Source organism: Choloepus didactylus, chromosome 19 (assembly GCF_015220235.1).
Source record: "Choloepus didactylus isolate mChoDid1 chromosome 19, mChoDid1.pri, whole genome shotgun sequence".
NCBI lineage: Eukaryota > Metazoa > Chordata > Mammalia > Pilosa > Megalonychidae > Choloepus > Choloepus didactylus.
In genome coordinates, this window is record NC_051325.1 from 62,464,202 (window position 1) to 62,536,290 (window position 72,089).

Consider the following 72,089-nt stretch of genomic DNA (forward strand, 5'->3'; position numbering starts at 1 on the left):
ATCTGGTGATAAACCAGCTTTGGTCCAGTAGAGACAGCTTCTCAGTATGGACAAGCACTCCACACTAATCTTGAGGTCAGTTAATCAGAACATTTCCTCACCTGTTTCCACATTGCCCTGTATGAGCTACTGCTTCCATGCCCTTGGGGGGTGCTCCTTTCCAGGTGTGATTTGTACACTACCCAATTCATGAATCATAAATTGCTCAAATGAAATGCCATATGTCGCGGCCCAAGAGGGCTTTTGTAGCCACGGACTAAAGAAAGCACTGGACATGTTCTGAGACATGAGCTTTTATTATAGGGCTTACCTACAGGCTGGGGAAGTTGAGCCACGTTGCCCTGAAATCAGGAGCTTCTCTGAATGGATTCAGGAGCTGCTCTGAACAGCGGCCAGGAGCTGCTCTGAACAGCGGCCTGTTCAGAGCACAACATGGAAATAGTCCACCATTTGGGGGGTTGAATAAGCTGGTTATAAGGGCTCGACATTCCGATGGGTATGAGAACATAAGGCAGGGAGTGGGGTTGTGCAACGTTGGGAGGTTTTGATTGTAATCAACAGGGAGGAGGGGGGAATTATAGATGATCTTGTAGATAACAGTATCTCAGGGAGTCTCAGGGAGGAGGTAGTTTTGGGTATGGATTACATTTAGCACCTGATATTACAAGGAGAATAGGTCAAACCTTAACTGTCCTAGTCAAGCAAACTGCTGTGTGCAGTCTTTAAGACATTTGGGGGCCAGGGGCTCCCACACCATAATTAGTACCTTGTCTAACATTTTTTAACACTGGATGAAATGCTTTTTACTAATAGGACTTATACATAATGAAATGGTCTACTAAGTTTAAATGAAGAAGTTCTGATGGGAAAAGATGTATATATTTTGATCTCAACAAGATGTTATTGATGTGGGAAGATGAACAAAACAGCCTTTTAAATCAGTCTCTCTCCCTCTCGCTCTCTTTCTGTTTGCTCCTTATTCTTCCCTAAGAGAAGCACAAAAAATTTACATAGATAAATGGCAAAGGAAGAGTGTGGTAATTATACCATGATTATTATTAGTATTGGAACATATTTGCAAAAAGCGTAAAAGTCTACAATTTATTATATTCAGCTTTTTTTTTTTTTTCATGTAACTATTAAGTGAACAAACAGGGACATGAGATTAAAATCTCTCAAAGACACGTTCTGTCCAGCTCTTGGTGGCTGATTCATGATACTAAAACATAAGGAACCACAAGTCTCTGATGAATCTATGTGGCCACCAAAACAGCCACAAAGAAAAAGAAACAAAAATTTCCTAATCTTTGGAAATAAATCAGGAAATTCAAAAGATGAATTAATTTTTCTCACATGAAGTCTAACAAGCTACAGCTCTTACACATGTTGTGAGATATAGGGGGAAACTTCACTTAATAATAACTAGGACTTTTTATTGTTGGAAACGAATTCACTTTTCTGATTTTTCCTCCCAACATTGTATTATAAAATTTTCAAACCTACAGAAGTTGAAAGACTTAAACAGAGAATCCCCATTTCCTTCATGCTCCCAGTTGGCTTCCCAGAGTGGTAAGAGCGCCCCATGCCTGACCCCCAGGAAGTGGGGGGTCAGCTCCTAATGTGAATTGGGTGTGGGGAAGGCTGCGGACGCCCCGTCCCGTGCACTTCTCATCTCAGAGGGTGGAGAGAAGGGGCCTGCAGGGAGTGGAGGACGGGGGACAGGAGCCCCGAGGTGGCCCCACTGGCTGGCGGCCCTCTTTCGGAAATAGTGTCCATGATACGCCTTCATTCTCAGTGAAGGGTCCGGGCAAGCAGACACCTTCCACGCAACATGCTTTTCCCTCAAAGGATGGCACATTAACATGATCACGTTGTCTTACTAATAACCCTCAAAATGAAATTCAGCCAGTGCCTGGCATTTGCAGGAATCTTTGTCGACATGGATAATTCAAGACAAAATTAATCCTTTCTTAGAAGCACTCATGATCCTTTGATCATTATCAAAAAATACTGAGAACTTCAGGTGGGTTGGGCACCCCTCGACACTCAGGGTAATTAATTGTAATGTAGACTTTCCTTTTAATCATCAAATAACTTTTATCTCACAAGCAAGGACATTTCCTTTATCAGCTTAAAGGGAGCTGCTGATTGCTGCCACCCGGGGGCCAGGGACGCGTCACTGCTCTTTCCCGGACAGAAGCGGACGCCAGCCATGGTCGCTGGAGTCAGAGACCCCCGGAACAGGAGGGGGACGGGCCTCCTCTCCTTGAGACTCACCTGGGCCACGCGGCAGGTGAGGCACGGGGACACCAGCTGAGCCCAAGGACCTCAGCCTAACTGGGAGGGGTTGCCTTTTGGGAACTCTGACTTTTTGCTCACTTTTAAATGCTCGAGAATGTTGACTATTTGGTTGTTTTTAATACAGTAAAACAACGGTTTCAACTTGAAAAATGTAGAAGTGGAGTCCTTCATCAGCCTTGCACACCCTGCCCTGGGTGTTGGCTGCTGTAGTTTTTCTTGCTCAACATTTAATCCCCACTGTTGTTCGAGCATCAGGGGACATTCCGCCCCAATTTTTCTTTGTTCTGCCCACAAATATTCAATACGGTTTAGCTCATCTGACTTATGCATTCTGAATTAGTGATTCTAACTTAATCAAGTTTTTCTGAAGGCTACTATGGAATAAAAATATCTGTTTTGAAAATAGGGATGTTGAGTCAAATCAATAATTATTATCCTGTTTCTTTTTATGCATAGGAAATATTTAGAAACCTTAAAATTATACTTACTACTTGCGGTCGCAGTTGACTCGTCTGGGGGGGGGGAGGTGGCGGCCGGTTGCCAAATCCTAGGCTCTCAGGATTGCTTGGAGGGTACCGGCGGCGGGGGCTCTTTCCCGGAGGCGAGGGCGAGGCGGGGGACTGGGCCCGGTCCCCGGCGTAGGCGTGCAAAGTATGGAGGGCGGCGAGAAAGGAACAGGCGGGACACGGTTCTTTTAGGGTGAAGAAGCCAAGAGAGTTTATTAGGGGAGAGTACAAGCTTATATCGGGCGTTTAGAGGGCAGGGTAGCTGTAGAGGTTAAAGGCTTGGATTGGTTCTGAGAGGGCGCGGAGGTTGATTGAAAAGGGGCGAGAGTTGCTCCGGTAACAGTGTCTGGCAACAATGTATGCGCACTGGTGGTGATGGGAGTTGCACTGGCAACGGGGAGTGTCCGGGCAAGATAAGGGGGTGGGGAAAAGGCGGTTCCCTCCGGCAAGCCTCCCCTAACAGTGTTATTTTGGGTGAGGAAATGGGGCCTGCCTCCGGCCTCACTTTCCCAGGCCCGGGGGGCTGTGGAGGGCGCTGTCGCCCGTGCCCACCACCCTCCCCAGGGGCTGATCCGGTCCCCCAGCCCAGGCCCGCCAAGTTGAAGCACGTAATCAGTGTCCCGCAACTACTGTTTCCTATCTTCTGTCTCATTTGCTAAAGAACTGTTTACTATTTAAACAAGGTAATAGGATAAGGTAATGTGTTAAAGTAATTGGGGTTAATGTATCCCAGATTTTGTTTTAAAACCTGCTCTTTGCAATCTTAAGAACCCCAACCTGTCCTTTTTTTCAGAATTCAAAGGCAAAGACTTCCAGGTTAGCAGAGAGACCCTTTTCCAAACCTCTCCTCCCTTCTACTTTTATTCCAAACTCAAAAAGGCAGGTTGGTTGACGCTCAAAAGAGTTAAGTAAAATAAAATCGCCACCTGCATGGGGCATTGCAAGGAGGAACCCCTTTCCAAGAAACTATTTTCCAGGAGACAAAAACAATTGACCTTCAGGGGCTTTCCAAGAAAATGGAACAATGAACACACTCTAGAGAACTTCAGATAGCAACACCTGGTGATAGACCAGCTTCAGGCCAGGAGAGGCAGATCCTCAGGTTGGATGCGCCGTACTAACCGTGCAGATCTGCTCCCCCTCTGTAAGACCTCCCTGCGCGAAATGGAAACTTAACCTCAGCCAGTGAAAACAGTTCTTCGTGTGCCCTATATAAGCTCCCAATCTCCAGTCCCTCAGCAGAACTCCCTTCCACTTCCTGAATAGTTCATGAACCACTCAAAAAAGTTGTGAGATCTCAAATTGCATAAAAAGTGTTTCTCTTAACAGATTTTGGTAGAAATATTGTTTCAGAGACCTGAAATATATTTGGGATAAATATTTCTTAGTGCTTTGGAAAGTGAAAGGATTTTTTTGTTTTTCTTTTTTCTTCTTTATAAAGAGGTATTCCTTCTTGAAGTCCTTTAACAGTTCTTTTGTTTCAAGAGCATAGGGTTACAGGAAATAGTCATTAGAATATCCTGCTACAGAAAGATCTTTGGGTATTCTGTTTAGTGACTAAAAACCAAAACGAAACAAAGCCCCAGTTTCCCAAAGGCACTGGTTTTACATCGCTCTGAGCTCTAACCCTGTGACTTGAAATCACCAGCCAGATTTCTGTGCACTACATCCCGTGATAGCTCTACCCCCTTGCACTCCTTTCCGAGGAACCCCACTTGCTGCAAATGAGATTAATGCTTGCGAGTCACCTGGCCCACTCTGATCACTGCAGAAAGGACCAGAAAGGGACAGGGGGTGGGGAGTGGGGTAGGAATTGGGGTGAAAGCGCTGAGCCAAAGTGGCCTGCGGGCACCTGAGGAGAAGCCCCTGGCTGGGCAGGAGGGTGCTGGGCTCTGGTGGGACCAAGCCAGCCTGTGCGGACCCACTGCCGCCAGCACCCCCAGGCCCCTAGGTGGTCATCGCTCCAGGCTCAGGGTCCTGGCTGCTGCTGCTGCTGCTGCTGAGCTGGGTCTGGTACCCGGAACACAGTGCTTGGAACTTCAGCACGGATGCAGAGAGAGGAAAACATGGTTCAAGTTGGCTTTGCCCCTTGGAGGACAGAGGGAGAGGGGCTGAGCATGGGCTGCCCGAACCAGGGTGGGTAGAGGTGCTGCAGGGTGAGGGGCAAATGCAGCAGGGGCTCCGGAGTTTATACAGGGGAGGGTCTAGGGTCACAGTCTGTTTGGGGGAGCAATGGGGACAGGCTAAGGGGACCTGTCTGAAAATGCTCTGCATAGCACCCCCACCATTTCTGTTTCGAGTATATCAACAAAGCAAGTTTTCTAACCATGGTTCCATTCATGCTTTTTTTAAGATTGAGAAAATCTCAATTGTCTCTATCAAAGGGAACCTGAGGGAACGGATGGGGATGGAGGGGCTAGAGGCCCCTCTCCCCCACCAGCTGCCCAGCTCAAATGGGAACAGAAGCCGTGGAATCAGGGTTAGACAAATGTGGGCTGGTTCTGTTTGCACGTACACTCGACAGCTAATGTTGCATGCGCTAGTTGGTGATGATCTGCTTGATTTGCTTTCTCCAGCTGCAGGAGAGTGGGTCACATGGCGATTCCGCTGCTGCTGACCTCCTCCTGGTAACGCCAGCCAGGCGTGGGGGTCGGGCTGCCAGGAGGTGAGGACTGTGGGCGCTGGAGTGGGTGGCGTAGCTTCCCGGCAGGGTGTCCGCATCCAGCTGGGGCCCGGGCTCACTGCGCAACACGGTGGACTCACCCACCGTGAGTCTTTAAAACAGGGGGAGGCTGGGTGGCCCCCCAGAGGCTCAGATTTAACTTGTCACGGATTTGTTGTTGTTGTTGTTATTATTTTCTGGTATCTCACTTTTCTTTTTAAACCTTGTCTTCATTTGACATTTTTAGTCTTCTTGTCCTCATATTATAATTTCTCTTTCCATGTGAAATCAAAGAAAGGGGGAAAAAAAAACCCAAACAAACAAATATAAACATCCCTTAGTTTCAAAAGACTACCGGGAACATAAAAGTCCTGGTATCTGTTCCCTACCCACCCCCCCACACACACATGCAACCCCCTCCCCGCCCCATCCTCACTCCCAGCTGCTTTTTTTTTTTTTGACTTTTTAAATTGAAATATATTCACATACCATACAATCATCCAAAGTGTAAAACAATTGTTCACAGTGTCATCATATTGTTGTGCATTCATTACACAATCAATTCTTGAACATTTTCATTACTCCAAAAAATAAAAATAAAAATAAAAGTAAAAAGAATACCCCAAACATCCTATACCCCCCTCCCCCGTATTATTCATTTACTTTTTGTCGTCATCTTGCTACTCATCTGTCCATACACTGGGTAAAGGGAGTGTAAGCCACAAGGCTTTCACAATCACTCGGTCACACCATATAAGCTGTATACACTCACCTTCCAGAATCAAGGATACTGGGTTGCAGTGCAACAGTTTCAGATATTTACTTCTAACTATTCCAATAAACTAAAAACTAAAAAGGGATATCTATATAACGCTTAAGTTACCTCCAGAGTGACCTCTCGACTCCATTTGAAATCTCTTAGCTGCTGAAACTTTATTTTGTTTCATTTCTCTTTCCCTTTTTGGTCCAAGAAGGCTTTCTCAATCCCATGATGTTGGGGCTAAACTCATCCTCATGAGTCATGTCCCACATAGCGGGGAGGGCAGTGAGTTCACCTGCAGAGTTGGCTTAGACAGAGAGGCCACAGGAGATTTTTAAGCTAACCTCTTTAAGCCTCATTTTCCTCACCTGAAAATGGAGCCAATCGCTGTTCCTACTTCACCTGGTGTCTGTGGGCGTCAAAAAGGCCATGTGTGAAGACACTCCGCCGACAAGCGCCCAGCCAGCGACCTCCGGTCCCCATCGTCCTGTTTTTTTCTTCGTGTGGAAACAATCGAATCAGCTGTTTCCCTTGTCTTCTGGTGCTACCACTTAGTGGGGCTCTGGTTCTGAAAGTGGGTGCCACATTTGGTACTAGTTGCTCCATATTTGGGGGATCTTTATGGCAGCATTTTGCATAACAAGAGATGTGAGTGTTCTTAATCAGACAGTATGTTTATTTTATCCCCAATATTTGTAGATTCCTGTTTTCATAGCCCATGTTAGCATACATTTGAACATATCACAAATCAAATCCTGTCCCCTCCCTTCTCCACCCCTGCCCCTAATTCCCACTAGCCTCAGCAGGGAACAGCTGTCACCTCCCACCCTCTGTTACATCAGCACAGGGCCTGAGAGGCCAATTCCCATTGGCGGGTGCGCTGGCTGGGTGGGCAGGAGGGGCTGGACGGTGCATTGCACAGCACCTTGTGGTGAAAGCAGCTTCATGTGGCTTCCAGGGGATCAAGACAGAGAAGGAGAGTGGGATTTAACAGGAATCAGACTTTCTAGTCATCAGAATGTCACCAGTCCCTCAAGGGGGCAAATGGCTTTACACCCAGTAGGAACTCATTTGTTTTTTGCTAGGTTGGCTATAGTTAATGCATTCCTTCCCACCCCTTTACTCATTTTCCCCAAACTGGTTTATAACCATCTCTGACGGCCATAATAGGTGCCCACACCACCCTCCTCTGATCTCTCTCTATGTTTAAAAATCTGGAGCTCGTTCTGCAGGTGAGCTGCTAAGTCTACAGTTGTTTTCTTCTGAATTCCCCTCACCCTTGTTTAGGAAGCCAAATGACAAAGTCCAGGCTCAGTTCTGTGGGGTCATGTCTTTGGCTTAGATTCGATGAGAAGTAATGTCAAACCCAGGTGTAGTGTCCTCCTGCCCTCTGGCTGCCACTGCTTCTGATGTCCGTGGACCACGCTTTAGGCTGTGGCAGCCTCAAAAGAACAGACAGAGAGGGGAGGTTACCAGAGAGTGAACCTGGACCTCGAGAAAAGCCCATCTTTCTTTCTTTGTTTATCTGGGAAGCTCTCAATTGAGTTATCTTTTTTAAAAAAAAGTTAGTATCGATACTCTGATTAATTCATTCAGTTCTTCATTCAAGAAAAAAACAGCTGGTAGATTGCAGATGGTGGAGAGCGTGGTTGGGGGTGGAGCGGAGAGGTCAGCAGGGACCCAGCAGGCTGGACTCCAGAACCACACCCGGGGCCTTGAACTCTGTTCTCGGGGCCGTGGGAACCAAGTGGGGGTTTTATGCAGCACCGTGGTGAGATCACCAGGGCTTCCGCGCAGAGAATGGATTAGAGGGGGTGAGAACAGGCATGGGGAGACGGGTCAGGAGGCAGCAAAAGGGAGCCGGGGAAAGACCACGGTGGCCCCAGCGAGTGGAGGTGGCAACAGAGGAGCTGGCAGACTTGAGAGGGTGACAGGCTGGGGGAGTGAGAGAAAGGAGGAGGTGCCCAGGATGCCTTCTGGAATGAGCCGCTGTGTATGTGGTTTTGTAGGGAGCCCTCCAGGAGGGGGAGGTTGGCGAGAGACAAAATCAGGATGTCAGTGAGTTGCTTGTGCGATTTGCAAGTGGAAATGTTGAGTGAAGAATCAAATAAGAAAAGTAGCAAATATTTATTTAGCTCTTACAATCCTCAACACTTTGTGTGTGAGTGCATGTACGCAAAAAGGGGGTGACTCTAACTTTGTGGTTGGACAGTTGTGAGGACTATAAATATGTGGGTGTACAGATATTTAATCCTCACAACCATCCAATCACAAAGGCATTCTATACAGATTCTATACATCCAATCATTCTATACAGATGAGAACATTGAGGCCCAGAGAACTTAAATAACTTGCCTGACACCACACAGCTAGCAAGGGGGTGGGGTGGGGGCTGGATTTGAACTCAGGCAGAAGTCCACATGCAGATCACCCCTCCACACCATCTGCATTGGCCAAAGTGGGAGCCACTGGCCACATATGACAATTTAAATTTAAGCTAATTAAAATTAAAGGAAATTTAAAATGCAAATACTCAGTTCCTTTCCCACTAGCCACACCTCAAGGGCTCGATGGCCATGTGTGGCCAGTGGCTGTCTGTTAGGCCAGACACAGAGCTGTTCTCTTCTGGAAGGCCCTGGTCTAGAGCCCAGAAGAGAGGCAGGGAGCAGAGGTTAGGGGAAATAACCCATAGGAAATGGTAATAGTGAAGTTTCAGATCCAGAATTCTCCTTGAATGAAAATCAGCCTTCAAAAATGAAATATTTTCAGGTGTTGCTGTAAAGAATTGCTTTGAGGCTTCCTAAGAACCTTCTTAGTTCTTTGGCATCCTGCATGGACACAAAGCGCCATTTAGTCAGATAACTTTCCCCCAAAAGGTGCCACAGCTACTCAACCAGGCCAGTCTGAACAGCACTGTTGAAATGCCCCAAATCCAGCACCGGCGGTCAAACAACGATGCCTGCCAGCCATGTTCTTATCAGATACTTTGGTGGACGATCAGTCGGGAGAAACCAGCCTCTGGAAGTCTCTTCTCCCCTCTCCCATTACAGAAAGCATTATGAAAATCTTTTGAATGATATCGTCTTTGGACAAATTGCCTAAAATTGGCAGGATGGGGAATATAGTAACAGCACTTGCAAAATCATTTCTGCAAATATAAGCCTCTCTCATCTTCCTGCATCACTCAGACGAACTACCTCCAGTTAATTTCTAAGGCACAAGAGAGCAGAAAAGACACACACAAGGAGGTGGGATCTCAGGCCTCGGAGGCAAATATAAACCTTCACCATTTGCGACCTCCTTCCTAACACTCCAGCCGACCCTTATGTGACAGTGGCCTGTGCTGCTTATGTGTCATGGTAGTGACATGAATTCACAGAGCCTCAGAGGTGGACGGACACCGAGAGTCACCTTGTCTCAACCCTCAGTTTATGGAGAGGGAAACTGAAGCCCAGAGAGGAGATGAAACGAATATTTAGCCTGTCGATGACCTTGACACCTGGAGATACACCTGCTTTAGAGATTGAAGGTCTTCATTCTTTAGCAAGAACATCAATTGACTCCATTTTAAACTGCTACACCTGGCAGGCCCTTACTTTGCTGCTACCAACGTTAATCGGGAAACATTCATTGTCCGAACAAACCTATGTGTGAGACTTTGGAATGCAAAGAGTTTAAACATTCTTTTCCTTTAGGTAAATAGAAATATAGTCTTTGGCAGGAAACAAGTGTCATCATATCATAATGTCAAACTAATCAACCCAGTAACACCCCATGAGGATGCCTGACCATAAGAAATGAGCACACGAAGAATGCATCTTCGTTTTCTGTGAAACACCATTTCACACGGTCCACTGTGCTCTTGGAGAAGGACAGATCTTTATAGGCATGAAGTGACCACAACGGAGGGTTATTTGGCCTGATCTGGGTAGGCTGATGGTGCACCCACCCTGTCGTTCCTGGTGATCCTAAGCATAAATCCTAGAGGAGCAGTTGTCAAACTGTTTGCTTTCAGGACACTGTCGTACTCTAAAACATTACTGAGAACCCAAAGAACTTTTGCTTATGGGGGTCATATTTCTTGATCCTTACCATATTAGAAAATTAACATTAGGACATTTCAAACATTTCTCAACTTTTTCAAGATAACAAGTAATCCATTATATGTTAATATAATAAAAATTTTTATGAAAAATAACCATATTTTCAAAAGTCCATTTAGTGAGAAGAGTGGCATTGTTTTATATTTTTGCAAATCTCTTGAATATGTGGCTTAAAAGAGGACATCTGGATACTCATCTCTGAGATGATATGTCATTTGGTTCAAGTGTAGGAAGAAAATCTCCTCTCACACAGATATGCAGTTGGAAAAGGAAGAATATAGCCTTGAAAAGATAATTGTGGGTACCCTTCTTTGATATTACCCCAAAACTCGACAAGTGGTATTTTCTTAACAGTTGCCCTTTGTAACCTGAAACCAGGTCAATGAACTGTGTGTACTTGGTCACATTCAAATCATTCAGTGATCTTGACTCTGGATGTCTCTTTTACCTGTGGGCCATGTTGTAACAATAGGTTGATCGTTAGTGTTCTAGTTTGCTAATGCTGTGGAATGCAAAACACCAGAGATGGATAGGCTTTTATAAAACGGGGGTTTATTTCGCTACACAGTTACAGTCTTAAGGCCACAAAGCGTCCCAGGTAACACCTCAGCAGTTGGGTACCTTCACCAGAGGATGGCCAATGGCGTCCGGAAAACCTCTGTTAGCTAGGAAGGCAGCTGGCGTCTGCTCCAAAGCTCCGGCCTCAAAACGGCTTTCTCCTAGGACGTTCCTCTCTAGCAAGCTTGCTCCTCTTCAAAACATCACTCCCAGCTGCACTCTGTTCCCTCTCTTTAAGTCAGCTCATTTATATAGCTCCACTGATCAAGGCCCACCCCGAATGGGCGGGGCCATGCCCCCATGGGAACAGCCCATTGGAATCATCACCCACAGCTGGGTGGGGCACATTCCAAGCAAATCTAACCAGCATCAAAACTTCTGCCACACAAAACTACAAAGATAATGGCATTTGGGAGACACAATACATTCAAACTGGCACAGTTAGGAAACTCTTGGTTCACTGAGTTAAGCAGATCTTCAAATGCTGACACATTTCATTCTACAATATCAAAAAATCACATTCATTAATAACATCCCTAATCTCCTTGGAAAAATCTTTAAGTATTGAGAAACATTCAAGTTCATAGTGGAAAATACCATTTTCCAAAATTCTCATTTTTGCTGGAATTTTATCGCTGACAATACAGTCAGTTTTTTCCCCCTGTAAGTGACAGGCTAACTTTGTTCATTTCCAAGAAACTGCTATCAGATACCCAAGCCTGAATAATTGTGGTTTGTTAGTTGTTCTTTCAAGTGAAAATGGGTGTTACAAAAAAATAATAAAGAAATGCCTGCTCAGCTCACAGCTCAATCTCACAAGTGCTTCTCCTCGAGACAATCCACCTTGAGTGCAGCAGCAGTTTTACGTATTCTTCCCATTTCACCACACAGAATATTTAAAAGTTGTACAGTGAAGTGCTGAAATTTAATAAAATTAATGCTTTTTACTGCTTCATCAGTTCCCAAGTGATTTAGATCATTAAGTGAATTCATCAAGTACTTCATTCTTAAATGAAATTTGCTTGCTTTGTCTTTCCTTTTTTTTTTCCGTGAGTGCATGGTAGTGAAGAATTCAGACTGCTAGTAGTTTAGTGCCACTGCTTTCATTTGTGCTAAGGTGCTGGCATTTACCCACCATTTTTTTTTATTTTTTTTATTTTTGCATCATCATTGCAGAGTGAAATAGGCAAATAATGCCTTAGTGTTATTATGAACAGAATTTGGACTTGTGGACTACCGGATAGGGTCTCAGGGACCCTTATGGACCACACTCAGAGAGAAACTTTCCATATGTGCAAGAATGTTTATTGCCATAGCATTTTTTTGTAATAATGAACAACTGGAAACCACCTGTGTAACCATCACCGGGAGAATGGATAAATAGTGAGGCCCAGTCATACAGTGGAATACTGTATAGCCATAAAAATGAACGAATAAACATTAGCTACCGGTGTCAACACACATACCCCAAAATGAAATAAACAATATTAGATGAAAAATAAGCTATGGAATGATGCTTACTGTGTGCCATTATTTAAAATCAAAACCATGAAAAAATACTGCATGTTGTTATGGACATACACACATGCACTCATGTCTATATGTAGTGAAGGTTTAAATTTTGCACTGAAATGCTAAATATAATTTAGGACGGAGGTTACCTCGGAGGAAGGAAGAGCAAAATGTGACGAGGAAGGGGCACACACTCTCTCTAGTGATTTATAGCTCTTAAAACCCTGAAGCAAACATGGTAAAATGTTAAGGTTTGACTGAGCTGGGGGTGGGCATAATCATCTCATTCCCTAATTCTTTCTGCATGTTGAGGTATTTCATTATCAAATTATTTTAAATGAGGAGATTACATGGCAGGAAAAAGTTTTTAAAATGTTTCATTTTTAAAGGCAGAATTTCCCTTTTTACTTATAGTGAATCTTGGTGCTGGATTGAATGCTCAAAATTACTCAGTCTAAGTTGTTAACTTTTTATTTTGATATAAAAACTTGTAAGTTCCAAGAAAAATATAAAGTATTCACAAATATCCTTTACCTAGATTCACCAACTGTTTATTTTTTGCCCCATTTACTTTATCCTACGTGCGTGTTCTCTCTTTCCCCCTCCTCCCACCCACTTTTGACCAGTCTTAGCTGTGACGTCCATCGCAATGCTTTCCTCTTTCTGTTTCTCGGCTGTTTTGGAGGTAAAGGTTGTTAAGATATAAATGATAAAATAGTTCTCGTAAAGCATCACGCAAATGTAAAGTGCTAAGTTCTATTCTTTTTATTGGTTACTGTAAATCATTTATAAAAATAAAGAAGAGAATAAAAGAAGAAATGGGGGAAAAGCCCACTTAAATCCCACCACCAGTTAACTTGGGCGCTATTTTTCATGTGTAATGTATATATAAAACATATTTATATACATATAAAAACATTGTACATGTACGAATAGAGTTTGAATTCTCACTTTTCCACTTACCATTACAGGCGTATTTTGCAATTTCAAATGTCCTCCCATTGGTGACAGTACATCAGAATTCTTTCAGGTAGTACTTCTTTAGTTACAGAAGAGAAGTGATAATCAAAAATTGAGATGTCAAGACCGAGAGACTTCACTTATCAATACTAAATATTTCCACTCTATTTTTCTAGAATTTACACTGGGGTTTGTTTATGAGCAGAAGAGCTTTTTCTTTTTCTCTTCTAATTCTGGATGACTTGTGTGACTTCAGGAAGTTGCCACTAGACACTGATAAGTATGTACATTCCTACTAAGTATTGTCATTTTTATTAAGGTCCACATTGTCAACAGCTTCCAACAAGGAAAAGATGATCTTATTAATCAAACAATTCAGCTTCTTGGACCAAGGGAGTCTACATTTTATTTAGACGTTAGATTGCAATTCCAAGTCTCCCTGTCTATGCTTGTTTTGCAGAAAATAAAATAGTAACTAGGCGGGGTCTTTTAGATTCTTGAAGGTCTGCCGGAGAGTTCCAGATTTCTTTTCTTTTTTTTTTTAAATATTCCCCAACTTTTTATTTTGAAAAATTTCAGGAAGTTGAAATAGTAATATTAAAATATTCATGCTGCCTGCACAAGGATTTCTGCTCATAAAACCTGGCAACCTCTGCTCTTATTTAACATCCGGACCCCGTCTCCATGGTTACAGGAGACGCAGCCTCATCTGCGGTGAGAGGCGCTTTCTCTCCTCAGAGCCTCCGTGGTGACTTTTTATAGTGCTTTCTCTCACCTCAGTAGAAACTCACATCCCTGCCAGGCAGGCAGGACAGAGACTCCCGTTTTACAGGTGAGGCAACCAACTCAGAGATGTCAAGGGATCTGTCCACTCAGTCTCGAGTCAGAAAGTGATCCAGCTGAAAATGGGAACTTTAAGACTTCTGACTTCAGTTACTCAGCATTCTATGGCCACTTCCTGTCCTGGACATACAGTGAGAATAATACCAGAGCTTCCTCTCGAAGCAGATATGCAAAGAAGTATTTTAGTCTCATTCTCCTGATAACTGGGAGAACACACACAGGGGGTACGGAATTTCTCTCATCTTGTCCCTGGTTTGAGTTTGGCATTTACTGAGTGCTGACTCTGTCCCAGGCACCGTGCCTGGGCTACAGAGCATGAAAAACACACAAGTCTTCTCCTCGTGGAGCTCACATTCCAGGGGGTTAAGGAACAATCCAAAAGCTGCCAATGAGAGACCAGTGGGCTGCCTGTGCCCACATCAGTGTTCTGTTTGGTCCATAAAGTGCTTAAATTGTTTTTAGTAAGTTGCCAACTTCTAAAACAGCTTCTCTGAAACAGGCAGTTTTGTCTGGATCCCTCAAAAACAATAAGCAGCCGCCACCTCCCCATCCCTTACCCAGGACACATGCTCTCCAGATCACTGCAGTCCGCACCATCTCCTGCTGTCTTAGCCCTGGGTGACCGGCCCCATTACCCACTTGACCTCCTGTAAATATTTGGCTGAAACCCCCAAAGCAAACAAATACCCAAAGAAGATAATTTCGGAAAGCGTTCAGCAACACAAACCATATAAGCTAATGTGGTAGATGTGATATGAAAGGTAGAAAGGGCGGGGAGGACCTCTCTGAAGCGTTATTTAAACTGAGAACTGAGTGATGACAAGCATGACGAGCCTGCTGACACGAAAGGAAAATGCTTCCAAGCCAGAGAACGGCAGTGGCCCAAGCCCTACGTGAGGCTGGAAAGAACTTGGCTTGCTTAAGGCATAGCAAGGCAAGGGTGGTTGGGAGAGTGGAGAAACGTCACAGCGGAAGGAAGAAGCCAGATTACACAGGGCCTTGTAGGCCATGGAGAGATTCTGGATTTTATTCCAAGTGTGATGGAAAGCCTTTGGAGGTGGTTGTTGGCTTTTTTTTTTTAGACTAGGGAATAACATGATCTGGTTCACATTTTCAAAAGACCACTCTCTTATGTAGAAGAGTGATTTAATGAGGCAAGAAAGGAAGCAGGGAGGCCAGTTAGGAAGGTATATTGTAGCAGCCCAGCAGATGACGGTGGCTCGGACCAGGATGGCAACAGAAGAGATGGAGAGAAGTAGCAGATTCAGGATATAATCTGGAGTATATTCAAAAGAATTCTCTGATGGAATGATCGTAGTAGTGGGGAGGGTGGGTAATGAAAATGGAGTAATCAAAGATAACCCCAAGATTTTGGCTTGTTGAAACATTTATAGAGTTGGGAAGACTGGGGAGGTTCTAGTTTTAGGGAGAGAGATCAAAAATTTAATTTTGGATGAATAAATTCTGACTAGACTCAAGTCTCCCTTGAGTTGTCCTTTTCCTTACCTCCCACATCCAAGCAGTCCTCTATTCAAAAATTCAAACTTCTAAATATCTAATCTCTGTGTCAAATATATCCCCCCAACTCCATACTCATTGCTGCTGTCCCGAGTCAATCCTCTCTCTCTTTCCTTGACTTTTACAACAGTCTTCTCCAGCTATGAATCAGAGATAACAACGTGCCTGCTCTCTACCTCCCGCCGTCTCTGACGGTGGACGATGCCGTATCCACACGGATCTTCGGGTCTAGCACGGTGCTGGGCGGAGTAGGTGCTCACAACATTTGATGGACTCAAAATATTACGTAACCACCCAGAAAAGAGGAGCCCCACCTTGGGGTTCTGTGATTCTGCCACACAACTTGAAGCAAAACCAGAAAGATATGTTATGATCAAGTCCCCAAAACTGCCTTCCCAAGGGATGTGCTTATTTCTTTCTAATTCGGTTTCAAGCCATACTGTTTGATTCCCACTTTTATCAGGGAGTTAATAAATGACACTGGACAGTAGTTGACGTATATTACTACTCCTTTCCACTTTTCTTCCAAATCCCTCATGCCGTCACAACATTTTTGCAAGGAGATCACAGGAGAGGATGATTCTCTATTTTACGAGTAAGAAAACTGAGGCACAGAATAAAATCCCTTAATTACTCTTTGATGGAGTTAGGAACCTGGCCTAGATGGGGACGAGCCTTCCCCTCCCCCACAGCACAGTTCTGGAATCGGAAGAGATCCCACTCTCCCACCTCTGGGTGGAATTGCTGGTCAGTACTCAGGTGTTCTTAGGTTTTGCCTCCACAATGGCAAATTTCTTTGGGTACCAGGGTATGTTGCCACAAGGCTAAGGCCATGGTCTCTCTCTCTTCTCTCTATCATTCTCCTTGGTTTTCCTTGGTGTCCAATAAAGATAGATTCCACCCCTTGGGCCCCAGGAAAAGAGAAGCACCTTAGTCATTAGCCTCAGAGGTCAAGGAGGGTCAGGGGTCACAACCAGAAAGCAGAGAGAGGGAGCTAAGGGCAAGAATAGTTTCACTGGGAAAAAGAAGAGAGGGGTTGCTGGTAGGAAAACCAAAATACTCCTTTTCTGAGGTTTCCAGCTGGAGAGTGCCTGGGAAGGAGCGGTAGTAGCAGCAGTAGCAGGTGGCCAGAACCTTCCAGCCGCCCCCTCCGAGTCATTTCTTCAAGGCCCCCAGGCTCTTCAGGGCCTCCTGGGCCTGGGTCAGCGGGTGCTGCAGCCTCTGGCGGGTGTTCCCATTGGAGGCCCAGTTCAGGAGCCCTGTGTTTCCTCCACCACAGCCCAGTGGCCAGGGGTGTTGTGGAAAAGCCGTACTGCCTTGTCCCCACAGGAGGCCCCAAACAGTCAGTGATGTCAAAGGACAATCAGTGATCCACTCCCCATGGACCTTCTCAAAGCTTTCCTCCTCCTCACCCTGACAGGTACTGTAGAGACGAATCTTGCTGCCACTGGCCAAGGCCAAGACATGGACATCAGGGAAGAGTGCCAGGCGGCACGGCACAGTGCTCTCCTCTTCACAGCGGCCTGTCCTCAGCAAGTAGGGGTCCTGTTGCTTCTTGTATTCCACATCCGTGTCCCATAATTTCCATGTGCCATCCTTGGAGACAGAGGCCATCCTCTCCAGTTCATCCACCTTCAGACTCAGCTGTTTATTTTCCTTCTGGGAAGCCTGATGTTTTTCTCTCCCCATCTCCGGCTTGTGCCCTGATGTTCGATCTGGCTGTGCAGGTCTGATGAGATGGCCGTAAGGTCAATGTTCTTCCTCTCATAGCCCTGCGGCTTGTCCTGGCACTCTGCTGGCTTAGCCTCCGTGATCCTGAGGATGTCAGGCAGCCGCTGCAGGCCGGACAGCTGGGACTGGAACTGCCTACGTGCCTCTTCAATCTCTTTGTGCATCTCATCTTTAAGGATCTTGTTCTCTTTTTCACAGCGTGGGCAGCCACCTCATCGGCCTCCAATCTGGTTTTCATCACCTGACTCTTAGTCAATCGTTCTCTCATAGTTCTGAACTGATGCCTCCAGCGGTTGGACCTTGAGGTGCACCTGATTGAATCTGTCCTCCAGTGGGGTGAAACTAGCCTTCAGCCTCTCATTCTCTAGCCTGAATGCAGAATCCTCGCCAGCGTGGTGGTGTCATCCCTCCACCAGGCTCCCGGTCCTCCCACACCGTCCCCTGTTCTGTCACCCGGTCACCGAGGATGATCATTTCAGCTCGAGATCCCCCTTCTCTTTCGCAACTTGGTTGTTGCAGCTCCTTCATGATTCCAGAGTGCGTGAAGCTTCAGCAACATAAAGATCCTTGTCAGCCAGTTACATGTGCAGTTGCTCAGCTTTCTCCTCACTTTCCTCAGCTCGCTCCTTCTGGGCTCGGATGGTCTTCTTCAAGATCTGTTTGTCTGGGTCTCCCTTTTCTTCAATTTCTTTAGCTGCCCCATGATGGCCTCCACTTCCACCTCATGCTGGTTCCCACTGCTTTCCAGGTTCTCGATCTGCATGCCCACGGGACTGTTCTCAGCCTCTTTGCACCGAAGCTGAGCCTGCACATGTCCATGCATGGATTCTGTGGACTTAGAAAGCTCAGATGCTGTCTTTGCTTGAGCCTTCTCACACTGAATTCCCTGGAGTAGCTCTTCCGCCTCCTTGTCCTTGTCTTTCAGCGGTAAGTCACGCTTTCTCAGCATCTGCCTCCGACGGCCGTTTTAGTAATGTTCCTTGCTGCTCCATCAGTCTTTCAGAGTCCTGTCGGCAGCGCTGTTCCCTCAGCCGGTCTCGAAGGGAGTGGTTGGTCTCCTCAAATGTGCTCAGCTTCTGCAGGAGAAGCTCCTTTTGCCTCATCAGCGTGTTAATGTCCCAGCAGGTCATTAGTTTCTCTGTTTTCAGTTTCCTGATGGTGTCCTTCAAAGCCATGACCTGCTTGGCAGCGGCGCCTCCATCCATTGCAGCCTCCACCAGCTTGGACATGCGGCACTCCTCCTGCTGGGGGTGCTTCTTCTGAAGCATAGAAAGTCCTCTCCTCCTTGATGTGCTGGGTGTCGTGTCTCAGCTCCGTGTTCTCGTGCTCCATCTCAGCCAGCTCTTGGGCCTCCTCCTCCAGCCTCTGTTTGCGCTCCTCCAAGAACCTCTTAGCCATCTGGCACTTGCCCTTCTGCATCTTGACCTCAGACTTGAGAAAACCAACCACATTCACTAGTCAATCTTCTTGTCACAACGGTTCATTTCACAGTGACCCGGGTCATCATCTTTGATAGAGGTCACTTAACCGCATCACTGAGACCAATTTTTCTGAAGAAGGTGGAGTGATCTCCGGGCAATGAGTTGGATTCTCCCACTTGCACCCCGCATGCCGGGCAGATGATTCTCCAGGGGCATCCAAGTCCCCTTGGTTTTCACCCGGACACTCCCCGGCACATTCACCGTGTCCCCTTTCATTCCGCGCTTAGGAGATTTCGTCACAGTTGCGCTGGGCGCGCCACGAGGTGTTCTCAAGACTTTTCTCTGCGTGAGACTCGTTACTCCCTTCTTCCCACACGTCGGAAACCAGGAGCCACACGGCTGTGCCCGGAAACGCCTCGTCATGAAGTCGTTGGAGTCGGAGGCCGGGGTCAGCGCCCGAGACGCGGTGGATGCAGTCCGGCCCCGGGGCCACTCCTCCCGCTGCGCCTCCCGTTCTGACAGCGGGTCGGCAGCTCGCCTGCTGGCCGGTTCAAACCCCACCCAGGAAGCTTTGAAGTCAAATTAGAATATGGGAAATCTGTGGAAACCAGAAATCAGCCCTGCAGTGCAACCACACAGTGCTAGCCAGAGGTTTATCCACACTCCTTCTTCTTTAGGAATTAAAAGACAATTGACTCCATACGTTCCAGGTGTGAGTGAGGGGCTGTCACCCACCCCCCACTTTTGAGAGTTCTTTTTTTTTTTCCCAATTCAGTTTTATTGAGGTAAATTCACATACCCTGTAATCATTCACAGAGTACAGTTATCCACAGTCCACAGTACCATCATATAGTTGTGCATTCATCACCAAAATCAATTTTTAAACCCTTTCATTATCAAAAAAAAGAATAAAAATATAAAAATATAAGTAAAGAACACTCAAAACACCCCATTGCCCCCATCTCCCCTATTATTCATTTAGTTTTCATTCCCATTTTTCTACTCATTCATCATACACTGGATAAAGAGAGTGTGATCCACAAGGTTTTCACACACAGTCACACCACGTAAGCTACATAGTTACACAATCATTTTCAAGGATCAAGGCTACTGGGTTGTAGTTCAACAGTTTCAGGTATTTCCTTCTAGCTATTTCAATACACCAAAAACTAAAAAGGGATATTTATAATAACACATAAGCGTAATCTCCAGAATAACCTTTCAACTCCATTTGAAATCTCTCAGCCACTGAAACTTTATTTTGTTTCATTTCTCTTCCCCCTTTGGTTCAAGAAGACTTTCTCAACCCCACAATGCCGGGTCCAGGCTCATCGTTTTGGTAGTTCTTGCATATGCTCACACTACCTGATTTTCAGTTGTTCTTTTCACCAGTTCACTTTTTAATTAAGTAATTTTTTTTAAAAAATGAACATTTTCTGGACAGAAATTAATGTGGCTAGACATCAGCTCCACTTGCAATAAATAGATGATTGCTATAAAAATGCATATAATGCAAAAAAAAAAAAAGAAAAACCTGTCATTACATCCTTTCTGTTTTCTCTTGCCTTACAAGATTCGACCTACTTCTGAATCTCTCTCCCTCCCTCTCTCTGTCACGGCTTAAAAGGAAGATGAGTAAATGGAGAGACTAGGGCCTGGCAGCACTCACCTGCAACTTCCTCATCAATGATTTCAGAAAGATCGAAAGAGAAATGCAAAGGGAGTAACCCTCATTCAACCGTGTTTACATGCCTACTTCATGGCAGCCAGAGGCACACAGGAGGCCGCGGCCTTTAAGGCTATGTCTGTGTAACCCTAAAATTATCTCGTGAACCATGTGAAATCACTGGATGTCACGTGCCCCATGGTTTAGAAGTGACGCCACGGTCACCGAGCAAACACTTTGGCGGCTGTTCTGAGGACTGGAGAGAAGACACCTCTCGGGGCCAGCACGGTGCCTGCACGTGAGGTGCACCATAAATACGAGCTTCTGGCATCACCCCTTCTCAGTCCTCATCGTCAGCTCTGTAGTTTCCAGGGAGAGAGCCATCCGCCTCTATGGGATCCGAGAGAAGGTGGGTTATCACCACCTGGGAGCTTGAGGACGAAGAGCCAGGACCCTTTCCCAACCTTGTTGGTGAGGTGAAGCACCGACTCTTCAGGAAAGGCCACCTCCCCCTTCTCTGGTTAGTCATTTCCCTTTTGGAAGGAGGATTAAGTCTTGAAAGAATATGCTTTAGCAGAGCCAGGTACTAAAGCAAAGTAGAGAGAATACCGGGCCCCCTCGGGAGACTGGGTCCTAGAACCCATGCCTGTCACTTCTCCATGTGTGTGCCGAGCAACTCAGAATCTCACACAGCAACAGGCTCGTTCATTCCAGCCTGCAGACATGCTTTATTTGGTCCAGACAGAGTCTTAATACTTGTTTTTCATTACTTAAAAACAGGGGGCTTTTATAAAATTGGAAGATCTGGCAACTTGGAGCCTACATTCCCACATGGCGACAGTCAGAGGGGGCTTGCGTTCCCTGGAGTGCCGCAGTCCCCACCTCTCCCTATCACCTCCCTGACACGGAGGCAGAGGATCCAGTGCCGCACTGAGGAAGATGCAGGATGAGGCTAGAATGGCAGAGTTTTTGCCCTTGGCCCATGTTGTTCATGTCTGTTATCCTCCTGGCCCTCACGGGCCTTTGGATTTTCAAGTGAGTGATTCAGAGCCCCTCTAGCTCTGACACTATGATCCTTAGGAAAAAAGTAGCACAGCTACTGTGAAACAGAGCAAAACAATCAGAGATCTACAGAATGCTTTTAAGTCCTGGTAGTTAAAAGTATGTGTTCCCAAGAGGTGGAGGGGCTCAGTGGGCTGTATTCAGAGGCGCTGTGGGCTCAGTGATAGCACCTACATCCTGTGCTTGATTCAAAGATTAAAATGCTTGGGACAAGTAAGTTGTCCAGTAAGTTGGCATGTTCTAAGCTCTTCTAGTGTTAGCTGGTGATCATTGTCCCTCTGCCTTGAGGGATCATTGGTACTAACAAAGTGACACATATTCCTCTAGATTATTTCTCTTCAGGGTGAATAATGTGAATCTGTGTTAAAGAATGGGGTCACACTCTGTGTGTTGTTCTGCAGCTTGCCTTTCTCATTTAACCCAGGGCCCAAGGCCCTTTCCTCCACTGCAGATCATAGAGGTCCTGAGGGCTACCGAACGTCCAGCGCTGTGTTAAAAGAGCACCATTCCAAGGTTCATCCATTTTGATGTTCACATGTTGTTTCCAATTTTCCACTATTACAAATCAAACCACAGCCACCCTCCTTGTTCCTGCATCTTTGCATACCCACTTACTTATTTCTTTAGGATAAATCTCTGGATTTGGAGTTGCATGATATCAAAGGTGCTTTGATTCCTAGTCTTGATACTTGATCTGCGTAATGATTTATTCACTTCCCTATTTTTTTCTTTTCATTTTTTCATCTTCCAGCTGTTCAGTGATATCTGCTAACGTGTCACTAATGTATTTAATCAGTGGACCTGGTATGGATGAATATCCACAAGTTGGTTTGTTTTCTACAGAAGATCATGAAAATGGGAAAATCCATGTTCATGCCCATTGATTGAGAAGCAACGTCATCTTGTATGGTACCTAAAATTTGTGATATTCTAAGCCTGGGATTCCTGTAAAGCTCTTGCAGGAATGTTGTATTGGTAAGCCTTATTTGAGCCGATTAGTTGCCTGGTCCTGGGAGACTGATATGTTATACGTGGAGACACACTTTGAAAGTCAGCATGGGGCTCAGAGGTTAATTCTGTAATCTTCTTTCAGAATGTCAGTCTTGGGTTTTGTAATGACGCTGCAATCTATGTCAGCTGCTACAGATCTTTGTTCCGATGACTGATAATGACCCTATCAGGCTATCTGAAAGCATCTGTGGATAGAGGTACAGAATTTTGTAAACTGGGCTCATTTCGTTTTTGATGAGTCACTGTTGAAATCTGTGGAGACAAGCTGCAGACAGATGCTTGGTTTGCCTAATAACCGATCAAGGAGACATTGCCGTGGACAGTTTCTTTGTTGTGAGTCCAAGTGCTCGTCATAATTTCATCACCCCCGACCTGTGGTCTACTATAGAAGACAGGTTTCCAAGTTGAAACTCAGGTTCTAAACCCGGAAAGGAAGTTAACAGAAAAATGCCCCAACCACGTGCAGCACATCATCTTACCTGCCTAACCTTATAGGGGATTCTAAGGAAATTAAGCCATTGTAAATAGAGCTGCTGAGAACAAGCCTGCTTGGCAATTCATTGACTCTTTCAGGATGGAAAGATGTTGCTTAACATCCAATAAAAGTAATTTATAAGCTTTTCTCCAGTGGTCTCAAAGGGTTAGTATAAATAATAAAATATATATCCTTAACTCACTGATAATTGGCTCTGAGACTCTGTTTTTTAAACAGTCAGAAATTCTCCCTAAACTGCATAAAGACAGCAGAAATGTATTACTCAAAGATGACTCTCTAGATCTCTATCCATATAAACCCCAGCCTCCCCTTCCCTAGAATTTAAAGAATTCTGTTAAAAAGAAGGAATATGGAGCAGTCTTAAGGGAACCCCTAGAAAGCACGTCTCAGTCTTTAACGAGCAAACACGTGGCCTGGGGACCTTGTTAAAATGCAGCTCCTGTTTCCGTGGGGTGGGCGAGGCCTGGCACTCTGCATTTCCAACAGGCTCCCGGGTGTGGCTGCGGCTGCTGGCGCAGGGCTGCTGTCTATCGAGTAGCAAGGCCCCAGACACAACAGTAACTGGGATGATCCATCCACGAATGGAACAAGGCAGTACATGCTGGGTTTTGTTTGTTTTTAACATTTTTACTGATGTTTTAGGGGTTAACATTAATGATGCTTAATGTGGGACTTCGCGTCAAGAAACTGGCAACGCTGAGGTCAAATCCCTGAGTGTCTTCTGCGACCTGAGGTTAAGTTGGAAAAGCTTGGCCCATCACAGATGGGTCCCAGAGATGGTTTAGAAGTGAAAGTGATCAGTGTGGAGGGAAAATGAATGGCCCTCTGCTCGGTTCTGTTAATCAAGACCCAAGGCCCCACTCAAGGCCTTAAGGTGAGATCCACACAGCACGCCTTCATTTGCTCACAGGTGCTGTTTTACAGTGATTTTTAATCATTTTGATAGACGTTTCCCCCATTTGACTCTAAGCTTCCACGAGAGAAGCTACCAGGTGGAAGTGATAAGGCACACCCTCACCCACCCGTCAGGCTCTGGTTTACTTTCTTCTCAACTTTTCCCGCCTGTTAGCTGACATGTGTTTACTTATGTGTTTGATTCTCCACTGATGGTCGATCTCCTCTGATTGTAAGTTCCAAGACAGAAGAGGCAGTGTCAGTCTCGTTCACTGCCACTTCCAGGGTCAAGAACAGGGCTCCACACATGGTGGATTCTCAGCTAATTACAGTGGACACGTGAGTGAATGAACGTGAGAACGATCACAGTAAGATCCCTTCTCTGCCTTCCCGGAGTTTACACTCTCGTTAGGGAGACAGGAAACAGGCTGGGGAGAGAGGTTTCCACCCACAGAAAGAGGCCTAAGCCAAGTGTCAGAAGAACGCTGCACAAGTTGAGCATTTGCTTAATCGTCTGTTTCAGTGGGGAACATTTAATATTGGTTTTGACCATCCATGAAGAAGGGATAGTCTTAAAAATGAAGAAAACCTAATGTTGTGCCATAAAGACAATTCCAGTAGCTCTGCTTTGTTCTTGAGGATCCTGAAGGAGTCATTAGAACTAGCCAAAATATTTTCAGATTGTTTTTTGGGAGGGTGGCAAGGTGGTGTTGACTGCTCATTAGTTCTATATACCTATAAGAAAGCAGTAAACACCAGTTTACTGAGAATTGCTGTAAGATTTAAGACAGAATCAGAAAGAGAAAAAGCCTGACTTTTTTCTGTGTAGGAATCACATCTCTCTCTATCAAGGCATGCTCAATTTCATAGGCTATAAATAAATACAATCAAGAAAATCCATCTATTTATATTACTTGAAATAATTAGTTGGTGACTTTATCCCCACCCAGTCATCCTTAGCTCGTTATACCCTATGCATGCAGCTATTTTGTATCGTGCACTTGGTGTTTAAGAAGATTCCGTGTTCGATTCTGCAGGAGAGAGTAAGCCTTGCGTCTCTGCTGACCCATTGTGTCAATGCGCGTGGCTTGTTTATCCAAGGCTGTAAATCTTAAGGCTGTAACAAAAGGCTGAAAACCCTTTCCAAGTACAGAAAATATCCATGACATTTCCCCTCTCCATTGTGATTCCGCGTCCCCCGGAAATTCTTAATACCTTACCAGAGAACAAACAGCACTCAGGCTTCTCAGCATCTTAGGGAACTAAAGGTCTGGAGTGTAGCTTTTAGGATAATAAATGGGATATAAAATAATAAACACAAAGCAAACATGCAGTTCTTATTTTTAAGTGGAAGGATTACAGTTGGCACTGTTTTCAAGCCGGAAGTTGGGGTGATTAAGGAATGAAGACTTGCCAGCACGGCCATAAATTATGAAGGGGAATGTAGAAATGCTGTGTGAGAAAGCCAATTTGCTTCCACAACGATTTAGAAATGTATGTTAGAGTCCCTGAAGCAGACCGGCTGGCTGGGAGCAGCCTAGCAGCAGCCTTCCGTATTGTAGAAGGCGAGCAGCGAACCACCGGCTCATTACAAAACTCCAAGCAATACAAAGGGTGATTTTTACTGCATAAAAGTATCACCCCCCCCCCCCCAGCCTTCCTCCTCTTGTTGCATTCCTCAAAGCGATCGCCTTACATGGACGTCCTTCCAAGCACCTTTACTACATACTACTAATATAACAGGCATAAAATTTCTTCAATTTTTATTAAAATTAAACATTCAAATTTTAGAATTTTGACCTACTGCAAGAACAATAATTTCTCTGCATGGACAGTCTCTAAATTCCCCTGCTAACATGATTCTGCGAATTTGTGATGGTAGACAAATGCTCATTCCCAAAAGGGCAGGCAGAGAAGCAAGATAATTTGGGGCTCGCTCTGATGTAACCACCTAGTTATTTGGCTGTTTCTTCTCTTCTAAAGGTAAACGACTAAGTGATGTCTGTCTCTTAAACTCTTGGTCTTCAAGAGCTGGTCAGTGGTGGCTGATGAATCTCACGGAACCTGTCCCACCGGTGGCAACTGTTTGAACCACTTGAAGATGCCCTGAGTATCAGGAGTGGCCGTGCGATCGTTGCCCTCACGGACACATCTTTGTATCTATTATTCTTGCATGCCTTTGTAGCTTCACATAATCATGTGAGGAAAAGGTGCCCTTGCACTGAGAAAACATAGTAATGGAGGGATGTAAATGGCATTCAAGAGGCAAAAGACCCCAAGTTTCCCCCTGGCATCGCAGCTTTCATGACATGGAGGCCGATGTTAGCATCTGTGTGGAGCAGGATGATGGCAGTGTCTTCACAGCAGGGACCATGCAAGAGTCGCTTGCTCGCTCAGGATGGCAGCAACTGCAGCAGCTCCAGAACTGCCCTCTTTCTCTGCAAGCCATCACTGGTCATTAGTGCCTCCTGCTTTTGGGGTATCACTATTTGCAAAGCACAGAATTACGGCTTTCGTTGTCCAGGCAGCCTTCTTGTTCGTTCCCTTTTTGGTTGAGTAAGTAGGTGATGAGGCATTTCCAGAGACTCTTAGAGTTGTGGTTTTGGCTGAAGTAGAAGGATGAAAGTGGCCAGCTACGCTCTTCTTCCAACACCTAATTCTCTTATGGTCCCCACATCTGCAGGATGTAAACAAAGCCCTGTGCTACGGGAGCTCCACAAGCAACGCAGCCTTCACCACGTCTGCTTCTTGGTCAATGGCCGTTGCAGGACACTTCTCTTTTTCATTTCAGAAATGTTCCTTTGGTCAGGTTTGCTATGAGGTGAGCTGTGTGAAACCCAGAAATCTCCCAGCAAGATAGTAAAGGAGAAGCCTTTAAGCCATCATGCTGTCAAACTTAAAAAGTCTTCTGGTGATTTCTGCATGCCCAAGCACCTAATGCTCCCCATACGAGAATCACACATTTAGCTGTATCACCAAGCATTTTGTAGAAGTAGAATGTAATTCAGCAGAAACACTTTTCAGTATGATACTTCCTACAAGGAACTTGAGACCTAGGATTCTTGGCTTGGGCAAATCTCAAAAATCCCTTATCTCCAAATAGTAGAGATGGTTGGCTGTTTATAAGCAATCCTTTCACAAGCTTTTATTCAATTTTTAGCTTCCATAGAATCAAAACAGTGAGAGGTCACCTAAGCAGGCTTGTAAAGTCTGGGTTTGTAGTTTGAATGGTGGGAGCAAAATGTATTTTGATAAATTGTGTTTTCACTATTATTCAGCTAAATATTCTGTTCTGATTTCCATTGAGATTTCTTCTTTGACCCCTAAGTGTTTCACTTAATTTCCAAACATTTGCTGTTTTAAGTTTTTATTAACAATTTCTAGCTTAATATACTTTACGTGAAATTTGTCAAGAATTGCTTTATAGCCAGAATATGATCAATTTTGAAAGTGGCCAATGTGCTCTCAAAAAGAATGTGGATGTCTCAGTTGTGGGTGCTCCATTCTATTTATAATTGTTGTGTTTAAATCTTCCGTATTCTTACTGCTTTTCTATTTTGTCTGCTCGTTCTATCAGGTTCTAGGAGAGCTGTATTAAAATTTCTACTTCCTGTTTTAGTTCTGTTAATCTCAGCTTTGAGGCTATATTATCAGGTACATGCAAATATCTTCCGCATGGATGAGCCTTTTATGATTTTCTCTAGGATGTGACACATAGATCAAGGTTCATTTTATGCTTATGGACGTCCAATTGTCCAGCACCATTTATGGAAAAAGATATCATTTCTCCATTAAATTGCCTTCCTACCTTTCTTAAAAATCAATTTTCCACATTTGTGTGGATTTGTTTCTGGGTTCTATTCTGTTCCAATGATGTAAGTATCGATCATTTCACCAATACTATATTCTCTGGATTACTGTGGCTTTATAGAGGATCTTGAAAACATGCAGTGCGAGTCCTTAACTTTGTTCTTCTTTTTCAAAACTATTTTGGCTATTCAAATTTTTTTGCCTTTCCATATATATTTTGGAATCAGCTTGTTGATATCTACAAAAACTCCTGCTTGACTTTTCATTAGGATTGCATCAAATCTATAGATCGATTTGGGAAGAATTGTCATCTTAATAATATTGTGTCTTTCAATTCATAAACACTGTATATCTCTTCATTCATTTAAGTCTTCTTTGATTTCTTTCATCTGTATTTTATAGTTTTTAGTATACAGATCCTATACATGTTTTAGATTTATCTCTAAGCACTTCATTTATTTTGGTGATATTCTAAATGATATTGTTTTAAAATTTTTGATTTCCAATTATTCATTGAAGGTATATAGCAATACAAGTGATTTTAAAATATTGTCTTTATATCCTTGTTAAAAATTGATTTTCGAATGCCAAATCAGCCTTACATTGTCAGATAAAACTCATTCGGCTGTTACGGATTATTGTTTTTATCTGTTGCTGGATTTTATTTGCTAATATTTTACTGAAGATTTTTGCACCTAGGTTCATGAGAGGTATTGGTCCATGGGTTTTTTTTTTCCCTTGCAATTTTTTTGGCTGGTTTTGATACTAGGTTAATGCTGGCCTCACATAATAAGTTGGGAAGTGCTCCTTCCTTTTCTATTTTCTGGAAGAGACTGCGTTGAATTAATATTATTTCTTCCTTAAAGTTTGGTGGAATTCACCTCTGAAGAATCCTGTCCTGAAGTTTTGTTGGTTTTGTGTTGTTTTTCAAAGGTTTTTGACTACAAATTCCATTTCTTTAAAAGATATAGGACTATTCAGGCTGTCTGTGCCTTCTTGAAAAGGTTTTGGTAGTTTCATCCCTCAGGTATCTGGTCCCTTTCATCTAAGTTGTCAACTATATTGGCATAAACTTGTTAATAATATTCCTTATTGTCCTTCCCTTCTTTCATTCCTGATATTGATAATTTGTGTCTCCCTCCACCCACCCCCATCAGTCTTTCCCAATGTTTGTCAATTTTACTGGTCTTTTCAAGGAACCATCTTTTGCTTTAGTTGACATTCTCTATTGTTTTGCTGTTTTCAATTTCACTGATTTCTGCTCTTTATTATTTCTTTCTTCTGCCTGCTTGGGGTTTGATTTACTCTTCTTTCTATAGTTTCTTGAGAGAGCAGCTTGGATTACTGATTCGAGATCTTTTGAAAGGAAAGATTTCTCACATACATATTCAAGATGGATCAGCCTCCCTAGTCAAGGACAGAAGTAGCAGCAGCATTGAAGGAACTGCTGTGCGCCAGTCGCTGTGCTAGTCTCTGGCAAACAAATATTTGCTTTGCCAAAAAAATTCTTTTAACTGTCTGCCATCTGCTGTGTTTCAGCAATATTCATTATTGTATTTATTTCTCATGATGTCACTGCTGGATTGTAGAAACTAAGGCGCATGAGCAACTTGGCTACATTTACCCTGGTGGAGAAAAGGAGATTTGAGCCTAAAAATAATTAATGATTTTTTTTCCAAGTCAGTGCATTGGTTGTACTCCAAGTGTTTACTAAGCACCTAGTCTGAGCCCTCACTCTTCAGTCCCTGGGCTTAAATGGTGAACGGGTGAAGTCCTCCCGTCCTCTTGGAACTGCGCACCTCCTGGAGGAGGCAGAGCAAGACACAGTGATAAAAGGTTCTTTGATTAGCGTCATTAAGACAATGGTCTGTGACATGAATTCATTCTCTGCTTCCCAGGTTTATTTTGATGAGGCAAACCTTTCAGCAGATAAAGCCTTAATTTTCAATGGTCAGTGATGCCAATGACCAGGCAACCCAGTTTTCAGAGCAGGAATTGAACATCAGCAAGAAGGAGCATCGGGGGCTGCGGGAATGCCTTCCCCCTGCGCTCTCCGAAGGCTCCCAGCTTTGGCATCCACGGGGAATGAGATCCTGCAGGCCCCGATGAGAGCAGGGCTTCGTGGTCTCTCGGCCTGGTGTTGTAGAGGCGGGAAAGCGCTGGGAAGCTTGGGGCAGTGGGCAGCGTGCCCAATAGGGACACACGAATCCAACACTAAAGCCACATGCCACCGGAAAAGGCAGAGCTGGGTGGCAAGTTCCTGAATATCTCTGCAAATTTCTCATCTGCAAAATGGCAACGAGTTGACAACTAAAGTCACTTAGCTAGAGATTCTGTTTGTCATTAAACTTAAACCACTCTTAATAGAATGTTGATCTATTTTAATAACAAAAATATTTATTTTGCAAAATAAATGAGTCTTTAGTGTAGAAAATTTGGAATATTCCAGGAAATGGAAAACCTGAAATAGAAAGCATACTTAATACCACCAGAGGTAAATAAATAAGTATCTTTAAGGCTTTGATTTCTATTCATTCAGTATTTTTCTTTGTATTTTATAAGCGTGTGTGGGTGTACATACTGTATGCTATACAAATATATGTGTTTGAGTTCACAGATCTTTATATATAATCACAAATGCATATTTGTGTATATATACATATATTTATTTCATCTTTTATCTATGCATAGAATAAATGTATATGTGTATATATTAAACATTTATAAACATATGGGTGTGCTTTCATATGTGTAAAGTTATGAATTTTCTTTTTTTAACATTTTTTATTATAGAAGCTTTAAGTTTATAGAAAAATCATGAAGAAAATACATAATTCTCAAATACCCCCCCCCATACACACACTCAGTTTTCCCTATTGTTAACACTTTGTATTAGTGTGATACCTTTGTTAAAATTAAAGAAACGATATTATCATAATTATACTATTAACTATAGTCCACAGTTTACATTAGGGTTAACTGTTTGTGTTGTATAATCCTATATTTTTGTGTTTCAGTTGCATTCTAACATATATACACCCTAAAATTTCCCCTCGTCACCATATCCATATATATAATTCAGTGTAATTAATCACATTCACAATGTCGTGCTACTGTCATCACCAACCATTACCAAAACTTTTCCATTACCCCAAACAGAAACACTGAACCAATTCAGCATTAACTCCCCAATTTTAAACTTCTCTAGTTTTTACCCATTGAGTAGATTTTGTCAAAAATCAATTGGCCATAGATATGAGGGCTTATTTCTGAATTCTCAATTTAATTTCATTGGACAATATGTCTGTCCTTGTGCTAGTACCATGTTTTTTTCTTATTAATGTAGCTCTGCATTTTAAAATTGGGTAGTGTGAGTTGTCCAACTTTGTGCTTCTTTTTTCAGATGGTTTTAGCTAGTCATCGCCTGTCTCAGTTTGCTAATGCTGCAGTTAAGCAAAATACCAGAAACAGATTGGCTTTTATAAAGGGGGTTTATTTGGTTACAAAATTACAGTCCTAAGACCATAAAAGTGTCCAAACAAGGCATCAACAATAGGGCACCTTTGCTGGAGAATGCCAGTGGTGTCCGGAACACCTCTGTCATCTGGAAAGGCACAGGCACGTGGCTGGTGTCTGCTCTGGGGTTCTGGTTTCAAAATGGCTTTCTCCCAGGACCTTTCTCTCTAGGCATCTGGGGGTGTTCTCTTAGTTTCTCCTGGGTAAACTCTGGACTAGCAAAAGTCTACTTACAATGGCTGTCTCCAAAATGTTTCTCTTGGCTGCAACACTGAGCTCCTTCTGTCTGAGCTCTTACAGGACTCCAGTGATTTAATTAAGACCCATGCTGAATGGGTGGGGTCACACCTCCATGGAGACAATCTAATCAAAAGGTATTATGCACAGTTGGTTGGGTCACTTCTCCATGGAAACAACCTAATCCACACTAATACGCCTGCCCCCACAAGATTGCATTAAAGAACATGTCATTTTGGGAGGCATAATACATCCAAACCGGCACAGGGCCCTTTGCCCTTCCATTTACATTTGATGATTAGCGTTCTCATTTCTGCAAAGAAAGCTGTTGGAATTTTGACTGGGATTGCATTGAATCTGTAAATTGCTTTGGGTAGAATTGACATCTGAATAATATTAATTCTTCCAAAACATGAACACAGAATGTCCTTCCATTATTTGGGTCATCTTTGATTTATTTTAGTGATCTTTTGTAGATTTCCATGCATATGTCCTTTACATCCTTGGTTAAATTTATTCATTTATATTTGATCCTTTTAGTTGCTACTGTAAACAGAACTTTTTCTTGATTTCCTCTTCCAATTGCTCATTACTAGTGTAAAGAAATGCTACTGATTTTTGAACGTTGATCTTGTACCCTGCCACTTTGCTGAATTTATTAGCTCTCATAGCTTTGTTGTGGATTTTTCAGAATTTCCTGTATATAGGATCATATCATCTGCAAATAGGGAAAGTTTTACTTTTTCCTTTCCAATTTGTATGCTTTTTGGTTCTTTTCTTTGCCTAATTACTCTGGCTAGAACTTCCAGTAAAATATTGAATGACACTGGTGACAGTGGACATCCTTGTCTTGTTCCTGATCTCAGAGGGAAAGCTTTCAGTCTTCCAATATTGAGTATGATGTTAGCTGTTGGTTTTTCATATATGCCCTTTATTTTGTTGAAGAAATTTCCCTCTATCCCTATCTTTCATATTTTTTTTTTCCAAGAAAAAATGCTGGATTTTGTCAAATGCCTTTTCTGTGTCAATTGAGATGATCATGTGTTTTTTTTTCTCTTCGTTCTGTTAATGTGATGTATTACATTAATTGATTTTCCTATGTTGAGCCACCCTTGCACACTTGGGATAAATCCCACCTGGTCATGGTGTGTAATTCTTTTAATGTACTACTGGATTCAGTTTGTTAGTGTTGTGTTAAGGATTTTGCATCTATATTCATTAGAGATATTGGTCTGTAACATTCTTTTCTTGTGGTGCCTTTATCTGACTTTGGTATGAGGGTGATGTTGGTCTCATAGAATGAGATAGAAGTGTTCCCTTCTCTTCAACTTTTTGGAAGAGTTTGAGCAAGATTGGTATTAATTCTTCTTGGAATGCTTAAAAAAGTTCTCCAGTGAAGCCATCTGATCCTGGGCCTTTCTTTGTTGGGAGGTTTTGATGACTGATTCCCTCTCTTTACCTGTTGTAGTGTGTTGAGATCTTCTGTGTCTTCCTAAATCAGTGAGGGAGTTTGTGTGTTTCTAGGAATTTGTCCATTTCATCAAGATTATCTACTTTGTTGCCATACAATTGTTCATAACATCCTTTTATGATCCTTTTTGTTTCTATGGGATCAGTAGTAATGATCCTTTTCATTTCTGATTTTAGTTACTAGTGTCCTCTCTCTTTTTTCTTTGTCAATTTAGCAAGAGGTTTATTGATTTGGTTGCATTCTCTCTATATTTTTTAAATTCTGTATTTCATGTATATCTGCTCTAACTTTCAATTTCCTTCCTCTTGCTCGCTTTGGGTTGAGCTTGCTCTTCTTTATCTAGATCCTCCAGTTGTGAGGTTTGGTCTCTGATATGAGATCTTTCTTCTTTTCTAATGTAAGCATTTAGGGCTATAAATTTCCCTCTCAGCACTGCCTTTGCTGCCATTTACTGTTTGTAACCTAATGGTATTCTCCGATGGCATTCTGTTGTACACTATTTTATTTTATGGATCTATGATAAGGTTTGTGACCAATTTCCTGTTGATGGACATTTATGCTTTGTTGCTACTTTTTATTGTTTATAAAATAGGCTTCAATGAACATATTTGAGTGAAATCTGCATCCCAATCAAGCATTATTTACTTTGCATAAATTCATAGAATTAGAATTGCTGGTTCAAACTGTACGCAAAATTCTAAGTGTTCCAATTTATTCCTCTTCCAGCCACATATGAAAGTGCCCAGTACATTGGTCCCTTTGATTAAAGTGCTTAAGCCTTTAATAGGTTACTTGATCATTTCCCTTTCTTTTATCATGTGCTTTTTCCTATTTCTTTCCACTTCTCTGTTAGTATTTTCATCATTTTTCTCTGAATCCTTACATCCTTACTCAATATTGAGAATATTACCTATGCCTGCCTTATATATTTCAAATATGTTTTCCTGGCTTATCATTTCCTTTTTAATTTTGTCTATAATATTTTTGCCATACATTTTAAGATACAATTTGATCTATCATTTTGCCCTTTAAGGGTTCTGCATTGCAATCATAATTAGAAAGTTCTTGATCTCCAATATTTTTAAATATTCATTTATTCTGTTTAGTATGCCCATAATTTGATTTTAGACTTAAAGATTTAATTCACTATGATGTATATCCCAGTGCCAATTAATAAATAATCAGCCTTCTACTCTTTTCTTCTGCTGCCTTTAGTCAATAGTAATGATTTTAAAAATTCTTTCTAGCTTAAACCATTTTTCAGATATTAACAAATGATTTGGATCAAGAAAACACTCTAATTTCTCAAGTTCTTTATTCCCTTGTTTCTCAGCACACTTACTGAAAGAAAGCCTCTTCCAGACTGTTTGTATTACTGGAGAAATATAACTCTCAGGATGCTTACATTTGGGAGGTTATGTGGATTTTATTATTTAAAAAAAAAGAAATATGTTCCCAATCTTTAGCTCCAAACTTAAGTTCTCTGTGTTTTGTAGGGAACCCTTTGTGGCTAGATTTGCTGTTGCAATTGCTAAAGTTGAATATTTCTTTATTAAGACTTCCCTTTGCTATATTTGAAGGACGTAACTATCCTTTCCCTCCCCACAAAGGCTGCTCCTTTGCTGATACTGCTAATCAGAGCGAGTGCTCGTGGAGAACCCCAGTTGTCGCTGCCAGCCACAGTTCATATCAAAGTGCAAGGAGGCAGCAGATGGTAGGGTGACAGCTGCCCCAAGTTCTGAGGTCAAGCATGGAGTGACCCCAAGTCCTGGGTTCAGTTTTGTTGTGGTTTCCCTCCATTATCCAAGAAAACGTAATTCTCCAAAGTCACCGAGACTGACATCAAGACGTCAGTCACAGTGATGCAGAAGCATTTGTTAATGATCACATGAGCTTACATTTTCGACTGCCTTATACCAGGCTCTGCGCTAAGAACTTCTACATGCATTATTTCATTTAATTCTTGGGACCACCACATGATTTTTGCTTTGCAGATGAGGAAACCGAGGCCTTGGGAAGATGGGGAACCCATGTTCACTGTAAGTCAACCCCAACACTACTGACATTCGGGCCTGGATAATTCTCTGCTGTAGGTTGCTGTCCTGGGCACTGCAGGATGCCGGAGCAGCTTCCCTGGCCCCTACCCACTAGATGCCAGTAGCACCCCTCCAAGTGGTAGCATCCGATGTCGTCTGCAAACATTGCCACATGTCCCCTGGGGGGCCACATCCTCAGGGTAGAGAAGCGCTGGGTCCGCAGCCGGGCTTTCCAGGCTGTGCTTGGGACTCTGGAGGGGAAGGTGAATGAGTAGGCTCCAAACTGTGCCTCAGCTCACCTGGTTTAGGTATCGGGATTCCACGTAAGATTTCAGGTGCTGCACGAGGCCTAGGCTTTAAAAAAGTGTTGACACCCGCCGTGCGTGTATGACCCATTTGGAAATATTACACCACTTGAGGTATGCGAGATTGTTAAGAGATGAAAAAAAATCACTCAGGATCTGTTTCTAAATTTTATTTTTATTTTGTCTATTCCATGTGAATGTTAAAAGTAAATATTTACTTTCTTTCCTTCATTCTTCTGGCCTATCTCGGTGAGGCGTTTCCCGGCCACCCGGTTTAAAAACCTCCCAGCCCATCCTGATATACCTCCCGGCCCCTTCCTGCTCTCTTCTTCTTCTTTATCACATGCTATTTAATTTGCTTCTTTCATTCATTGCCTAAACCTACCCCCATGCACACACACACACACACATACACACACACTCAGTTGCCAGCCTCCGCAGAGGGGAGTTTTGCTGGTTTTGTTCCAAGAGTATCCGGTACGCAACCACCACTGTTGCATGAATGCTGCAAACAATTGTTTTTAAAAGAAAAATTTTATACACTAAAGTGAAATGTTTTCAAATGAAAGCACCTCACCAATAATTGTATAATAACTGTGAAATGATACTATATTTGAGACTGGCTTCAAAATACTTCCCTGGCTTGCTAAAAAGCTATGTCTCAAAAGTAAGCCCAGGGGGGGACCCCAAACCCCATTACTTTGATGTGCTTGACTACAGACATTATCTTGTCACCAAAAATATTGAGTAGCAAGTTATTTTTTTAAATTCAATTTTATTGAGATATATTCACGCACCATACAAGCAAGCTATTTTAAAGATCTCCATAAGTTAGAAAAATTATCACCTTTATCTATATAACCTTAAGTGTCTATTTTAGAAAAAGAGCTAGGTTTTTGGACAGACAAATGAGGTATATTATTATTTTTAAAATTCTTAGAAAATAGTGCCTTGAGTTGGGTTTAAGAGCGCTTTTGAAATTATTTCAGCCGGAGACACCAAGTCCCAAGGAGAAGGAAAGAAAGGCTTGTTCTGCAGTGTGTGAGTTCAGATCCCTTAAGGTCGTGTTCAATAGTGAGAGACATAGCCAGTTTATCGTGCTCAGGAAACTACATTCTCTTTTTTCTTTTCTTCAATGGTGTGTAGTTGTCTTGATGATATTTAAGTGCTGAGTGCTTCTTTCAGTTTAAGAATCATATTTCTGAAGGTCGAGTCAGCCAGGGCGTGCTCCATCCTAACCCAAGGTCATGATTCGCATCACGTCAGCTTGGAGAGCAAAATTCAATGTATCGACCGGCAACGCAGGGGGGCATTTTAACATTCTGACCAACCCAGACACCAAGGTAGGGATCTGAAATGTCACCGAGGTGAAGCCATGACGGGGGCTGCTGAGGCCTCTTTCCGTTGGATAACTGACAGTCAGCCCGTGGCTAGAATCGGGTGGGCGCTCACCCGGCCGCTCAGCGCTGTGCCCTCGGGGTCTGGCTGAGAGCTCGTGATGACTCCTGTGGGCAGCCCTTGGCACTTCTGCCCCTGTGGCTCTGCCCTCACTATATATCAATATTAAAAATTATTTTTAAAATAACTCTAAATGCATCAGCACTTCACCATTTTCTGTTTCAGGCAAAATTTAATAGATTTTTTTGTGGGCCCTAAAAATGTCATTTTTTTCATGTTGTAATTTTTTGTATTTTGATTTTAAAAGAAATTAAAACATTTGTGAGGACCCCGAAAAGTATCAGGGGCCCCGGTCCTGTGCCTGCTATGTCTCATAAGAAGTTGGCCCCGGAGAAGGAAGGGATCATCATCTTGTATTCCTGATGAGGAAACCGAAGTGCAGAGAGGTTGGGGCATTTCCTTTAAGCCACACAGCTGGAGGGTGGTGAGGAGGGCTTGCGAGCGGGCAGTCTGGCTCCCGTGCTCCTAGTCGGGATGGCTCCCGGCTGCCCTGGAGGGACCTGCTCCCCTGGTGCAGTGCAGGTGAGTCCCGGGGCACTCGGTTCAAAGGCAGAGCCGGGTCAGGAGGTCTCCTCGGTGACGCCGATCGTCCAGGGACCACGCTGGGAAGAAGCAGCTCTTTTCTACCCCAGAGGCCTGGGGTTGAATTTTCCGCCTGCTCCCAACTGTTTCATCCTTTTAACTCACTGGCCACTTTGTGCCTTGAATACCTATGATCTTCAATCTATGTTTCCCCGAGATCCCCCTGATTTCTTACATAGGGTTTTCACATGAATGCTTTATTTGGTTATGGTTTTTGTTGCATTTTTCATTATTTCGTGGCGGATCATGGCTCTTTTCAACCAGAAAAGCAGGAGGAAAAAAAAAAAAAACTCCATAAATGATTTGAAAATCAGCTGAACACTGTCTTTTGATCATTATCAAAGACAATGTAAACAATAAATGAAGTGCAAAATCCACACACAGTGAACTCCTTGACGAGGGGCTAAGCTTCCTCTGGCCAAAAGAGCAGCAGGTGCTAATGGAATCTTCTCTCTGGAATTTGCAGCCTTTGGTTTCTTGCAGCTAGAAACCTTGTCATTTCAGTAGACAAGGAGGAGCCACCCTTCTCCTGCAAGAAGCGCAAGCCCCAGAAGCCAAGGAAGGCTGCTGTGAGCCCATGGGGAGCGTGCAGGTGATGCTTGCCGACAGCCCACCTGCCTTTCACCTGTGGACTTCATCCTTACTGACGAGGGTGGTGCCAGGCCTGGGATTCCGTTGGGAATGTTTAATGCTCTGGATCGGATAGAATTGCAAGCTTTATAAGGTGAGAAGAGGTGGTTGTGTAAGCAGAAGCAGCCTCACATACCCAGCAGGACCCCAGTTGGAAAACTAGCTCCTTTGAAGGAAAAGCTCAAAGTGAAGTTTTCATGAGGTTCACTCATTCTCAGTTTCCATAACTTGCATGGGCCCAGGTCAAATGTTTTCTTCATTCCATAACTTTCTCTGAGCCCACCATGCAGAAGTCAGTGGCTCATTTCTCTTTGCACTTAATGCATCTCTTTTACAGTCTTGATTCTTATATTAAAATAGTTTATCTCTATTTTCCTCTCTATTGGAGCTGGTAAACTGGCTGCCCACTGGCTTTGGGCAACAATAGTGTTTCATTTTTTTAGAATACACTTGCCAGCATTAAAAAAGCAAGAGATTTTATGTAACAATCTGAATTTTCTGGATGTTCTTGAAAAACTGGAAGACCAGGCATCTTTGGGCCTGTGTTCCCGGGGGCAAGTAGAGTTCTTGGCCCCTCAGCAAGGCTGAGCTCTGCAGCTGGACCCAGCGCCCCTCAGGCCACCCAGCTCTGCTCACCTGCAGTATCTGGGTGGCTCCCGTGGATACTTGGGTTTGAGTTGCCCTCTTAGACCCTTGCTTCTCCTCTTATCTGTGGGATACGACCAGGTGTTTTTGTTTGTTTGTTTTCCTTTTTTGTTTTTTTTAATTTCTAATTTGCTGTGGAGTGATAATTTTAAAAAATATAATAGAAATGAATCACTAGAGAAATGGTCATGTGCTCAGAGTCAAATACTGCCAAACGCTTTATAAGTATTTCTAACACTTGCTCTTGCTTTTTGTGATGATCTTTGTGGGCTGCTAACCGAGACCTCATGGCCTGTCACTAGGGCTGCGGGTGGTGGCTGGCAAACTCCAGCTTGTATCAGAACCAAGTGCTTCTGAAGATCTTCCTGAACTTTCCCTGATTGGTGAAGCCGGGCACAGAAAAGCTCCAGGCCCTTTAAAAAACATAACCCACCATAGCACAGCCCTTGAATTATGTGAGTAAATGTGGTTAAAAGGGGGCATTTCAGGTTGTATATATGTTTCTAGGGTAAAAATTAGAAGATAAAACAGGATTGTTCAACACGGTGAACCCTATGGTAAATGATGGGCTCTAGTTACTAGTACAATCACAAAAATGTTTTTTTCATGAATGATAACAGATGTACCTCACTAATGCAGGGTGTTAATAATGGGGAGGTGTATGGGAAAAATTCACAACAATGTGAACTATGGACTATAGTTAATAGCACAATTATAATAATCTTTTATCAATTGTAACAAAGGTCCCACACTAATACAAAGTGTTAATAATGGGGGGGGGTGGGGTGGCTATATGGGAATGCTGTATTTTTTACATGATTTTTCTGTAAACCTACAAGTTCTCTAATAAAAAAAATAAATAAATTAACTGTAACTCTTCAAATACCAGAGACAGTAGCTGCTGACCCTTTCGGAAGCCCTTGCCCAGATGAGGGAGAGAAAGCCTGAGGGGAAATGTCCCTTTTCTGTCTCTACCTGGGGTCCTGAGGTTTTCCCATTGTTTGCTCCGGGTATGGGGGTCCCCACTGCCCAGGAACCTGACCTGGTTCCCCGGATGTCACCTGTGGCCACCCTGGGAAACCTGGAGCCCGGGCGAGCCCACAGTCGGCGCCTCGCGTGTACAGGTCGGGGAGCTGCTCAAGACCATTTTGACTGAATCGATCGCCCAAGAGTGACCCCTCTGGGCTCTCTACAAAGTGGACACCCCAGGGGGGCAAGCCCCAGGCTGCGAGGGTGGGGTGGTTTTAAGATTAAGCTACTAACAGGGACGGGCAACTGAAGATTGGTTCTGGACGAGGACGGAACGTTGCCCCAGCTAGGAGGGGACATGTCGTCGTTCTAGAGAACGTGGATCTGACACGCTGACAGTCTTTGGGCTGCCGTCCTGTGCTTTTCATTAAATTCACGAACACTCTTGTAGCTTGTTTGCTCTTAGAATTTCCCAGATTACTTGTGATAGGAATTAGGTTTGCTGTGTGATATATTTTAACTTGTCCTTTGGCATAACATTTTAATTTTAAAAATTGTGTGTGTTTCCTCTACAAGAAATGAACTGGTTCATGATCTGGCAAATTGAGTGACCGTAGACGAAAACTGAGGAGCAGTCACCACCTCAAAGTGAATTGACAGGGAACCCCCTTACGTCCAGGAGAGCTTTCACAGGGTCGTTGTTCACACCGTTGATGATGGTGAGTGGTTACCCCAAATTGGAAAAAATATGCTTTCTTGCTTCCTGAGGGAAAACACTGGTGTCTTTCAGCACAGCAGAAAAAAATATAAAATAAACCTTTTTATCACTTTGCATCCATGTTGGTGATTATTTTTGATGACAATTCTTGAAATGGTAGACTAGAGACCAATGGCATTAAAAGAGGGGCAGTATTCTTTCAGAAGACATGACTAAACCCACAAGGAAGCTGCAATCAAACACAACACCTTTTTTATCTGTTCTTAAGACAACTTTTTAGCTCTTTGTCAAAGCAAATGATGTGTGATAAATAGTACAGTTTCCTGTACTTGCAATGGCACATCAGCTCAGGTAAATGTGACTTTCGGGCACAAATTTGTCATAACCCAGGATGGGTGGTTTTATGAGCATGTTTTAATACTTTTTGCTCTAATCTCTCAAGGTTGAATTTTTAAACCTGCCAAAACATAGAGCTGAATAAATAAAAGTTCTCAAATAATTTTTATAATTGTGGTTAAGAAAGTCTGTGAACTAAAACCCAGGTTCCAAGTGATATGAAGCTGTATATCTCATTTGCATAATTAATTAGTAGAATATTGGTTATTTGAAGATATTAAATCCATATTCTGAATCAGTCTTAAGTCAGGAGAAGGTGGGTGGGGATTGGTGCAGGTTTCCATGATTTTGTTATGGGTGGGTTTATGATTGACATTTTAAAAAAATTAGACTTTTTATTTTGAGATTATCGTTGATTCACCTGCAGTTGTAAGAAATAATGCAGAGCTATTTTGCGCCCCCTTTACCCAGTTACCCGCAATGGTAACATCTTGCAAAACTGTAATACAATCTCACCATCAGGATGTTGACATCGACACAGGCAAAACCCAGAGAAGTCCTGCCCCCCAAGAATCCCCCAGGTTGTCCTTCCGTGGCCACACCCCCCTCCTTGCGCCCTTCTTAATCCCTGAGATGACTGGCATTCAAGTTCAGTTGATGATTCTGCATTCTACCTTGATCCATAAATGATTTCAAGTGAAAAATGTTTTGTTAATTTCTCTTACCCAGGTATTCCGAATTTTCAAAAGAGCAGGAAAACAAACCATGCTTAGGGCTGTAAAGCTTATGACTTGAAAAGGGAATGCTCCGATGTTTCACTGAATGGTTCTTCTCCTGAGAGATTTAGAGGCTCATTTTCCAGGGGTTTGTGTGTATGAGGAGTGCATCTTTAATTGATAAACAACCCCTCTGGGAAATTCCTCCCCTGGAAGTATATTAAATCTCTTAAAGGCCCCCCGCTACGGGCCAGTACGGGGACCCTAAGGCTCTTCCTATCTGACATCAACGGCAAGCCCCAGCTCTCTCACCACGTGGAGGTCTCTGATCTGCGCTGACTGAGCCCCCCCCCCCCCACTGACATCTGGAGCCCTCCACGAATTGGATGATACCCGGAGAAATGCAGAAGCCACGTGGAAACTGGGGAAAAATTGGGGTGAGTGTTTATAGTGATCTGGGATAAAGGGTTGCAAATGACAGCAACCCACCTCTAACAGACTTAGGCAGAAAAATGACTTTATGGGCTCCTGGATCTGAACAAGCCCAGTGAGGCTGGGTTCTGGCAGAGCTGGACCCAGGACTCAGTGAACTTCCCTGGAAGCTGCTTCTCTGCGTCTGGGTTCTGCCTTTCCCTGGGCTCCTTCATTCTCAGGCAGGCTCTCGGCTTCATGGCAAAGTGGCTGCTGGGGGTCCCTGGGACGCCACACGACAAGAAGGGGTGCCTCCAGCACAATGCCAGGAGTTCATATCGCTGCCTGGTTGGGGTCACTGCTCAGATGGGGTGGGGTTGGAAGGATGGATATGCTGAGCAAGTCGTTGAGCCTTTGCACAAAGATGACATCATGAACGCCCCTCTGAAAGGGCTTGGGCAGGGATGAGTGTGTCCTGCTGGTCCTCGCAGGGTTGGCTTCACAGGCGTGAGACCCGGGCAGCTGACTCAGAAGGATCAGCTCGGTTCAGTGCTCTGTAGTTGCCCTCTTGACATTCTTACTTTTTGAACAGGAGGTTCACATTTTCATTTTGCACTTGGCCTTGCCAGTTCTATAGCTGATCCTGGGACCTGGGGGTGGATGCACATCATTTATAGTTGAGGCCATAGCCATGGCACAAAGCGAGTCTCACTGGACTTTGCAGACACAAGACGGCATGTGCAAACCGAGTGTTCTTCTGCTCTCTCCCCACAAGGCAACTATCAAACTTGCCCTTGTATTTCTGCTCTGAATATCTCAGTGCTCTCATCAGAATTACTGTATCTTTAGTACAAAAATAAAAAGCAATATAATCGCAAGAATTTCTAGTTTTGCATTTACATCCCTTGTTAATTTATAACCAATACGCACTCCATCCTCCTTACATTTAAGGATTCTGACACCCTCTGAGACGAGAGGTATGAGATACACTCTACTCACAGATGTCACCATGGAGTGGGCTATCTTAGTGTTCTACCAGCTATGGAAAGCCCTTAAAACTGGAAATTTGGAAGGGAGGAGGTGATATAAAATATACTCAACATCTAATCAAACCAAAAGAAGTCATACAGAAATCAAATTGGAAGTAATTAAGATACTATTTACAGTAACTTGAAAGCATAAGAGTTTTTAGCCTCCAGTAAATTGTTTTGCTGTCGACTTGATAAGAACGTGGTCAAAGCCTCCACTGTGAGTCTTCACAGATTTACAGAAGTTATGAGCTAAAGGTTCTGAGAGATCATCTAGTTTATTTTTTTCTAAACATTTTAGCAGCAGAATCCTTTTTATCAAATGACAGCCTACGAAGGACCCCTTTATGAATAAAACAGCGGCACATTTTTTGTTAGTACAAATTTTGCATGGACTGAGGTTTGTAACATATATTTATGACCTAAGAAATCAGTAAAAACAGTGATTCTGTTTTTATGAAAACAAAAAATGGAAGTCAGATGTTTTATGAAAACAAAAAATTACGTTATCCTGAGCACCTTATCCATTGCCTCAGAATATTGTATACTGGTTGTTAAAGTATCAAGAAAATTTTGATTTATGCAGATAAGCAATTTCCAATATTAATAGTTCTTTAGTAGCTCAATTTAGAGTATCAGGATTCTCTCTAATTAAGCGAATATGGGATGAGAAACTTTATTCCACTTTTACAAAAGCAAGTAAACATGGCAAATTAACATGTTGATGGACTCAATGAACAAATGTAAGAAAATTTTCATTTCATTATTATAAATAATAATTATTAAATAATTTAAATACTCTTGCTAAAGTATCCCTGGGGACCCCGTCTGAACCCAGAGAGGTCCCAGAGGGGACATGGTGTTCTTTTGGGGACAGGGTCTTCATCCAGGGAGGAGGGGGAACCTGGAATTTTCTAGGCGAAAGTCCGGCAGAATTTCCCCACGACTCCCCGGGAAGAAGGCGGCCCGGAGACTGGCCGGGATGCTGTGCTCTGGCTCCAGGACAGAGGCCCCTGGCGAGGGGCAGCGGTCCCCTAGGGCTGCTGGGACTCTGCTCGTCTGCTTTGCCGTGGTGCGGAAATCGCAGTGTGGGAAGAGCTGTGAGCTGACGGAAGAAACGATGACAGGGACGCCGCTTCAGGTAGGAAGCTGCTTTTAAAACAGTTCTCAAGGGGTTCAAGTCCTATGTTCTTTTTGTACCCAGCTTTGGTGTTTATTGGCCTGAAAATCGGGACCCTTGTGCCTTGTTCCCCAGTGGTGGTGGATGCTCCCACAGCGTGGCGCCCCGTCCCCTGGGGTTCCGTTGCTCTCTCCCTGGCCTTTGGCTCCTGTGCCCTGGTCCTCCCAGCCCGCGGTGGCCGCTGGAGAGTCCTCTGCCTGCACACCTGGGAGATGCAGACATGCCTGAGAAGTTTTGTCCCCTTCCCAGGGACCGATGCAGGGGCTGGCTCTGAGGTGTGACTGTCCCCAGGCCCCAGGGCTCCGGAGCTGGGCATCAGGGGAGATGAGAACCACGCGGGAGCTTATGGAAAAGCATGGCTCCCCAGGTCCTGCAGACTGTGTCGGTGTGGCTCTGGGGTGCTCATTGCAGCCTCTGGCCTGAGTTCTCCCCCAGAACCCCGCTCTGTGAACCCGTTACGTACCTGGCGCCCACTCCCCCAGCAGTCAGGGCAGATGACAGACCGGGCCGCGGGCACTGCAGTCTGACGTCCTGAGAACCACACTGGTTCAGGGCCAGAGACACCTCCTTGGGTCTCCCCGGGGCCAGGGTGTCAGCTCTCGGCCCCTGTGGTCCCCAGGACGTGAGCTCCGGGCCTGGGGGACAGCCCTGAGGCAGCCCAGGTCTTGCTCCTTCAGGCTCCTGCTCCCAAGCTCTCTGGGAGGCACCACACACCTGTGCCAGGGAGAGCGGCTCCCTAAAGCCAGACAATCCAGGGCCCGAGGGGAGGGGACGTGCCACCCTCAGGGTCACGGTCAGGGGCATCTCACCCGAGCCTGGTGGCCGGCCAGGAAGACACAGGTGGAGGACTTTCATGCGGTTCTCCCTGGCCAGCCCGGGCCGTCCAGGAGGGCAGGGCCATGTGTCACCATCCCTGAGCCGGGGAGGAACAAGGAATAAGAGCCCCTTCCTCTCTGCAGCCGAGGAGGTAGCCGTCCTGGCTTTGCGGGGGGCTCTGAGCCCCTGGTGAGAGTCCCAGGGGAGCCGTCCTCCTCTCTGGGCCTCAGGCTCCGACCCGTAACAGGGTAGAAGCGGGGAGGATGCTGTGGAGACACAAGATGAGGCAGCGGTAGAGCTGCGAGATGTGGTGCCTGTTACATGATGCTGCTCACTCATATCCGTCGTGCACACACACACACACACACACAGCTCACATCTTGGGGGACAGGGATGCAGGTCCCCTGCTGGGCGGAGCAGCAGAAGGTGCCCCCCAGGCAAGGGCATCGGCCCCTTCCCCCCGGGCAGCCCGTCCGCCTTTGCTCAGAGCAAACTCCAGACTTTGCACTTGGAGTCGTGAGAGGAGGATAAAAAGCCGATTAAAAGGCCCAGCCTTTCCTCATGAGCCTTCTAATATAGTTGGGGGTTTATGATGAATTACTGATCTGACGGGGCCTCTGAAATCGCTGAATCAGGGCGAGGCAGCCAGCTGCTGTCACCAGCCTCGGGGACTTTGAAGGTGAGTGTAGACTCGGGCCCGCCCTGCCCACACCCGCCCTCATCAGTTGCCGGCTAGACAGCTCCACGGGGGCCCGGGTCGGGGCTTGCAACGCAGAGGCCCCCGCTTGTGTCCGCGTTCATGCACGCAGTCATCGGCCACTAAATACACAGCAGGGAGACAGGGGTTCCGGCCAGACGGGAAGGGCTCTTTCTGCGAGCCAGAGGAGGCTGGGGACAGTTGGCTGCCAGGGTCGAAGGGGAGGGCACGGCTGAAGCTCGGGCACCGTGGGGTCCTCGTCAGGATGGGGGCATGTGTGGAATCTCCAGGCCTCCCCCCACCTCCCCCTTGGGCCCCGAGGCCCCTGATTCCCCAGGATTCGGACTGCTGACGAGCCCCTCTCGGCAATTGCTGCTGCTGGTGGCAGGTGAGGGCTCTCGCTAAACCGATTCCACCGAGGTTGGGGCAACGGGCTCCGATGTTGGCAGCGCCCCTGACAGAGGTACCTGGAGATAAATAGGCTAAAACCCTTCAGCTTCCTCCCTGTCTTCCTTCCCTCCTTTCTGTCTCCCTCCCTCTCTCCCCCCATTTTCCATCCTTCCCTCCCCATCCTCTCCTCTCCCTTCCTTCCATGTTCCCTTCCCTCCTCTCTTCTTGCCTCCCTGCCTTCCCATGACAGGAACTGCCCTACTGAGTCACTCAGACCAGAACAGGCCAGGAGCGCCTTCCCAGAGGGGACGACGGGGCCCTGAGGGATGAGCTGGAGGTGGCTGCGTGGAGGTTGGCAGTGGGGACGGTCATGCAAGGAGGAGGGGACGGTGGCCGTGGAGGCTCTAAGGAGTGGATGAGCCTGAGAAGCAGCCCCAGGCCCCAGACAGGACTGTCATGCGGGGCGGCACGGCCGAGGGGCGGGTGGGAGGCCGGGCGACAGATGGCCATTGCACACTGGGGTCCGGATGTCTTCAGGGCCCAGGAAGGCAAGGACTGCAGGGGAGGGATTTGGGGTAGGGGAGCTGTGTGAGCAGCTCTGGGATTTGGGGTGGCAGTTGCTGGTGGGAGGGGCAGGCAGACACGGATCGATGCAGGGGGACACCCCAAGTCCCTGCATCAGGGCGGCCTGCACAAGTCTCTGTCCTTGCCCATGAGCCCCCAGCACGGGCCCTGAAGGCAGTTTCCCGGCGGGAACCTGGAGCCCCCCGGCTGGCGCAGGAGGCAGCGTGGGGAGGGCCACGTGGGGGGTCTATGGGCCAGGGATTGTCCCTGGCACCTGGATTTCACAGGTCAGCCTCTCACGTGACCACAGCTAGTGGGGTCAGGTGGGAAATGGGGTCTCGCTGGGTGCCCGGGAAGAGGGAAGGAGCTGTGTCAGCCCCATGCCACCCTCTGCCACCGTGCGTGTGGCTGGGACATGGCCCTGGGATGGAGAAGGGCTGAGGGGTGGGAAGGGTGGGGGGTCGGAGGCCACTCGAGCTTTCAAGCTGGGATGTTGGGGGGACCCCCAGCTGGCCCTGGCCAGAGTTTCATCTTCAGTGGTTCGTTCTCACTGTCTTCACCTTCCACTGGCTCCAACTTTCTTAATGGTTTTCTGTAAATCAACTCACAGTTTCACTAGCGTTTTGCTTTGATGTCAGCCAAAGCAATGCCGTTTGTGAAATCATGAGGTTGATGTGCTTGTTATACGTTTTAAATATGCATAAAAGAGCTGCTATTTGAATAAAAGTTTTTTAGTGATTTTTAAAAGTGAATATTGGTCCCTTTTCACTTTTTTGAGGAGATGGGTAGATGAATATATTGAGAAAAATGATTATGCTTAAAACTTTACATATAGTACATGCTTTTATAAAAATGAATTGGCATTAGCAAGTGCTATGTAAAAGAAAGAATTTAGGAGACTTTCAATGAACAAATTCTATTAGAGCCTTTTTATTTTTAAACAAAACCACAAACTTTAACTGGTTTTTACATTTCTGCTGCCGCTAGTGTAAGTGAGGAGGGAAAACAGTTTCTTTAAAACCCTTTGGACAACATACATGCTGGACACATGCCATGTAAGTAATCACTTTTCTCTTGTGAGAAATACATAAGAGACTAGTGAAGCAAATTGTCAATGCTACTGGGACACTCTAAGGTGTGTATTGGATATCTAAAGTCTAAGGCCAAGTTCTAAAAAAAACCAAAAGCATAATCACTGAGCATAATCTTTTATGAGTATCCTCTTGCACTCTAGGATAAATTGGGAGCAGCACATTTGTTTGCCATTGAATCAGTGCATATCATATTCAACAGTAAGATTTAACTGACTGGAGTTAAGGCTTTCCCCTTCTTGCCCAAGAAGCTGTGCAAATATTTACTTTAAGGAGATCTCCAGAGTTCCTACATGGTTACGTCACTTGTCATTTAGTGCTTTGGCTAATTGAAAAGAAGGAAAAACCCTCTCTAAACTCTAGGATGTCTGAATCCGACACCCAAATGTGTGAAACAGCTGAGTTGATGCTGGTATGATTCAAAGGAGAGTCTGGGAAATTTTCTGGATGACTCAGGGTAAAAGGATTTTTTTAAGAAAAATATAATTTTTGAGCCTGAATTATTGGCAGAGGTTGGTAGAGTGGTTGATAACCCCTCCTGGCTTAAAGGAAGGGGTCAGCCAACTGCAGCCATGGGGTAAAGCCAGCCCGCCATCTGTTTTTGTAAATAGAGTTCCCTTGGAACCCGCCTGCTCTTTGTTTATATATTATCTGTAGATGTTGAACTTCGATGGTGGAGTTGAGCAGTCACGATGGAGATGCTATTGTCCACCAAGCCTAAAATATTTACTCTCTGTCCCTTTGCAGAAAAAGCCTCCTCGGAGGCATTCTTATTTTTGGAAACTCCACAGCATATCAAACAGTTTAAGATGTATTCACATCTTGCATTAAAACAAACACATTGCCATACAAGTTTTCAAAGATTTTAACCATTTGCTTTTTAAATCATTTGGCTATGGGTAGTTCATTTAATTCACTACTGGTTATGAAATCTTGGCAGTGGTTATGCATATTTGTGAATTCTTGCATTACGAGACTCTCTACAAATTTTTTTCAAAACTAATAAAACATTCATGAAATGTTCATGAATGCCAAATTTAACAATTAATGAGGAGAACAAAATGTAACATACTGTAGATGCTTAATTAGACATATATTTAATTTTGCTTTTGCTGTTTTATTTGTGTATTTTGAAGCCAATGATTTTTTATTTTTGGATGTTGACCCTTTTCTTAGGCCCAGGCCTCGGGAGAATGGGGTTATAGTGTCTTGGAGATAAAATGGTCTTGTTGTCTATCGTTAGGAAGCACAAATGACCTAGAATTCTTCAGCCTTTCCCATTTGAGTGCCTATCTGTATCATATATTATCACCTTCCCCAATGCAGAGGACCACTCATGAATGTTGGCTTCCCTTCCAGTTCTTTCTCAAGTCTCATCACGTCCTTAAAATCGTTTCCATTAGGAACGACTGCACCAGGAGTCTTTATTGAAAATGCTAACCTCTTATGGAATTTACAGATACTCATGAACTACACCAATGCTTGCTAATGGCAATGAAGAAGGCAGTAAAACAGAAATAGTAAATATTTTCAGGATAAGTGTGATTTTATTAAGAACATTAGCTTCCAAATTACTTAGCAATCAAAGGTAGCTGCAGTCTCAGAAGTTAAATATTTATTTTGCATTTCATCCATTTTGATTTTCCATTTGCAATAAGTCTCATTGGTTTTATGGAGCTTTTCATCTAAGGTGTTAGTTTTGCTTACTTTTATGATTTACTAAACACAGAAGACATCCCACTTGCTAAAACTTGCATTCTCTCAAGTGAAACACTAGCCAGGGAAACTTATTTTATTTCTGAGAAGTAGCCATAGCAATAGGCCCCTTGAGGATCAGCTTCTCTAGAAGTGAGGGCTAGCGGTCAGCCACCGAGGGATCAAGAAAGGGCCAGCAGAGAACATCTGTGAGATAATTTCACTCATCTAAGCATTTTTTTTCAGGTGAGCAGCCTCTAAACATCATGTAGTCATCATCTCCTCTGAAATGCCTGTGTTAAAGGTCAAATAAATCTGCTTAATAGAAGAAAAAGGACCATAAAGAACTCTGCAGCTATAAAAACAGAAAATAGAAAACAGAAAAACATAGTTCTTCCCCAGCCTTTCTCATCGCAAAGGCACAAGTCCTGACTTTTGACACTAGTGTGAGATTGCAGAGACAGCTAATTGCCCCAGGATCTACTTACCTCTTCTTCCTCAGTAAAAGAACCCTGAATTTTCACTGCACACATGGCTGTCCCAGAATAAGTGACATTTCCCAGACTCCATTGCAGTGAGGTGCAGCAATGACCATGTGACCAAGTTTTGGCCAATGGAAGGCAGCTTCCAGGAAGTGTCCTCAAAGAGTGGAGATGCACCTGTCTCCTCCCCTTTGGCTCCTTCCACTAGCTGGATGATAATATGATGGCTGGAGCTGGAGCAGCCACCTTGGACCTTGCTGTTAGAGACCAGGCATAGTGGAGCAACAAGATAGAAGGAGGGTAAATCCCTGACTCCATGGAGCCTCAAACCATCCCTGGACCATGTAGTTCTGGAATTCAAAATGTGAGAGAATTCAATGGTCTTGTTTAAGCTACTGTTACTTTGCATTTTCTATCATTCATAGCCAATCTAATCCTAACTGATACAGAATATAGAACCCAGAGAAATGAACTGCAAGTTGCAGATCCTAAGCATGTGACATTGGCTTAATAGATGTGATCAGGTGGCAAAGCCTCAAATGTTGTCAGGCTGGAAACTGGTGACCCTTGTTAAACAGAAACAAAGAATTTGATAAAAACTGTCCCCGTTGACTTTTTGAAAAGCAGTTCACGCTCCGAACAAGACTGTAGCATGAGGTAGGAAATAGCAGGAGAAATTCATAATGTAGACCCGCATTGCCGTTTCTTGCTGCTTTTAGCAAAGTTCTATGAGAGAGCTGGACTGCTGCTGGCCAGTACCTGAGCAAGAATGAAAGGGAGCATGGCCATGCTAATGGAGACACTCTGACTGCAGTCTGCAATCTAACTTGACTGAGAGCTTGGTAATTTGGAGCCTTGCAGGGTTGAAAAAAGCAACTGCTGTTTCAAACTAAATCAGTCACAGAAATGATGTTTGCAAAGCAGCACACTTAGCAGAAAAGGAAACAAGTGCCCTTTTCAACCAAGTTGTGAACCTTGTGGCCAAAGCCTGCTTTAGGATGTTACCTTCTGCTAAAGGCGTTTGCTTCAGAGGGACTCAAGGTGGGCTGGGTGGGGGTGGGGGTGGGGGTGGGCGGTTGGCAGAGCATGGAGACCCAGAAGAAAAAGGCCAGAATCTTCTAGGTTAAAAGCTATGCCTAGACACATAGAGCTGACTGGAAACAAATGGATTGGAACGCTACCTGGTTTTTGAAGAAATCGTTTTGCCAAAGAAGCCACAGCTTGGTCTGCAAAAGCCTGTGCAATTGCCCAAAGCAGCCCCAAAGCAATTCCTGGAACCCTAACCTGCAAAACAAGAAAGATGCTGTAGGGACTGTGCATCCCCTGAAAGGGTGGGCCCCCAGGGACCCACCTCGGGCTGCAGTGAAGATAACGGCAAGGACAGAGCCCCGGAAAGCCAGGCACAGGGCTGGGGATCATGACACCTGCTGGGATTTGCTCTTGTGGATGGCCCAGTGATGTGGGGTTGTCAGTCTGCTTTTTCTCAAATGGGAGTTTTTATTGGTTATCCTGTCCTTATTACTCCATCTTATGATGGCTATACTGGGAACAAGTAACTTATTATTTAGTTATATAAGTAATGAGTATAAGGTTGTCAGGCCCTGAAGAGCCTTCTCTACAGCTGATGGAGAAGGCTGTGCTTTACCCTGGGAGCCTCGATTTTGAGCTACAGGCAGGAGTTGCATGGGCCTTGGGAATGGTATCCCTTGGGAGAGGAATAAGTGTGTTTGGTGTGTGGGAAGAAGGGCGTGCATCGATATTTGGGTGACCGAAAGAGGGGAGTTTAGCAGAGACAGCTCTCCCTTGTCCCCCTCCCCAAGTATTCCTTCTTTCCTTCTCCCTAAGAAATGAAATCCCTGAATTTTATCCTGGGCTATGTCTTCTGCAAATGAAAACTCCATTTCCAGGCCTCCCTTGCTAGATGTCAACTAGGTCTCGGCCAATGGTATTTGCCCTGTGGAAACAGAAGCGTCTGTGCACATCTCAAGGGGTGCCCTTAAAGAGAGGAGGGGTGCGTCTCCTTTCCTTCTCCTCCTCCTGTGCCGCAGTGTAGACGCCAAGGTGGGGTGCCAGGGGAACGTGGGAATGGAGCTGCCCCCAGTACCGCAGTGTTAGAAGGAGCCGGGGTCCCTCACGCTGGCAGCCTCCAAAAGCCCAGAATACCACACTCTTCTGAGAGAGACAAATAAACTTAAGTCACTGTTTGTTGGGGGGCTGTGTTCTGTCATTCACAGCCAAGCTTGATACCAATTAACCCAAGTTACAGGACCTAAAATACAAACCAATAAATAGAACAGAACATGACTACAAATGGGTGTTACGCTTCCAAGTAGAAGAGGAAGCCGAGGAGAGAGGAAGCCAGAGGGAAGGTCAGTGATATTTGGGGCATGAGAACGCCTCGGCCCTCCATCGCTGGCTTTAAAGATGGAGAGGACCACGAGCCCGGGGGTGTGGGCGGCCTCTGGAAGCTGAGAGCGGCTCACCGAGGGACCGAGTGAGGTGGCAACGGCTGATAGGTGGTTCCCACGGCAGGGCTGCAGGGAGGGACGGGCCACGGCAGAGGGAGCTGGGACCGTGTGTACATCTGGCCTGTTCGTGTTTACTAGTACACAGAGCTGGGTGTCGGGCTACCCTGCATTTTATTTACCCACGCCATGCTGATGGGCATGTTGGCTGTTCGCAGCTCTTCCCTGTTGTAGACAACGCCCAGTGGACGGCTTTGCTTACTCCACCCCAAGAGCAGATAATTTCTTCTCCATCCTGGGCAGCTGGAGACAGGATTTAGTTGGATGTCACAGGAAGCTCACTGGGTAAGCTGGAAGACTTGATGTTTTTAGGGGGCTCTGCCACCCCTGCTGGGGGGCCCAGGGCAAATCCCCCTGGTCTGAGCCTCAGTAATGTTATCAAAAACTTAGGGTTCAATTTGTTTGGTGGGTTTTCCACCTGAGTTTTCCAGAGCCTCAGCATTCCAGGAGCACACCTGGGGTCAGGGGTGATCCAGAACCACCCATGGCAGAGGAGCTTTGTTATTGCAGTGTCTGTCCATTTGCCAACCCACCCTTCTTCTGGGAAAACATGCATGGCATTTCCTTCTCTCTCCATCCTCTGCTCCCGGGGGCTTCTGGGGGCTCCTGGGGGCTCCCAGGGCGGGCCCTGATTGACCTAATTAGCATAGCCCACCCCTTGGCTTCCATGATTGGCTTAGAGATGAACATCCACCCTATCTGAGCCAGAGAGAGTCAGACCTAGGATGTCTGCCCAACTCCCTTTTGGTGGGATTTGAAGCTGAGAGTTGGTGTAAGTGCAGGGGCACTTCCAGCCATCTTGCAACCATGAGGAGAAGATGCAGAGCTGCTGGATGCAGGAGGCCAGATGAGCGAGGGAGAGAGCTGGGTGCTGAGAACACCACTTATATCCTGAATCAAGTTGTGCCTGCAGTCACGACCCTTGGACAATTACCTGCACCAATAATTTTCCTCTTGTGCTTGACTCAGGTTTTCAGAAAGTCCTGGGTGACATTTCCTTTAATGAGATGGTTTCCATCAAAAGTTTTAACCATGAGCCCAGGTTTCTCAGAGAACATTTCTCATGAGTATGTCTCACCGACTTTGGGTACTTTACAGCAGGAAAGCAGTTTGACTTTGGCAGGGACTGTACCATCCCTGGGACAAGTCATGGCAGGACACGGACTGTAGTGGAATATTTAGGAAGAAATGATGAAACTGATATTAAGAAACACCTGGTTGTGGCCCAAACACCCCTCAACAAGAGAGTTCTTTATGACCATTAGGGAGGTTTGAGTCACTCTATTTTTGCATGTAATAGATTTTTTCCTCATTAAAATGATTCAATTATAAATTTAGGCAACTCAGTGTAATATCTGAGAGTTAAATGAATTATTTGTAAAAATGTCCTCAATTTCTTCAGATGAAAGGAGTGTAATATTCATGAAATTCTGCCGGTAACTTTTACGGTGGCTGTTATTATTCAGTTGCATTTTGCTGAGTATCTTTGTGAGCTGTGGAAGCAGCTTATAAAAGAGGCTGGGAGAGGGCAGGAGGGGTAGAGGTGAAGACGGCTGTTTTAGTTTCCATGCTGCTCAAGCAAACACCATGAAATGGTTTATCTTAAACAATGGGAATTTATTCGCTCACAGTTTCTAGGCCTGGAAAACGTCCAAATCAAGGCATCATCCAGGCAATGTTTTCTTCCTGAAAACTGGCTGCCAGCGATCCTTGGCTCCTTTGCCTCATGGCGAGGTATGTGGCAGTGTCTGCTGGTATCTCCGTCTCTTCCAGGTTCCGCTGATTTCACCTTCTTGCATCCATGGCTTTTCTCTCCCTTTGTCTGAATTTCATTCGCTTATAACAGACTCCAGTAATGGATTAAGACCCAACCTGACTGAGGTGGGTCACACCTTAACTGAAGGAGCCTCATCAAAAGGTCCTACTCACAATGGGTTCACCCCCTGTTTTTCTGGGGTACATAAAGTCCCAAATCACTGCAATGGTGCATTGGTCTCTCCCTTGCTCCCAGCCCTTCTGGGTCTTTGTCAAAGAGCTGGGTGGCCGCCCAGTCATTGTTTTCTCATTTTCTGGTTTTGTTTTATTTTTTGAAGCTTTTGTTCTCCTGCTTTGGAAGCACCTGGACATAATCAGCTGCGTGATTTATGAAGCAAGAGCCCGACAGCAGCTGCCTGTCCCCGGTGGCTCTCATGGTGTCCCTGACGCTGAGTGCGAGGTTTCCCTCTGCCCAGTTTCTCACAGGGAACAATGCTGAGTTTGTCCTCAAAAGCCAGTCTAAGAATAATAAGGAGGAGGAGGCGGGGCAAGATGGCGGACTGGTGAGCTGTATGTTTTAGTTACTCCTCCAGGAAAGTAGGTAGAAAGCCAGGAACTGCGTGGACTGGACACCACAGAGCAATCTGACTTTGGGCATACTTCATACAACACTCATGAAAACGTGGAACTGCTGAGATCAGCGAAATCTGTAAGTTTTTGTGGCCAGGGGACCCGCGCCCCTCCCTGCCAGGCTCAGTCCCGTGGGAGGAGGGGCTGTCAGCTCCGGGAAGGAGAAGGGAGAACTGCAGTGGCAGCCCTTACTGGAAACTCATTCTACTGATCCAAACTCCAACCATAGATAGACTGAGACCAGACACCAGAGAATCTGAGAGCAGGCAGCCCAGCAGAGAGGAGACAGGCATAGAAAAAAACAACACGAAAAACTCCAAAATAAAAGCGGAGGATTTTTGGAGTTCTGGTGAACATAGAAAGGGGAAGGGCAGAGCCCAGGACCTGAGGCGCATATGCAAATCCCGAAGAAAAGCTGATCTCTCTGCCCTGTGGACCTTTCCTTAATGGCCCTGGTTGCTTTGTCTCTTAGCATTTCAATGGCCCATTAGATCTCTGAGGAGGGCCCTTTTTTTTTTTTTTTTTAATCCTTTTTTCTTTTTCTAAAACAATTACTCTAAGAAGCCCAATACAAAAGCTTCAAAGACTTGCAATTTGGGCAGGTCAAGTCAAGAGCAGAACTAAGAGAGCTCTGAGACAAAAGGCAATAATCCAGTGGCTGAGAAAATTCACTAAACACCACAACTTCCCAAGAAAAGGGGGGTGTCCGCTCACAGCCATCATCCTGGTGGACAGGAAACACTCCTGCCCATCACCAGCCCCATAGCCCAGAGCTGCCCCAGACAACCCAGTGTGACCGAAGTGCTTCAAATAACAGGCACACACCACAAAACTGGGCGTGGACATTAGCCTTCCCTGCAACCTCAGCTGATTGTCCCAGAGTTGGGAAGGTGGAGCAGTGTGAATTAACAAAGCCCCATTCAGCCATCATTTCAGCAGACTGGGAGCCTCCCTACACAGCCCACCAGCCCAGAACTGCCCTGGGGGGATGGCACTCACCTGTGACATAGCACAGTCATCCCTCAACAGAGGACCCGGGGTGCACAGCCTGGAAGAGGGCCCACTTGCAAATCTCAGGAGCCATATGCCAATACCAAGGACTTGTGGGTCAGTGGCAGAGACAAACTGTGGCAGGACTGAACTGAAGGATTAGATTATTGCAGCAGCTTTAAAACTCTAGGATCATCAGGGAGATTTGATTGTTAGGGCCACCCCCCCCCCTCCCTGACTGCCCAGAAACACGCCCCATATACAGGGCAGGCAACACCAACTACACACGCAAGCTTGGTACACCAATTGGACCCCACAAGACTCACTCCTCCACTCACCAAAAAGGCTAAGCAGGGGAGAACTGGCTTGTGGAGAACAGGTGGCTTGTGGACGCCACCTGCTGGTTAGTTAGAGAAAGTGTACTCCACAAAGCTGTAGATCTGATAAATTAAAGATAAGGACTTCAATTGGTCTACAAATCCTAAAAGAACCCTATCAAGTTCAGCAAATGCCAAGAGGCCAAAAACAACAGAAAATTATAAAGCATATGAGAAACCAGACGATATGGATAACCCAAACCCAAGCACCCAAATCAAAAAATAAGAAGAGACACAGCACCTAGAGCAGCTACTCAAAGAACTAAAGATGAACAATGAGACCATGGTACGGGATACAAAGGAAATCAAGAAGACCCTAGAAGAGCATAAAGAAGACATTGCAAGACTAAATAAAAAAATGGATGATCTTATGGAAATTAAAGAAACTGTTGACCAAATTAAAAAGATTCTGGACACTCATAGTACAAGACTAGAGGAAGTTGAACAACTAATCAGTGACCTGGAAGATGACAGAATGGAAAATAAAAGCATAAAAGAAAGAATGGGGAAAAAAATTGAAAAAATCGAAACGGACCTCAGGGATATGATAGATAATATGAAACGTCCGAATATAAGACTCATTGGTGTCCCAGAAGGGGAAGAAAAGGGTAAAGGTCTAGGAAGAGTATTCAAAGAAATTGTTGGGGAAAACTTCCCAAATCTTCTAAACAACATAAATACACAAATCATAAATGCTCAGCGAACTCCAAATAGAATAAATCCAAATAAACCCACTCCGAGACATATACTGATCACACTGTCAAACACAGAAGAGAAGGAGCAAGTTCTGAAAGCAGCAAGAGAAAAGCAATTCACCACATACAAAGGAAACAGCATAAGACTAAGTAGTGACTACTCAGCAGCCACCATGGAGGCGAGAAGGTAGTGGCACGATATATTTAAAATTCTGAGTGAGAAAAATTTCCAGCCAAGAATACTTTATCCAGCAAAGCTCTCCTTCAAATTTGAGGGAGAGCTTAAATTTTTCACAGACAAACAAATGCTGAGAGAATTTGCTAACAAGAGACCTGCCCTACTGGAGATACTCAAGGGAGCCCTACAGACAGAGAAACAAAGAAATGACAGAGAGACTTGGAGAAAGGTTCAGTACTAAAGAGATTCGGTATGGGTACAATAAACGATATTAATAGACAGAGGGGAAAAATATATATGGCAAACATAAACCAAAGGATAAGATGGCTGATTCAAGAAATGCCTTCATGGTTATAACGTTGAATGTAAATGGATTAAACTCCCCAATTAAAAAATATAGATTTGCAGAATGGATCAAAAAAAATGAACCATCAATATGTTGCATACAAGAGACTCATCTTAGACACAGGGACACAAAGAAACTGAAAGTGAAAGGATGGAAAAAATATTTCATGCAAGCTACAGCCAAAAGAAAGCAGGTGTAGCAATATTAATCTCAGATAAAATAGACTTCAAATGCAGGGATGTTTTGAGAGACAAAGAAGGCCACTACATACTAATAAAAGGGGCAATTCAACAAGAAGAAAGAACAATCGTAAATGTGTATGCACCCAATCAAGGTGCCACAAAATACATGAGAGAAACACTGGCAAAACTAAAGGAAGCAATTGATGTTTCCACAATAATTGTGGGAGACTTCAACACATCACTCTCTCCTATAGATAGATCAACCAGACAGAAGACCAATAAGGAAATTGAAAACCTAAACAATCTGATAAATGAATTAGATTTAACAGACATATACAGGACATTACATCCCAAATCACCAGGATACACATACTTTTCTAGTGCTCACGGAACTTTCTCCAGAATAGATCATATGCTGGGACATAAAACAAGCCTCAATAAATTTAAAAAGATTGAAATTATTCAAAGCACATTCTCTGACCACAATGGAATACAATTAGAAGTCAATAACCATCAGAGACTTAGAAAATTCACAAATACCTGGAGGTTAAACAACACACTCCTAAACAATCAGTGGGTTAAAGAAGAAATAGCAAGAGAAATTGCTAAATATATAGAGACGAATGAAAATGAGAACACAACATACCAAAACCTATGGGATGCAGCAAAAGCAGTGCTAAGGGGGAAATTTATAGCACTAAACGCATATATTAAAAAGGAAGAAAGAGCCAAAATCAAAGAACTAATGGATCAACTGAAGAAGCTAGAAAATGAACAGCAAACCAATCCTAAACCAAGTAGAAGAAAAGAAATAACAAGGATTAAAGCAGAAATAAATGACATAGAGAACAAAAAAACAATAGAGAGGATAAATATCACCAAAAGTTGGTTCTTTGAGAAGATCAACAAGATTGACAAGCCCCTAGCTAGACTGACAAAATCAAAGAGAGAAGACCCATATAAACAAAATAATGAATGAAAAAGGTGACATAACTGCAGATCCTGAAGAAATTAAAAAAATTGTAAGAGGATATTATGAACAACTGTATGGCAACAAACTGGATAATGTAGAAGAAATGGACAATTTCCTGGAAACATATGAACAACCTAGACTGACCAGAGAAGAAATAGAAGACCTCAGCCAACCCATCACAAGCAAAGAGATCCAATCAGTCATCAAAAATCTTCCCACAAATAAATGCCCAGGGCTAGATGGCTTCACAGGGGAATTCTACCAAACTTTCCAGAAAGAACTGACACCAATCTTACTCAAACTCTTTCAAAACACTGAAGAAAATGGAACACTACCTAACTCATTTTATGAAGCTAACATCAATCTAATACCAAAACCAGGCAAAGATGCTACAAAAAAGGAAAACTACCGGCCAATCTCCCTAATGAATATAGATGCAAAAATCCTCAACAAAATACTTGCAAATCGAATCCAAAGACACATTAAAAAAATCATACACCATGACCAAGTGGGGTTCATTCCAGGCATGCAAGGATGGTTCAACATAAGAAAATCAATCAATGTATTACAACACATTAACAAGTCAAAAGGGAAAAATCAATTGATCATCTCAATAGATGCTGAAAAAGCATTTGACAAAATCCAACATCCCTTTTTGATAAAAACACTTCAAAAGGTAGGAATTGAAGGAAACTTCCTCAACATGATAAAGAGCATATATGAAAAACCCACAGCCAGCATAGTACCCAATGGTGAGAGACTGAAAGCCTTCCCTCTAAGATCAGGAACAAGACAAGGATGCCCGCTGTCACCACTGTTATTCAACATTGTGCTGGAAGTGCTAGCCAGGGCAATCCGGCAAGACAAAGAAATAAAAGGCATCCAAATTGGAAAAGAAGAAGTAAAACTGTCATTGTTTGCAGATGATATGATCTTGTATCTAGAAAACCCTGAGAAATCGACGATACACCTACTAGAGCTAATAAACAAATTTAGCAAAGTAGCGGGATACAAGATTAATGCACATAAGTCAGTAATGTTTCTATATGCTAGAAATGACCAAACTGAAGAGACACTCAAGAAAAAGATACCGTTTTCAATAGCAACTAAAAAAATCAAGTACCTAGGAATAAACTTAACCAAAGATGTAAAAGACCTATACAAAGAAAACTACATAACTCTACTAAAAGAAATAGAAGGGGACCTTAAAAGATGGAAAAATATTCCATGTTCATGGATAGGAAGGCTAAATGTCATTAAGATGTCAATTCTACCCAAACTCATCTACAGATTCAATGCAATCCCAATCAAAATTCCAACAACCTACTTTGCAGACTTGGAAAAGCTAGTTATCAAATTTATTTGGAAAGGGAAGATGCCTCGAATTGCTAAAGACACTCTAAAAAAGAAAAACGAAGTGGGAGGACTTACACTCCCTGACTTTGAAGCTTATTATAAAGCCACAGTTGCCAAAACAGCATGGTACTGGCACAAAGATAGACATATAGATCAATGGAATCAAATTGAGAATTCAGAGATAGACCCTCAGATCTATGGCCGACTGATCTTTGATAAGGCCCCCAAAGTCACTGAACTGAGTCATAATGGTCTTTTCAACAAATGGGGCTGGGAGAGTTGGATATCCATATCCAAAAGAATGAAAGAGGACCCCTACCTAACCCCCTACACAAAAATTAACTCAAAATGGACCAAAGATCTCAATATAAAAGAAAGTACCATAAAACTCCTAGAAGATAATGTAGGAAAACATCTTCAAGACCTTGTATTAGGCGGCCACTTCCTAGACTTTACACCCAAAGCACAAGCAAGAAAAGAGAAAATAGATAAATGGGAACTCCTCAAGCTTAGAAGTTTCTGCACCTCAAAGGAATTTCTCAAAAAGGTAAAGAGGCAGCCAACTCAATGGGAAAAAATTTTTGGAAACCATGTATCTGACAAAAGACTGATATCTTGCATATATAAAGAAATCCTACAACTCAATGACAATAGTACAGACAGCCCAATTATAAAATGGGCAAAAGATATGAAAAGACAGTTCTCTGAAGAGGAAATACAAATGGCCAAGAAACACATGAAAAAATGTTCAGCTTCACTAGCTATTAGAGAGATGCAAATTAAGACCACAATGAGATACCATCTAACACTGGTTAGAATGGCTGCCATTAAACAAACAGGAAACTACAAATGCTGGAGGGGATGTGGAGAAATTGGAACTCTTATTCATTGTTGGTGGGACTGTATAATGGTTCAGCTACTCTGGAAGTCAGTCTGGCAGTTCCTTAGAAAACTAGATATAGAGTTACCATTCGATCCAGCGATTGCACTTCTCGGTATATACCCGGAAGGTCGGAAAGCAGTGACACGAACAGATATCTGCACACCAATGTTCATAGCAGCATTATTCACAATTGCCAAGAGATGGAAACAACCCAAATGTCCTTCAACAGATGAGTGGATAAATAAAATGTGGTATATACACATGATGGAATACTACGCGGCAGTAAGAAGGAACGATCTCGTGAAACATATGACAACATGGATGAACCTTGAAGACATAATGCTGAGTGAAATAAGCCAGGCACAGAAAGAGAAATATTATATGCTACCACTAATGTGAACTTTGAAAAATGTAAAACAAATGGTTTATAATGCAGAATGTAGGGGAACTAGCAATAGAGAGCAATTAAGGAAGGGGGAGCATTAATCCAAGAAGAACAGATAAGCTATTTAATGTTCTGGGGATGCCCAGGAATGACTATGGTCTGTTAATTTCTGATGGATATAGTGGGAACAAGTTCACAGAAATGTTGCTATATTATGTAACTTTCCTGGGGTAAAGTAGGAACATGTTGGAAGTTAAGCAGTTATCTTAGGTTAGTTGTCTTTTTCTTACTCCCTTGTTATGGTCTATTTGAAATGTTCTTTTATTGTATGTTTGTTTTCTTTTTAACTTTTTTTTCATACAGTTGATTTAAAAAAGAAGGGAAAGTTAAAAAATAAAAAAGAAAAACAAGGAAAAAAAAAGATGTAGTGCCCCCTTGAGGAGCCTGTGGAGAATGCAGGGGTATTGGCCTACCCCACCTCCATGGTTGCTAACATGACCACAGACATAGGGGACTGGTGGTTTGATGGGTTGAGCCCTTTACCATAAGTTTTACCCTTGGGAAGACGGTTGCTGCAAAGGAGAGGCTAGGCCTCCCTATGGTTGTGCCTAAGAGCCTCCTCCCGAATGCCTCTTTGTTGCTCAGATGTGGCCCTCTCTCTCTAGCTAAGCCAACTTGAAAGGTGAAATCACTGCCCTCCCCCCTACATGGGATCAGACACCCAGGGGAGTGAATCTCCCTGGCAACGTGGAATATGACTCCCGGGGAGGAATGTAGACCCGGCATCGTGGGACGGAGAACATCTTCTTGACCAAAAGGGGGATGTGAAAGGAAATGAAATAAGCTTCAGTGCAAGAGAGATTCCAAAAGGAGCCGAGAGGTCACTCTGGTGGGCACTCTTACGCACACTTTAGACAACCCTTTTTAGGTTCTAAAGAATTGGGGTAGCTGGTGGTGGATACCTGAAACTATCAAACTACAACCCAGAACCCATGAATCTCGAAAACAGTTGTATAAAAATGTAGCTTATGAGGGGTGACAATGGGATTGGGAAAGCCATAAGGACCACACTCCACTTTGTCTAGTTTATGGATGGATGAGTAGAAAAATAGGGGAAGGAAACAAACAAACAGACAGACAAAGTTACCCAGTGTTCTTTTTTACTTCAATTGCTTTTTTTCACTTTAATTATTATTCTTGTTATTTTTGTGTGTGTGCTAATGAAGGTGTCAGGGATTGATTTAGGTGATGAATGTACAACTATGTAATGGTACTGTGAACAATCAAATGTATGATTTGTTTTGTATGACTAAGTGGTATGTGAATATATCTCAATAAAATGAAGATTAAATAAATAAAAAAAAGAATAATAAGGAATAATAATGTAACAGCACTACAATTAGATAACTATAATTATTAAAATTCTACTAGAAAGGCTCTAATCTTGCAATGGGTGGGAGAAGTTGAAGTGAGAAATTAACCCTGAAATTCATATGTGTATTAGCGAAATTAATGCTAGTAGCTATAACAGATAAACCCCCAAAATCTCTTAACCCAATATAGGTTTGTTTCTCAGGCAGGCAAAGTGTTGTTAGCTGCACACTTTGGGTCTCCAAATTCACCGTGGCAGAGAAAAAGGTGGAGAAGACACCTGGCTCTAAATTCTAGTGGCCAGAAACAGTCCCATGGCCACAATCTAATGGCAGAGGAGCGTGGGAGAGAGACTTGAGCACACAGATATTGAAAGACCGTTACCTCTCTGCCACCGAAAGATGGATTTCTATCCTTGCATTTGTTAGATATTAAAGTTGAGGCTGATCAGGTGGTAGATTTATGGCAAACTTAAATGTGGCCCTAACATAAGACTCATGGACCCAACCGCATTGTTCCCTAGAGAGGGTCAGAACCCCAGGGGTGGGGGACACCGTTAAGAGAAGCAGCTTTGGCGCAGGAGGAAGCCAGGACTCGAAATCTGGCTCCATCACTCATGACCTGTGAGATCTTGTTATGCTTATTCAGCACTTTGAGCCCCCTGGGCGTTAACTGTGAAATGAGGAAAACAGTAATCCCCCTTTTATAGTTTTTTTTTCCTTTGAGCAATCAATGATATCACCATCATAACCATTCTCATCATTGCCACTATCACTATCAGCATCACCATCACCACCAGCCCCATCACCATCATCCACATAATCAACGATATCAGCAGACTCCGCTGCTGGGGGCTGTGAAGACATGACTCATTTTTAGACATCGGAGTCCTATGGGCTGGACTGTAAATGCTAACCTCCACCTCCCTCTTGTCCTGGTGTCAGCGAGAACCCCTCTATAACTTCCAGCAGTGGTGTAGGAGGGGTGGCAGTGGGCCACGTGACCAGGCCTGGGGGCTTTGTGTCTATATGTCCATCTGTGGGTTCTCAGTGGTCACCTAGCTGCTCAGAGCTGCACCTGTGAACGACCTGTGGCTCTGGCTGGATCGTTCCCAAACAGCCACCTTGAGAGCTTGTTCTAAATAGATCCAGGTCACACCCTGGAGACCAGTTAGGCAGGCCAGAGCCTGAGAACTTGTATTTTTTAACAAGCTTTTTTGTTGACAACGAAATAAGCCATGTTGGTGGTTATTGTTTAAGGTCAGTCTTATATACAGAGTCCATTCATTCATGCAGCAAATGTGTATTGATCACTTCCTGGGTGCCAGGCCCCTGCGTTCAATGATTACTTAATGAGTTAATTCTTGCACTCTTGATCGCCACCATTTGGTAGATGAGGAAGGTGAGCCTTCGGAAGACAAATGAGTAACTTATCTAAGGTTACACAGCTAGGAAGTGAGTGAGGTGACTTCAGAGACTGTCCTGGTCACCCCTTAACAAAAAGGGGGCTGTTTCCCAGGAGCCGGCAGAGAAATGTAGCCGGGCAGTTGCAACGCAGGGCCATCGCAGGGTTAAATGGGATGCTTCCAGGGAAAAGGGGCTATTCTTGGTGGTGAGAGCCTTGGCAAGGGCTTCCTGGAGGAGGTGTCAATTACCCAGGTGGAAAGACTGGGGTGTGGGTGTGGGGGTGTGATCGTGGCAGAATTAACGCGTGCAGGCCTGCCAACAAATGATTTTCCTCCACACACCGTGGGAGTTGCAGTGCACCAGTGTTTCCAAAGCGAGGCATTCTCGCCACTGGTCTCCCCGTGCCTTATCCAAGGTGCACCGAAGAGATTCTTTTTCCCTCTTTCCTTCTTTCTACACATTTTAATAGAATTTCCTTTAATGTAAGTGGTAGGTTGAATTATGTATCCTGATTTAGACATGTTCTAACCTGTGGGTGTGAACCCATTGTAAATAGGAGCTCTTGAAGACTTTGGTTTCAGTTAAGGTGGGGCCCACCTGAACGAGGGCGGGCCTTAATCTGGTCTACTGGAGTCGTTTATAAGCAGAAGAAACTCAGGCAAAGCAAGAAAAAGCCATGGGGTAGAGCCAGAAGCCAGCAGAACCGGAAGAGAAAGAAGAGGATGTTGCCCTGTGACACAAGGCAGGGACATAAGCCAAGGAACCCCTAGGATCACCAGCAGTCAGCTCCAACATGTTATACACTTTGGGGAGAAACACCGCCTTCTGATGCTGCGATTTTGGGCTTCTCCTCGCCTCAAAACCGTGAGCCAGTAACTTCCCATTGTTTAAGCCAAACTGTTGTGTGGGATTTGTCGTAGGAGCCCAGCAAACCAAGACAGTGTATATTAGGGGAAAATGACTAGCGTGTCAAGCCATGATAAAACCTATGAGATTTCTTGGGATGTAGACAAAGTAAGTATATAGGCTAAGAAAGTGGGACAATGTAAATGAAATTGCAGAGTGTGGGTGGAATTGTCAAGTGGGGAAGTGGAAGTTGAAGATTCGGGAGCCCTGAGCCCGGCGTCACTGTCCACACCCGCTGAGCAGTTCCCCGCTTCAGGGTTCATCTGAGCCGGGGGGGCCCCAGGTGCCTGGAGAGGCTGGTCGCCGAGGGGTGGCAGCCGTGGTCCTCTGCTGGCCTTCACCTGCGGAGATGTTAGCGCTCAGAGCCAAATCCTGGCCTCTGCGAGGAGGGAAGTTCTCTCGCTCTGGGGGAAAAGTCACGAGGCAAAGGGTCACAGGGAGCTGGGGAAGGTTTAAATTAGCTGGGAGACGATGCCAAGCCCGGAGTTCAGGAATGTTCCCTGGCCCTGTCCTTGAAGGCTCAGCTCGAGGCGGCGGCCACCATGGCGAGGGGCTAAAAATACCCTGGCCACGGGCCCGGAGCGGACATCTAGAGGTGGCCTGGGGGGAGCGGGCAGCGGAGTGGGGACCCAGTGGGCCGCCCAGCCACAAAGGTCAGCCAGCCCCTGGACGCTTCCAGGAAGGGGTTTCTGCCAGGACGTCCCTGCTGCTCAGGCTCAGGTGGCGCCACGTGCAGGTGCCCAGAGACGGGCCGCCGTGGCCCTTTCTCGGTTTTACCACCTTACCGGCAAGTCTCTGTTGGGTTGGTGAGCCACTGGGCACCACGCACCAAAAAGCAAGACTGTCACCGACGGCTCTTCAGAAATGCAATATCAAGGGGCCAAGTCTATTTTAAATCACTGCAAGTCACAGCAGAAAATGCAAAGGAATCAGAACTCTGGCGTTGAAGTGGGGGGCCATCGGCAGGCTTTCCACACCTCTGCCTCTGGGGAGGGACAGAAGTAGGCAGGAAAGGAATAACTTCCTTTGGGGAGGGGGCTGCCTCTTAGCCTGGTAGTGGGGTGCTGATTCATGCCCAAACTATGAGCAAGGAAGGTGGGCACGAGGCTAAGTGGGACGCACATTAGCCATGACTGTCAGATAACTATTTTACACTCACAGGTGCTGTTTCCTCAAGTAGAAAGTAAGTGACAGAACCTGATGGGACATCCCTTTAATATTATTATCCACGGCAGCTACTTTTACTGAATACCTGTGTGAGCCAGGCACTGTGCCAATGCTTTTTTCTCCAGCACCCTTTTATTCAGTCCTTGCAGCAAGCGCCCCCGGGCAGGGGTGGCCATTGCCTCTGCTTGACTGATGCTCAAAGCTCAGGAGATGCCGGGAGCTGCTGACATGCCTGCAGCTGGTAAGCAGAGTGGGAATTTGAACCCAGGCCCCTAAACCTGTGTCAATGCCCCCAGGGCTGGGCGTGTGGGTCCCCTGGCTCAGAGGACTGGATGACTCCCCATGGGCTTGTGCTTTCTGGGTCCTGAATAAAGATGCCAGGTCTCAGTCACGGGATTGGTTATTGTCGAGGCTGGGATTTGGCCAAGATCCTGAGGCTGAAACAGAAGCTGCCTGTGCAGTCCCTGGAGAGTACAGTACAGGATCCCGGTCCCTGTCGTCTTGGAAACAGAGACCGCTGACCCACTGGCTACAGTGGTTCTCAAAGTAGGGTCCCAGGCCAGCAGCGTCAGGGTCACCTGGGAACGTGTTAAAATGTAACTTCTTGGGCCTGGCTCCAGACCTACAGAACCAGAGGCTCCGGGCTCTGGCCTGGCAGTCTGTGCTTCAGCAGGTCATCCAGGTGTCCTGATGCTCAGGAAAGCCGAGGTACCTGCTCTGAAGAGATGGCGACAACCCTGCCAGAACATTCTGATTCATGTCCTTCTCCACGCATGCTCAGGTAAAGTGTTGGGGTAAAATCCTGGAACTAAAATTCTTGACTTGATGGGAATGCACACTTTTCATCTTGATACCTATTGACAGATTTCCTTCAACCCTCCACCAATACTGTGCATTGTTAGTTTTTAGATCATTACCAAATCTATGTAAAAAAAGAGCTTGCAAGTTTAGTTTTAATTTCCACGTCTTTAATTATAAATGGAGTTGAGCATATGGAAATATGTTCATGAGCCATTTATTTTTCCTGTGAACTGCCTGTTTTTATCCTTTGCCCGTTTTGCTAATGGGTTGGTTGTCCTTTTTTGTTATCTGTAAGAGCTCTTTATATATGAGGATCTTAGTTTTGTCAGTCATATGTGCTAGTTATTTTTCCCAGTTTGTCATTTGTTTCTCAGTATCTTTTCCCTTGCAGACGTTTAAAAAATTATGTGGTCAAAGGTATGAGTCCTCTCCTTTATGGTTTTAAAAGGCCATTGGTTTCTGAAGGGGGACTTAAGAGGGGTGAATAGAAATGTCACCAGCCTCCTGTTCTGGCGAAAATCGGACCCAGCGCCGGAACGCAGCCGCCTGATCTGGCCATGGGTTTTATGTGTGTCTCGCTGGTGCTCTGTGTTTGATGCTGAGTCCCCACCACCCCTATTTCCTCCCTCCCCCTTCAGCCTTTAAGCCGCCCTGTTGCGTTGAACATCAGCACCTGCTGCCCTCCCCACCCCGGAGCTCCTCGGCCCCCTCTGGCTGTCTTCCTTGCCTCCTGCCTCATCTCCCTGCTTCAGTGTCTCTGACGCTCGCTGCACTTGCTGGTTCAGAAACCCTCTGTGGCTCCCCAGGGCTTACGGATTTCCGCTCCTTGGCCTCCAAATCATGACCCCGACCTCGCTGTCAGCCGGGTCCTGAAGCTCCAGGAAAACTCAGTTACTGGCTGTCACCATCACCTTCCTGGACGCCCTCCCCCAGCCTTCGCTCCTGCTGCCCACCCCCCCGAACCCTATCACCCATCTCTGCCTGTAGAGCTGCCCAGGGGTTTCTCTACCACTCCTGCCAGGTGTGAGCTGCCGTCCTCACCTCTGCCCCATGGCAGAACCTGTTTTCTGTGCTCCCGATGGCCTGGCGGGCTTGGCTCACCTGGGTGGCCGCGGGATGTTAGCAGAGTGGCTCAGACCTCGTGCCTGGCCCGTGTGGAGCTCCGGTGGCCCCTATTGTTTCTTTGGGGTTCCTGTTCATTGAGCCAACACTTACCGAGCGGCTCCTCCATGCAAGGCTGTGTGGCTCTCAGGGAGCCCTGGACCCAGGGGATTCAGACAGTGGATGCCACATGAGCGCACAGGATGCTCAGCATCGTGGCAGGTGGCTCGGTCCTTGCAGAGCCCAGCAGGAGGGGTGGGGGACGGGGGGGCAGCGAGGCCTGTGGGAGAGGGCCGGGCTGGCCCAAGAAACAGGCAGGAAAAGGGGCCCAGGAGACTGGAGGGGGTGGAGAGGTGCGGGGCGGGCAGGCTGCATCTGGCAGGAGTGGGGGTTAATTCTCCAGGTGTCAAAAGCCACTTGATGGTTTCAAGTAAAGAAGCGACAGGGTGTGTTTTCAGTTCTGTAGATTCAGACTTTCAGACATGACTAGGGGTCCTGGGTGGACACCTCCAGGCAGCCTCATCACCCCATCTCATGTCCCTTCCTCCTGCCCCAGCCCAGGCATCCCCGCCCACTGCTTGTCCCACCCATACACGAGGGGCTGCCCCACTGCTGGGCCTTGTTTGTCCTGTGCTTGCTGGGTGGCATGTCCTCTCCCATCTTCTGGTTCATTCATTCATTCATTCATTCACTCACTCACTCACTCACTCATTCCCCTCGTGCTCCATGCCCGGCCTGTGCTGGCTCTTGGGGGCCCTTCCCCATAAGGAGGGACCACTTCTAGGTTGACACCAGGCCCCTCTTCCCCACGCCTGCTCCTGCTCACACCTCTCCATGGAGGGAACTATCCGATTGGTTAGAGTCACCTGTGGCCCCCATTTCTTGAATGCACGGACCCGGGCCTCTGGCTCTCTCTCTCCTCCACTCCCAGGAGGCCACTGTCCTCAAATGTGGAGGTGGTGGAGGGAGCAGGGGGCCGGCCGAGGGCAGCCTCCATCCTGCAGGCGATGGGGCAGACACGATGCCGTCCACCCGCCTGCCTCCACCCCCTCCCCTGCCTCTCTCAATAGGCCCTAATCCCGGGGGTCCTTATTAACCCGCCAAACCCCAAAACCCAGCACTGGATACTGGGGATGTCAAGGGGAGCAAAACGATGGTCTCCCTCCTTGTGGAATGAGTCTAAGGGGGAGATGAAAATTAATCAGCTCATTCTACAGGTACATATGAAACCGTAACTGTAGTTAGAGCCACAAGAGGGAGGTTATGGGACAGGAACACGCACAGCGGGGTCTACCCCCGTCTGGGACTCAGATGCGCTGGTGGGCCATGCTAGAGCCGGGGTCTCGGGGATGAGGGGGCAGCAAGCTCACACCTGAGTGGGCAGGGGGGTCGGGAGAGCTGGAGGGTGGCGAGGCTGGGGGTGGGCCCTGGAGGGCCACCGCTGCCCCTGATCTTGCCCTTCAGAGGTCTGAGGGCAACCAGATCCCCTGTGAGGGAAGAAGGGGAGAGTGGATCCCTGGTGTGCCTGACAAAATGAGCACACTTCTTTCACTTGGAGCCGACACAACTTGCCCTTAAGCAAATGACCCTAAGAGGTGGCAGCCAGGGCTCAGGCATGGGTGGGGGCAGCAGGCTGGGGCCCGAGATCAAGGTGGCCGAGCTAGGGCCGCTGACAGGTGAGCTCCTCTCCCGGTGGGACGAATAAAGGTGTTCCAAGGGGGAGGCGTGCTGGGAGGACTCCCCCCTGGCCAAGGGTGGAACTAGACAATTCATGAACTGTGCTGTGTCTACAGCCTCCGTCTTCCTAGCATCTGGAATGCACAGAGAGAGCTGAGGTCAAGGCTAAATATTAGCATTTGCTTTGGATTTTATTTCCAGTGCAAAGACAGATTGGTGAAATAATGCACATTTCGGCTTCTGATGAAATACCCAGGAATTGAGGATCTGCGTTCACTTGCAAAGTGGATTGGCCCAATAAATCATTCCTTTGCTAGGATGCCATTAACTAATAATTCAAGGTTGGTAACCTTCAATCAGCCGTGATTAAAGAACTTTGCTGAATGGCAGGGGATAACACGTTTTCCTGAATGCCAGCAGCAAAATCTGCTTCCACCATGCATCTTTACTTTGATAACCTGCCCTTAACTGATAATTCCAGATGGAAGGATTTTAAATCAAGCGTGGGACTTGGCAAGATCAGGGCAAACTCTCAATAACTGGAAAGGCTATTTTATTACAGACTGACTTCAAATGGGTGATATTCACTTAGCTCCTAAAAAGTGGATGATATTTAGATGCTTCCCAGGCACATCACCTCTTATTAGGGAACTAGGGGATTGGCACCCCTTGCTTACGGCTAACTGGGAGGCTCCTGCTTGTTAAGTTGTGTTCCCTTCCCTGCACCCTCAGGATGGAAGGCCAGGCCCCCAGCCTGGGACTCTGTGTCCCCGTCACGCTGATGTCCTGCCCCTCCTGCTCCATCTCCAGGCACCAGGGGAGGTGCTCCTGCCCCCAGGCCACACCCAGGTTGGATTTCTCCACCCCTGCGGCTCATCCTGCTGCCCCCTGGTGTACCACTTGGGAAACAGACTTCCTCCTGCCTTGTCTGCTGTCCCCTCCAGGCTGTAGGTGAACCCTCTGGGGGCAAGTCCTGTGTCTTGTTCTCTTCTGTGTCCTCCACACTCCACCCCGTGGCCACCACAAGGTAGATACTTCATCGCTGAGCTAATGCCGGAACCCACAGAGGCCTCTTGCTGGGTCATACTGATGGCGGGTGGCTGCAGGACAAACAAACAGTGGACAGTCCCTAAGCTACTGCACCCCAGAGCCTCCTGGGGAGCTTGATAAGATGCAGATGCTGGAACTGCACCTCCTGAGGCTCATTCGGCAGTTCGGGGCCAGGGCCTGGGCATCTGCATTTTAACACACTCCGCCGGTGATTCTAATGCCCAAATCCGAGACCCTCTGCCCTTGCCCTTTCTTCTTTGCCTCTGAAAGCCAGGCCTGGGCCAGTGAGCAGATTGTGCTGGGGAGAACGGTGACATGGCTCAATGGTCCTTTAATAAATAAATAACGAGAGTTGGGATGAAGAGTCCTAGAAGGTCTTAGTGGCTGAGGGAAGCCAACTCAAGATGCCATTTTGTCATCCCCTCCTTTGTTCATTCATCCAGCATATATTCATCGAGCATCTACCACAGGTCAGACAGGGAGCCAGGTGCTGGGGACAAAGGCTGAATAGGGACTACATGGTCCGCTTGAAGCTGGCAGCCCGGTGGGCTCGAGCTTGTGTGGTTTGACGGGAGGGTGAGGATGGGTGGTGGGCACTGGAGGTCCCCAGTGCTAAGGGCCCCGACTGAGCTTGCTTCCTGCCCAGGGCAGGCGAGCGTCTCCATCCCAGCAGCTGGGGCTCCTCTGGTCCCTGTGGGGCTGTGCTGACCAATGCCTGGCTGGGTGGACCTGGAGCAGCCGCAGAGCCCTGAGGTGCTCTCCCAAGACTGCAGCTTCATCCTGGGGGCTGGTGAGGTTCTCTGGAACTGCTGTGGTCTCCTCGGACTTCTTTGCCTCTCATGATGTGTGTGTCAAACTGTTAGGCAGGGTTGGGGAGGCCTTGGGGAAGGCTCCTGGAGCGGGGCCTGAGGACCAGCGACCAGCTCGTCACTCAAAGTGGGGTCCAAGGACTGGCAACCCCTGCAGTACCTGGGAGCTTGTTAGAAATGCAGAATCTTGGGCCCCACCCCAGATTTGCTGCACAGAATCTGCATTTCAATAAGAGAGCAAGATCCCCAGGTGAAATGTGTGCACATTAGTTTGAGACCACTGGTCTAACACCAGCTCTTGTGTCAAATGTTTTGCCTGCGTGCCTTGTCTGCGGGAGAGCCTGTGGCTTTTGAGTGACTCTCACATGGGCCCATCACCCCCAGCATTTAATCTCTGCCCTGGAGACGATCCAGTCCTCCAGGGCTGTATTGATGAGTGGCCTTGCTTCTCTGATGGAGCCCTGTGAGTGTTATGGAATAAGACATGTATCGTAGGTGTAGACTTGACACAATTATGGAAGCTGGCGACAAAGTCCATGGAAGGCCATTGCCGCCGCCTCTGCGGCTCAGCCTGAAGTCACTGCAGCTCAGCAGGGCTGACGGTCGGGGAGAAAAGCTGGACGTGAAGTAGGGGAGCGCGAGGACAAACTGCAACCTACCTCTGTCGTACCACCTCCAAACCTGACAACACGGGGAGCTGGGGCCCTTCACCGGGAAGCTGTCCACGCACACGGCCCAG

At 45.4% G+C, this 72,089-nt stretch overlaps 1 protein-coding gene and 1 pseudogene across 1 annotated transcript; one reads left to right on the forward strand and one right to left on the reverse strand.

Moving 5' to 3' along the window:
* Nucleotides 1-16,878: 16,878 nt before the first annotated feature.
* Nucleotides 16,879-19,408, reverse strand: LOC119515328 (annotated as a pseudogene).
* Nucleotides 19,409-20,933: 1,525 nt separating this feature from the next.
* CDH26 (cadherin 26) lies at nucleotides 20,934-42,355 on the forward strand. The gene is given in 15 exon segments (XM_037811171.1): nucleotides 20,934-21,017; nucleotides 21,849-21,858; nucleotides 22,363-22,472; nucleotides 26,688-26,743; nucleotides 29,770-29,886; nucleotides 34,299-34,369; nucleotides 34,372-34,457; nucleotides 36,624-36,751; nucleotides 37,307-37,359; nucleotides 38,012-38,129; nucleotides 39,728-39,865; nucleotides 40,240-40,382; nucleotides 41,669-41,810; nucleotides 41,812-41,870; nucleotides 42,336-42,355. Coding segments are annotated over 15 exon segments (1,335 nt in total).
* Nucleotides 42,356-72,089: the final 29,734 nt, after the last annotated feature.